The following is a 71,486-nucleotide window of genomic DNA, read 5'->3' on the forward strand; positions in this document are numbered from 1 at the left end:
TTCTGCTCTCTGTTGAAATACCAAATTAAACTTAGCCTGTTGGGTTCGGAGAGCCGGCTACTTCATCAACAGGCAGACTAGTTTGCATAATGAAGAGGGAGCTGTTGTTGATAGAACCGCCCGCGCCTCCTTGTTGACCACTTGATCAGAATGGATGACGTGAAGTGTTTTTTAAACCTCAAATTACCACCGATCAGTCTCTAAAATAAGCACTAACCGCATGAGGTGTCAAATGAAATGATTTGCATCAGTCCACACTTTGCTTGGGTAAATAACAACACATTTTCCCAGAATGTGTATTTTTTAAACCCCATAAACCTCATCTACAGGGTGCACTTGATTCATTGGATATTATCACCAAACAAGACTCAAAACAAGACAATATGTAACAAACTTACTAGACTTGCACTTGTGTGAATAAACACAGAAAAACAATGTAATAACCGCCTGTTACATTGTATATGCCTATAGGCCAATGCACTGTAACAGTTGCACTGCGGCTTCAATAGTATCCAATCCAATGGGGGCGGGTAGTTTCATTCATTTCCTTTTCACCCCATAATGACCCCTCATTCTTCTCCACGGACTGGACGCTAGGGAAGCAACAAGCTTGATTGAATCACATAGCCTATGCTACAATAACGAGACGGCTATTTGTCCGTTTTCCCTCAGAAGCAAGCCGTGCATTTGGTGAGTGAGGTAATTAAGGCTACTTTCCTAAATTGAGATGCATCCTAAAAATATAAGCAATTTCGTGAACTGTCTGCTACACGCAGCTCAATGCAAGTGCATCCAGTGTGCGATGTTTTGATAGGGAAACCTGCTCAGTGTCCATGGCCTCCAAATGTAGCAAGACGTTATGGGAAATTAATAATGAAATCATATTTTTTATGTTTTGAAAATATTGTCTAGTGCATAGGCACCGGTTTCCTTATTCGGTTTTGTAGACAGTCAGAACGTTAAAAGTGAGTCTGAAAACCAACGTCCAGCCTATTCCACTGATCAGCGAGCGAAATTGACGCTACGTAGATAGACAAACGTGATGGTCTATGGTAATTTAGATTTTCATATTGACGGTGGGGATGCCTTCTCTGAAATGAAGTTTATCAAGCACTCATCTCTTCATGGATTTTTTTATGCTGGGGAAAATTGATTTCGCGGACCCTGCCTGCCTTCTGGTCGTACAAGTGCCCGTAAACATACATCCATCACATATGTTAACACAGGGTGGGTAGCCTAAATGTGATTGCATGTACCATGTTATCGTTGATATAATATTACAGGCTACATGTCGCTGGCCGGCTGGCCTGGCTGGTTGCATAGGTAGCCTACTTGTGAAACATTCTGTCCAAAGAATATTCTAGAATGTTCTGTTTCTGTTTCTTGTCTGTCCCATCAAAGTTACACAGTAACGGATTTATTAGTCCGAGGACAAAACTTTCAGCTCGTTTGTTTTCAACCAGTGAACGACATACCGGTAGCCTGTAAGTCACATTTCACAGCTTGTGCGCTTTGATAATGCATGTTCAGACAGTTCAACCCATTCCCTGTGTACTGGAACTCCCTATAGCCCAAAGCCACTGGTTTGAAGGAGCAGTACACACAGTACACCCATTGTGCTGAATAACGTTTGAGCCAGCAACTTCACAAAGAACTCCCCTAGAATAGAATAGAATAGAATAGGACAAGAGCTGAGTAGAGCATGAGTATATAATACAAACAGTAGAATATCAAAATCTAATAGATTATAATCACTGTATTTTCCCCAAGAGTAGAATAGAATGAATACAGAAAAGAGTAGAATATATAAAACAAACAGTGTAAAATAGAATAGAAGGGAGCTTTAGGTGTTCCAACAGTAGCCTATAAACACATACCAGCACAATTAAAGATACAGATACCAAGAAAACAAAACCGTTTTGATGCAGTTTAGGGTTTAGTTCTAGTCCAGCTGATAGACAAAGCCATTTTTGCAGATGTGTTACTGCAATGTGTATAGTTGGGCTGTAATGGCATGAGCTAAACTCCTCCTAGGCATCAATGTGGCTAATCTATAATTAGCAGCTTGCCATATTTTCTCATGGGAGGATGGACACACACACACACACACACACACACACACACACACACACACACACACACACACACACACACACACACTGTTATTAGCTTGAGATAGAACTGAGAGAAGTCTCCAAAGGCTTGCAGTGGCATTTGTTGCTGTCTGTTGATTGGCAGATCAATGTGGCAGGCTTAAGTGCTCACCTTTTATTTAAAGTGCTGCAAGTGTGTGCTTAATGAATGATTTATGTCTTTCTAGTCAAGTCCACTTCTGTGAATTATTTATTTACCTGTTGCTGTTATTGGATATGTGTGGTCAGCAGCATCTAGAAGTACTGACTCTTACACAGTGTGTGGTCAGCAGCATCTAGAAGTACTGCCTCTTACACAGTGTGTGGTCAGCAGCATCTAGAAGTACTGCCTCTTACACAGTGTGTGGTCAGCAGCATCTAGAAGTACTGCCTCTTACACAGTGTGTGGTCAGCAGCATCTAGAAGTACTGCCTCTTACACAGTGTGTGGTCAGCAGCATCTAGAAGTACTGCCTCTTACACAGTGTGTGGTCAGCAGCATCTAGAAGTACTGCCTCTTACACAGTGTGTGGTCAGCAGCATCTAGAAGTACTGACTCTTACACAGTGTGTGGTCAAGTTTTAAGTTTTAAGTTCCTCGGCATACACATCACAGACAAACTGAATTGGTCCACTCACACAGACAGCATCGTGAAGAAGGCGTAGCAGCACCTCTTCAACCTCAGGAGGCTGAAGAAATTTGGCTTGTCACCAAAAGCACTCACAAACTTCTACAGATGCACAATCGAGAGCATCCTGGCGGGCTGTATCACCGCCTGGTACGGCAACTTCTCCGCCCACAATCGTAAGGCTCTCCAGAGGGTAGTGAGGTCTGCACAACGCATCACCGGGGGCAAACTACCTGCCCTCCAGGACACCTACACCACCCGATGTTACAGGAAGGCCATAAATATCATCAAGGACAACAACCACCCGAGCCACTGCCTGTTCACCCCGCTATCATCCAGAAGGCGAGGTCAGTACAGGTGCATCAAAGCTGGGACCGAGAGACTGAAAAACAGCTTCTATCTCAAGGCCATCAGACTGTTAAACAGCCACCACTAACATTGAGTGGCTGCTGCCAACACACTGACACTGACTCAACTCCAGCCACTTTAATAATGGGAATTGATGGGAAATGATGTAAAATATATCACTAGCCACTTTAAACAATGCTACCTAATATAATGTTTACATACCCTACATTATTCATCTCATATGCATACGTATATACTGTACTCTATATCATCTACTGCATCCTTATGTAATACATGTATCACTAGACACTTTAACTATGCCACTTTGTTTACATACTCATCTCATATGTATATACTGTACTCGATACCATCTACTGTATCTTGCCTATGCTGCTCTGTACCATCACTCATTCATATATCTTTATGTACATATTCTTTATCCCCTTACACTGTGTATAAGACAGTAGTTTTGGAATTGTTAGTTAGATTACTTGTTGGTTATTACTGCATTGTCGGAACTAGAAGCACAAGCATTTCGCTACACTCACATTAACATCTGCTAACCATGTGTATGTGACAAATACAATTTGATTTGATTTGATTTGAAACGCTATTTAGTGTGAACACCGCTAACTAGCTAGCCTTTTCACATCCGTTACAGCAGCATCTTTCTCCCTCTATTTAATTGGATTGTGTGTGTGCATGTGCGTGTGCATGTCTCCACAAATACCTTTGTTTTGGCTTTTGTTATAACACCCAACACCTCTTCACAGGGTGTTCACAGAGTGTGAGGATAGTCCATGTCCCTTGTCTGGTGTGCTACAAGGCTACAGGGTGTTCACAGAGTGTGAGGATAGTCCATGTCCCTTGTCTGGTGTGCTACAAGGCTACAGGGTGTTCACAGAGTGTGAGGATAGTCCATGTCCCTTGTCTGGTGTGCTACGAGGCTACAGGGTGTTCACAGAGTGTGAGGATAGTCCATGTCCCTTGTCTGGTGTGCTACAAGGCTACAGGGTGTTCACAGAGTGTGAGGATAGTCCATGTCCCTTGTCTGGTGTGCTACAAGGCTACAGGATGTTCACAGAGTGTGAGGATAGTCCATGTCCCTTGTCTGGTGTGCTACAAGGCTACAGGATGTTCACAGAGTGTGAGGATAGTCCATGTCCCTTGTCTGGTGTGCTACAAGGCTACAGGGTGTTCACAGAGTGTGAGGATAGTCCATGTCCCTTGTCTGGTGTGCTACAAGGCTACAGTTGCTAGTTATCGTGCAGAAGGAAGTAACCAACAACACTTTGACTGACTGTGATTTGGGTGATTGTTTCTGCTCATGTCATACCTTGTGTGATGTGTTATTGTCCTCAAAATGTCCCCACATTGTATGTCTTAATTTGCATTAGATTAACCGGTTTACATTTTCTATGTTGTTAGACCGTTTTTCAGCCACTTGAAATGCTATGTGAACTGTCAAGTACTCAGAACTCCTGGCCTGATTTTTTGTACCCTGTTCTTCGAATATTCTTCAAACTTTGGAGAATCTTGTGAGAACAGAAAGTCTGTGAGAACTGCTGCTTGGGGTTTTCTACCCTGTTTTCAACCCTGCTGACTGTAATGATAACAGTCAAGTACTTCAGATTCAGAACTGCCAGTTGAAGTTTTGTGCCCCGTCTGTCCAGAGCTGTGGAGGGGAGATGACGGCCGTGTATAAAGACGACCAGGGTGACTGGATGACCGTCTGCCTCAAGTACCTCCTCTTCGTCTTTAATGTCCTCTTCTGGGTGAGTAGCACTAGCAAGCTACCCTGCATCTGTTTGTGCTGCAGTAGCCAACAACCATGGGAGTTGGTCATAGGAGTTTGCTATACATGACAAACAGATCTGGGATCAGGCTATAGCAAATTAGCAAGCCCTCCTGTTTGTCTTCAACTTTCTCTTCTGGGTGAGTAGCAATCTAGCCTGGTAAGATGGCCTGGTAAACTGGCCTGGTCAGATCTTTTTGTGTTGGGAAAGACTGTGAGTTGGCTTTACAGCACAAAACAGATCTGGGATCAGGCTGTATTAAACCTCTAGTACACAGAAACAATAGTTTTCTTCCAGTGACAGGTTCATAGTTGATTTATTTAAGAGGGGACTCAGGGAGAGAGTGAATTGGGTTAACGTTCACAAAGGCATGCACAGGGAAGAATGATATTTGACAGGTTTTTACATCAAAGTTAGACTTCTTGTGTGACTTCTTGTGTTGCTCTTTCTTAGCCGAGAGAGAGAGAGAGAGAGAGAGAATCAGAGAGAGAGTTACGGTGAGGAACGAGAGGGTGAGAGTTACGGTGAGGAACGAGAGGGAAAGAGTTACGGTGAGGAACGAGAGGGAGAGAGTTACAGAGTGAGGAAAAAGAGACACAGAGGGAGAGAAAAAACATGACAGAGAAATGGAGTGGGAGATTACATTTAGGAGCGCAAAGAAATGGACTTGGTCCAGTGTGCTCTAATATTTATGGCCTGTCGGTGTTGAACCGATGGGCTGTGGATCAAACCTGGCCCCTGGCAGCTGGTGTACGTTTAATGTTTAATAACACAGTTAACTATTAAAGCTATGTTCTGCTGGGCCTGAAAACAGTTGTTCTCTGTCTACAGAGGAAGGGATCAGATTCAAACAGGCTCTCTTCTATATCTCTCGCTTTACATTTCACACTAACCTAATGACTTCCCTTCAAACCCCACATTGCATAACAGTAATGCCTCCCACTTTCCCCAACGGCCACAGCCCCAGCCTCCCTGTTTCTCTATATTGTAACTCTGCACCCAAAGATACCTCATACTAATACTCCAGAGTTGCCCATTCCTTTAAACTATCACGTTTTCCCATGGCATGGTGTTTTAGCACTACAGATGTCAGATCTGAATTTGAGCCAGTTTGCTACAGAAGGAAAATAATCCAATAATCCTGCAGCAACAGGACATGTGAGTTATTATGCAAATTATAATTAATGGACATTTTTATAGGGGTTGATACATTTTCCAGTGGAAATGACAAACGTCAGAAGCCTTTTTAAACCTAAAATACGCTTCATGTTTGACATTTCCTGCATTGCAGGGAAGTTCTGCAACAGGGGGATCACATTAAGATCCTACATCTGTAGCAGCAGTGCTTGTTGTTTGGGAGTAGGGGCTTGGCGTGTAAAGGAGGAGGAAAGGGATGGAAGGCTGAATAGGAGCAACTCTCCCTGGGATTTCCTGCACGTCCGGGTGTGTCATAGATGACAGAGATGGGGAAAACAGATTAATGGCATCGCCACGTCACTCCTCTGATGTGGCCACCATTGTTTATGGAAACAAATCACTCCACTCTGGCTCAGCTTGGCTCTCTCTCCTTTTTTGTAACTCTGCTCTCTTCCTTTCTCTCTCTCTTTTTCTCTTCATTTATGTCTCTCTTTTTTCTCTTCCTTTCTCTCTCTCTTTTTCTCTTCCTTTCTCTCTCTCTCTATTTCTCTTCATTTATGTCTCTCTATTCTCTTCATTTCTCTCTTTCTCTCTCTCTTTTTCTCTTCCTTTCTCTCTCTCTTTTTCTCTTCATTTATGTCTCTCTTTCTCTCTTCCTTTCTCTCTCTCTTTTTCTCTTCCTTTCTCTCTTCTCTCTCTTTTCTCTTTTTCTCTCTCTCTTTTCTCTTTTCTCTCTCTTTTCTCTTCCTTTCTCTTTCTCTTTTTCTCTTCCTTTCTCTCTTTCTCTCTCTTTTCTCTTCCTTTCTCTCTCTCTCTCTTTTCTCTTCCTTTCTCTCTTTCTCTCTCTTTTCTCTTCCTTTCTCTTTTTCTCTCTCTTTTCTCTTCCTTTCTCTCTCTTTTTCTCTTCCTTTCTCTCTTTCTCTCTCTTTTCTCTTCCTTTCTCTCTTTCTCTCTCTTTTCTCTTCCTTTCTCTCTCTTTTTCTCTTCCTTTCTCTTTTTCTCTCTCTTTTCTCTTCCTTTCTCTTTTTCTCTCTCTTTTTCTCTTCCTTTCTCTCTCTCTTTTTCTCTTCATTTATGTCTCTCTTTCTCTCTTCCTTTCTCTCTCTCTTTTTCTCTTCCTTTCTCTCTTTCTCTCTCTCTTTTCTCTTCCTTTTTCTCTCTCTCTTTCTCTCTTCCTCTTCTTTCTCTCTCTTTTCTCTTCTTTCTCTCTTTTTCTCTTCCTTTCTCTCTTTCTCTCTCTCTTTTCTATTCCTTTCTCTCTCTTTTTTTCTTCCTTTCTCTCTCTCTTTTCTCTTCCTTCCTCTCTCTTTTTTTCTTCCTTTCTCTCTCTCTTTCTCTCTTCCTTTCTCTCTTTCTCTCTCTTTTCTATTCCTTTCTCTCTCTTTTTTTCTTCCTTTCTCTCTCTCTTTTCTCTTCCTTTCTCTCTCTCTTTTCTCTTCCTTTCTCTCTCTCTTTTCTCTTCCTTTCTCTCTCTCTTTTCTCTTCCTTCCTCTCTCTCTTTTTTTCTTCCTTTCTCTCTCTCTTTCTCTCTTCCTTTCTCTCTTTCTCTCTCTCTTTTCTCTTCATTTATGTCTCTCTTTCTCTCTTCCTTTCTCTCTCTCTTTTTCTCTTCCTTTCTCTCTTTCTCTCTCTCTTTTTTCTCTTCCTTTCTCTCTCTCTTTTTCTCTTCCTTTCTCTCTCTCTTTCTCTCTTCCTTTCTCTCTTTCTCTCTCTCTTTTCTCTTCATTTATGTCTCTCTTTCTCTCTTCCTTTCTCTCTCTCTTTTTCTCTTCCTTTCTCTCTTTCTCTCTCTCTTTTTTCTCTTCCTTTCTCTCTCTCTTTCTCTCTTCCTTTCTCTCTTTCTCTCTCTCTTTTCTCTTCATTTATGTCTCTCTTTCTCTCTTCCTTTCTCTCTCTCTTTTTCTCTTCCTTTCTCTCTTTCTCTCTCTCTTTTTTCTCTTCCTTTCTCTCTCTCTTTTTCTCTTCCTTTCTCTCTTTCTCTCTCTCTTTTTTCTCTTCCTTTCTCTCTCTCTTTTTCTCTTCCCTTTCTCTCTCTCTTTTTTTCTTCCTTTCTCTCTCTTTTTCTCTTCCTTTCTCTCTCTTTTTCTCTTTCTTTCTCTCTCTCTTTTTCTCTTCCTTTCTCTCTCTTTTTCTCTTCCTTTCTCTCTTTCTCTCTCTCTTTTCTCTTCCCTTTCTCTCTCTCTTTTTTTCTTCCTTTCTCTCTCTCTTTTCTCTTCCTTTCTCTCTCTCTTTTCTCTTCCCTTTATCTCTCTCTTTTTTTCTTCATTTCTCTCTCTCTTTTCTCTTCCTTTCTCTCTCTTTTCTCTTCCTTTCTCTCTCTCTTTTCTCTTCCCTTTCTCTCTCTCTTTTTTTCTTCCTTTCTCTCTCTCTTTTCTCTTCCTTTCTCTCTCCCTTTTTCTCTTCCTTTCTCTCTTTCTCTCTTTCTTTCTCTCTCTCCTTTCTCTTCCTTTCTCTCTCTCTTTTCTCTTCCTTTCTCTCTCTTTTCTCTTCCCTTTCTCTCTCTCTTTCTCTCTTCCTTTCTCTCTCTCTTTTTCTCTTCCTTTCTCTCTCTCTTTTTCTCTTCATTTATGTCTCTCTTTTTCTCTTCCTTTCTCTCTCTCTTTTCTCTTCCTTTCTCTCTCTTTTCTCTTCCTTTCTCTCTCTCTTTTTCTCTTCCTTTCTCTCTTTCTCTCTCTTTTTCTCTTTCTCTCTCTCTTTTTCTCTTCATTTCTCTCTCTTTTTCTATTCCTTTCTCTCTTTCTCTCTCTCTTTTTTTCTTCCTTTCTCTCTCTTTTCTCTTCCTTTCTCTCTCTCTTTTCTCTTCCCTTTCTCTCTCTCTTTTTTTCTTCCTTTCTCTCTCTTTTCTCTTCCTTTCTCTCTCTTTTCTCTTCCTTTCTCTCTCTCTTTTCTCTTCCCTTTCTCTCTCTCTTTTTTTCTTCCTTTCTCTCTCTCTTTTCTCTTCCTTTCTCTTTCTTTTCTCTTCCTTTCTCTCTCTCTTTTTCTCTTCCTTTCTCTCTTTCTCTCTCTTTTTCTCTTTCTTTCTCTCTCTCCTTTCTCTTCCTTTCTCTCTCTTTTTTCTCTTCCTTTCTCTCTCTTTTTCTCTTCCTTTCTCTCTCTCTTTTTCTTCTTCATTTATGTCTCTCTTTTTCTCTTCCTTTCTCTCTCTCTTTTCTCTTCCTTCCTTTCTCTCTCTCTTTTTCTCTTCCTTTCTCTCTTTCTCTCTCTCTTTTCTCTTCCTTTCTCTCTCTCTTTTCTCTTCCTTTCTCTCTCTCTTTTCTCTTCCTTTCTCTCTCTCTTTTCTCTTCCTTTCTCTCTCTCTTTTCTCTTCCTTTCTCTCTCTTTTCTCTTCCTTTCTCTCTCTTTTCTCTTCCTTTCTCTCTTTCTCTCTCTTTTCTCTTCCTTTTTCTCTCTTTTTCTCTTCCTTTCTCTCTTTCTCTCTCTCTTTTCTCTTCCCTTTCTCTCTCTCTTTTTCTCTTCCTTTTTCTCTCTTTTTCTCTTCCTTTCTCTCTTTCTCTCTCTCTTTTCTCTTCCCTTTCTCTCTCTCTTTTTCTCTTCCTTTCTCTCTTTTTCTCTTCCTTTCTCTCTTTCTCTCTCTCTTTTTCTCTTCCTTTCTCTCTTTCTCTCTCTCTTTTCTCTTCCTTTCTCTCTCTTTTCTCTTCCTTTCTCTCTCTCTTTCTCTTCCTTTCTCTCTCTCATTTTCTCTTCCTTTCTCTCTCTTTTTCTCTTCCTTTCTCTCTCTCTTTTTCTCTTCATTTATGTCTCTCTTTTCACTTCCTCTCTCTCTCTTTCTATTCCTTTCTCTCTTTCGCTTCCTTTCTCTCTCTTTCTATTCCTTTCTCTCTCTCTTTCAATTCCTTTCTCTCTCTCTTTCTATTCCTTTCTCTCTCTCTTTCTATTCCTTTCTCTCTCTCTTTCGCTTCCTTTCTCTCTCTTTCAATTCCTTTCTCTCTCTTTCTATTCCTTTCTCTTTTTTTCTATTCCTTTCTCTCTCTTTTTCGCTTCCTTTCTTTTTCTCTCACTGTTTTTGTGCATATCCCCTTCCTCTCTGACTCACTTTATTGACACTGCGTTCTCTCTCTCTCTCTCTCTCTCTCTCTCTCTCTCTCTCTGTCATCCTCCTCTTTGTTTTTCTATCTCTCTTTCTCCCTCTCTTTGTTTTTCTGTCTCTTTCTCCCTCTCTTGGTCTTTGTCTCCCCTTTCCCTCTCTGACTCACTTGTTGACAGCCAACACTCTCCCCCCTCACACCCCTCCTGTCACTGTTCCTACTCTCTCTCTCTCTCTTCCTCAATTCAATTGAATTCAATTAGATTGGCATGAAACATGTAAAGCCAAAACAAACATATGGGAACACATGACATCAACCTGTCTCTCTCCTCAGGTTGGTGGAGCGGCGGTGATGGGCGTGGGCATCTGGACCCTGATAGACAAGAGTGATTACCTGAGCCTGCTGGCCTCCAGCACCTTCGCCGTGTCCGCCTACATCCTCATCCTGGCCGGGGCCCTGGTCATGGTCACGGGCTTCCTGGGCTGCTGCGCTGTCATCAGGGAGCAGAGGAGCTGCCTGTCCACGGTGAGGGAGCCCTCCTTGGGCAGGGTGACTACTCTAGGTCCCAGGCTTTCTGGATGTCTGGAAGGCCCCTGGGTCTTCTAAATGTTTATGTTGATTAAAGGGATAGTTTTCACATATTACAACATTAGTTAGATGCATTATATTGAAAGTAGTGTATGGCTCATAGATAACTTTGAGGGTAAGATACTAACTAATGCTGTAGTTTGTGTGCAATATCTCTTTAATGGCAGTGTTGGTGTTTGCATAAGAAAGGGGCTGGTTATATACTGTAGGTGAAATGAGAGCACACAATGAAACAAGGAGAATGGAGCTATCTGCACTCTGTTCTCCTTAAGGGAATGTTGATTTAGAACATCCGTTTAGCTTGTTCCAATTCAAACTCACCTTGGTTGCACTCATCACTTTTGGGTACATTGTATACTTTCCTTTACCCCAGATACCGGTTTCCTTTGAAACGTCCCTGTACCTGACGCTCCTTCCCTGCACCCATGCTCTCACAACTCCACTTGTGTCTTTCTCTTGTGCATGTGCTCGCGAGCATGTGTGTGTGTGTGTGTGTGTGTGTGTGTGTGTGTACGCTGGGAGCTGGGAGCTGGGAGCTGACAAATGAGCTGACAATACTGTCCTCATTGTTTTAAAGAGACAGGCCAGGCAGGAGAGGAACAGGCCGGAGGTGAGCCACTAACTCTGCTACTACAGCAGGATTGGTTATAGTCAGGCATTAGTAGTCATACATGAAACTGATGGAGGGGGGAGAGGGGGCTTTGGGTGGTGGAGGGCAGTGGTATAAAGTACTTAAGTAAAAAATACTTTAAAGTACTACTTAAGTAGTTTTTTTGGGTATCTGTACTGTACTATTTATATTTGACAACTTTTACTTTTACTCCACTACATTCCAAAATAAAGTAATGTACTTTTTACTCCTTACATTTTCCCTGACATCCAAAAGTACTTTTAAATGCTTAGCAGGACAGGAAAACGGTCCAATTCACACACGTATCAAGAGATCATCCCTGGTCATCCTACTGCTTCTAATCTGGGGGACTCACTAAACACACATGCTTCATTTGTAAATTGTGTCTGAGTGCTGGAGTGTGCCCCTGGCTATTCTTAAATAAATAAAAAACTAGAAAATGGTGCCGTCTGTTTTGCTGCCTGGTTTGCTTAATATAAGGAATTTGAAATGATTTATACTTTTACTTTTGATACTTAAGCATGTTTAAAACTAAATACTTTTAGACTTTTACTCAAATAGTATTTTACTTGGTGACTTTCACTTTTACTTGAGTCATTTTCTATTAAGCTATCATTACTTTTACTCAAGTATGAGAATTGAGTACTTTTACCAACAATGGTGGAGGGTGTGTTTTGGTTGTGGGGTTAGTGTGAGTGTGTGTTTAAAGGAGTGGCTTGAGTGAAGAGTTGGTGTTCATCAGATCACTATGGCTGTGGGGTTGTATGAAAGAGAGATGTGTGTGTGTTTGTGTGTCTGTGTGTGTTTGTGTAGAATACAATATAATTCAATGTTATTGCCAATCAACAATGGCTGTTAGGAATTAGCTTTAGCTTCCTCCATCTGCCATAACCAATATTCTGGCATTACCACACACACCCTGTGTTTGTTGATGATGTGTGTGTGCTTGTGCGTGTGGCTATGCGGGTGCACGTGTGTGTGTAGTGTTATGACGTGGCCCTCTTTGGGTATAGCGAGTGCCTTCCCCCTCTCTCCCTCTTACACCCAGGTTCTGTTATCTCAGGTCGTAAATTCCTAGAGGAGACTCTCCTCATGGCCAGGCAGTATAGAGAGAGAGTTTCACAGTAGAACAAATGAACTTCTTCTACATCACAGAACTTGAGAACTGAACAATATCCATGTTTTGGAGAATGTGTAACCGGTCGGTGGAGAATCCAGGTACGACCGGTCCATTTTGTTTTATGATTGTGACCTCAGGAAAGACAATACAGCCACATTACCATAACTCTGTTTATACAGGAGCCTCCGTTCTGAGGCTTGCATCTAATTATTGTATAAAATAAATGAGTAAAGATGAAACTATTTGTGAAGTGGTGTAATGTGATTTTAAACCTTTAATGTGAGAGAATTGTATTTCTGTTTAAAGTTTCACTAAGTCATTGGCCCGCCCCCGTGAGCACAGACATCGATCTGGTGTCATGGGACAGCCGACCCCGTGAGCACAGACATCGATCTGGTGTCATGGGACAGCCGACCCCGTGAGCACAGACATCGATCTGGTGTCATGGGACAGCCGACCCCGTGAGCACAGACATTGATCTGGTGTCATGGGACAGCCGACCCCGTGAGCACAGACATTGATCTGGCTTCATGGGACAGCCGACCCCGTGAGCACAGACATCGATCTGGCTTCATGGGACAGCCGACCCCGTGAGCACAGACATCGATCTGGTGTCATGGGACAGCCGACCCCGTGAGCACAGACATCGATCTGGTGTCATGGGACAGCCGACCCTGTGAGCACAGACATCGATCTGGCGTCATGGGACAGCCGACCCCGTGAGCACAGACATCGATCTGGTGTCATGGGACAGCCGACCCCGTGAGCACAGACATCGATCTGGTGTCATGGGACAGCTTTTCCACAGTTCTGAATAAAACCCCCACCTGGAGAAATCCTCTTTAGACCATGCCTACCTCGGTCAGCTGAGGGAGCTAAGGTTTGAGTAGAGACCAGAAAAACCTCAGGACAGGCTTAGGTTGTAATGGTTGCTGAATTCTTAACTATACCACGTGTTTAAACTCTGAGACTATCAGTACCGACAGAATAAGAGCAACTCTTCAATACTAACTACTAGTCTGCAGCTAGGAATTATGTACCATTGAATGCGAAGACCGACATCCGCCGAAACATCTATTCTATAAGAACATTTATGAATGGAACTCTGAAGTATCCATTCTAACCACGAAGACTCCAGGGACGCAAAGAGAAGTTCAGATGAACTTTCCAACAGAAAGACGGACGATTCCAAAAGAGATCATGACGACACACTGAGCGTAAATATATATACTGATTGCAATTATTCCCGAATGACTGAGCGTTCGTGTGCAAAGGATTAGCATTTCAATTATTATAATTATCAACTGTGTAGTGTGTTTTGTCTTTCCCGGCCTTCTCAGTCCCTTTGTCTACCAAACCGTCATATCGGTTTAGCCCACTAGGGCACATCCTCCATCATTTCCTTGTAACCATATCTACTTTTGTTTGTTTGTTATGCATTTCTGTGATTATTTAGTTAGTAAAGTAAGACAATTGATGTATGGATGACTCATAGTGCAGATAACCAACAACTTACGACGTTTGGAATGAGACTAACGTGAGGTAAAGAACAATTCATTAATTAGAAGACTAATTGATCAGATATTAAAATATCTGAAAAGTTATATTAGAAAAATTATAACTTTGTAATCTGAAGATTTTCCTTGGTGCCCTGATTAGTTTAATCACGTAATAATAATTACAGAATTGATTTGATAAAATAACAGTCTTCATTCATAATGGCTGTTGTGTGTGTGTGTGTATGGTTGTGTGGTTGTGTGTGTACGTGAGGTTGTGGTTGTGTGTGTGTGTGTGTGTGTGTGTGTGTGTGTGTGTGTGGGTGAAAGATTCTCACCATTTACATACTCTGCTGTTAAATCCAAACAGTGTTACGTCACAATGATACAGAAGAAGATTTTACACAGCAGATAATGGTTGGTTGGAACCGCCTATCCCCCAGCCACCCCCATTTCTCATTGATAAAATACACATATTGATATCTTCCAGACTAATTGGCCAATAAGGTGCTAATAAGGCCACTGAGACTTGTGTGATGTCCTCTCTTCTCCAGTAGCATACTAATGATGGTTTTGTTTTAACAAAGGGTTTTTCTATTAATGTTGCATTCTGTGGCAACGATTTCTATGAAACATCCACAGTAGATTCATTTATAGCACCGTAGTTATATCACCCCGTAACATAGACTTTATAAGCATTGCTGGAATAAAATCCATAACAGCTCATAGCTCCTTTTAGGAATGTGTTGGATGGACATTGGTGGTACAATGCATTATAACACTTGATTCATTCATAATGGCTGATGATCCATATGAGTGAATATAAATGTATGTATGCCTCCAGTGCATCATATATAACTCATTATTGAAAGGTAGTTTAAATGAGTTATTAGTATTGTTATTCTTTGTCCAGAAGTGACTGAAAGAAAGTCTTACCTGTAGTCTGTCTCCCAGGAAGCCTGTATTTCAGCTCTATATCAACATAATCATACAGGAGCTCATCCCTGGATCAAAGCTTTTTCATTCTGTCAATAGTGCTGTTGTTTTCTGGTGTTATTGTTGCTCCACTGAACCAAGTACTGAATGTACTGGTTTGGAGGTGTTGCAGGATTCTTTACTATTAGTTTAGAGGTGTTGCAGTTCTTTTTTTGTACAATTAGTTTGGAGGTGTTGCAGGGTTCTTGACTATTAGTTTGGAGGTGTTGCAGTTCTTTTTTTGTACAATTAGTTTAGAGGTGTTGCAGTTCTTTTTTTAGACTTTAGAGGTGTTGCAGGGTTCTTGACTATTAGTTTGGAGGTGTTGCAGGGTTCTTGACTATTAGTTTAGAGGTGTTGCAGGGTTCTTGACTATTAGTTTGGAGGTGTTGCAGGGTTCTTGACTATTAGTTTGGAGGTGTTGCAGGGTTCTTGACTATTCGTTTAGAGGTGTTGCAGGGTTCTTGACTATTAGTTTGTAGGTGTTGCAGGGTTTTTTACTATTAGTTTAGAGGTGTTGCAGGGTTCTTGACTATTAGTTTGGAGGTGTTGCAGGGTTCTTGACTATTCGTTTAGAGGTGTTGCAGGGTTCTTGACTATTAGTTTGTAGGTGTTGCAGGGTTTTTTACTATTAGTTTGTAGGTGTTGCAGGGTTTTTTACTATTAGTTTAGAGGTGTTGCAGGGTTCTTGACTATTAGTTTGTAGGTGTTGCAGGGTTTTTTACTATTAGTTTAGAGGTGTTGCAGGGTTTTTTACTATTAGTTTAGAGGTGTTGCAGGGTTTTTTACTATTAGTTTAGAGGTGTTGCAGGGTTTTTTACTATTAGTTTAGAGGTGTTGCAGGGTTTTTACTATTAGTTTAGAGGTGTTGCAGGGTTTTTACTATTAGTTTAGAGGTGTTGCAGGGTTTTTTTACTATTAGTTTGGAGGTGTTGCAGGGTTTTTTACTATTAGTTTAGAGTTTGGAGGTGTTGCAGGGTTCTTTATTAGTTTGGAGGTGTTGCAGGGTTCTTGACTATTAGTTTAGAGGTGTTGCAGGGTTCTTGACTATTAGTTTGGAGGTGTTGCAGGGTTCTTGACTATTAGTTTAGAGGTGTTGCAGGGTTCTTGACTATTAGTTTGGAGGTGTTGCAGGGTTCTTGACTATTAGTTTGGAGGTGTTGCAGGGTTCTTTTACTATTAGTTTGGAGGTGTTGCAGGGTTCTTTACTATTAGTTTGGAGGTGTTGCAGGGTTCTTGAATATTAGTTTAGAGGTGTTTCAGTTTTTTTTTACTATTAGTTTAGAGGTGTTGCAGGGTTTTTTACTATTAGTTTAGAGGTGTTTCAGTTTTTTTTTACTATTAGTTTAGAGGTGTTGCAGGGTTTTTTACTATTAGTTTAGAGGTGTTGCAGTTTTTTTTTTACTGAGTACTAGTTTGGAGGTGTTGCAGGGTTTTTTACTATTAGTTTAGAGGTGTTGCAGGGTTTTTTACTATTAGTTTAGAGGTGTTGCAGGGTTTTTTACTATTAGTTTAGAGGTGTTGCAGGGTTTTTACTATTAGTTTAGAGGTGTTGCAGGGTTTTTACTATTAGTTTAGAGGTGTTGCAGGGTTTTTTACTATTAGTTTAGAGGTGTTGCAGGGTTTTTACTATTAGTTTAGAGGTGTTGCAGGGTTTTTACTATTAGTTTAGAGGTGTTGCAGGGTTTTTTTTACTATTAGTTTAGAGGTGTTGCAGGGTTTTTACTATTAGTTTAGAGGTGTTGCAGGGTTTTTTACTATTAGTTTAGAGGTGTTGCAGGGTTTTTTACTATTAGTTTGGAGGTGTTGCAGGGTTTTTTACTATTAGTTTAGAGGTGTTGCAGGGTTTTTTACTATTAGTTTGGAGGTGTTGCAGGGTGTTTTACTATTAGTTTAGAGGTGTTGCAGGATTCTTTACTATTAGTTTAGAGGTGTTGCAGTTCTTTTTGTACAATTAGTTTGGAGGTGTTGCAGGGTTCTTGACTATTAGTTTAGAGGTGTTTCAGTTTTTTTTACTATTAGTTTAGAGGTGTTGCAGTTTTTTTTTACTATTAGTTTAGAGGTGTTGCAGTTTTTTTTTACTATTAGTTTAGAGGTGTTGCAGTTCTTTTTTTGTACAATTAGTTTGGAGGTGTTGCAGGGTTCTTGACTATTAGTTTAGAGGTGTTTCAGTTTTTTTTACTATTAGTTTAGAGGTGTTGCAGTTTTTTTTTACTATTAGTTTAGAGGTGTTGCAGTTTTTTTTTTACTGAGTACTAGTTTGGAGGTGTTGCAGGGTTTTTTACTATTAGTTTAGAGGTGTTGCAGGGTTTTTTACTATTAGTTTGGAGGTGTTGCAGGGTTTTTTACTATTAGTTTAGAGGTGTTGCAGGGTTTTTTACTATTAGTTTGGAGGTGTTGCAGGGTTTTTTACTATTAGTTTAGAGGTGTTGCAGGGTTTTTTACTATTAGTTTAGAGGTGTTGCAGGGTTTTTTTACTATTAGTTTAGAGGTGTTGCAGGGTTTTTTACTATTAGTTTAGAGGTGTTGCAGGGTTTTTTACTATTAGTTTAGAGGTGTTGCAGGGTTTTTACTATTAGTTTAGAGGTGTTGCAGGGTTTTTTACTATTAGTTTAGAGGTGTTGCAGGGTTTTTACTATTAGTTTAGAGGTGTTGCAGGGTTTTTTACTATTAGTTTAGAGGTGTTGCAGGGTTTTTTACTATTAGTTTGGAGGTGTTGCAGGGTGTTTTACTATTAGTTTAGAGGTGTTGCAGTTCTTTTTTTGTACAATTAGTTTGGAGGTGTTGCAGGGTTCTTGACTATTAGTTTGGAGGTGTTGCAGGGTTCTTGACTATTCGTTTAGAGGTGTTGCAGGGTTCTTGACTATTAGTTTGGAGGTGTTGCAGGGTTCTTGACTATTAGTTTGGAGGTGTTGCAGGGTTTTATTTTGGAGGTGTTGCAGGGTTTTTTATTAGTTTAGAGGTGTTGCAGGGTTTTTTTATTAGTTTAGAGGTGTTGCAGTTTTTTTTTTACTGAGTACTAGTTTGGAGGTGTTGCAGGGTTTTTTACTATTAGTTTAGAGGTGTTGCAGGGTTTTTTACTATTAGTTTAGAGGTGTTGCAGGGTTTTTTACTATTAGTTTAGAGGTGTTGCAGTTTTTTTTTTTACTGAGTACTAGTTTGGAGGTGTTGCAGGGTTTTTTACTATTAGTTTGGAGGTGTTGCAGGGTTTTTTACTATTAGTTTAGAGGTGTTGCAGGGTTTTTACTATTAGTTTGGAGGTGTTGCAGTTTGGAGGTGTTTATTTACTAGTACTGGTTTGGAGGTGTTGCAGGGTTTTTTACTATTAGTTTAGAGGTGTTGCAGGTTTTTTACTATTAGTTTAGAGGTGTTGCAGGGTTTTTTACTATTAGTTTGGAGGTGTTGCAGGGTTTTTTACTATTAGTTTGGAGGTGTTGCAGGGTTTTTTACTATTAGTTTAGAGGTGTTGCAGTTTTTTTTTACTATTAGTTTGGAGGTGTTGCAGGGTTTTTACTATTAGTTTGGAGGTGTTGCAGGGTTTTTTACTATTAGTTTAGAGGTGTTGCAGGGTTTTTTACTATTAGTTTAGAGGTGTTGCTATTAGTTTGGAGGTGTTGCAGGGTTTTTACTATTAGTTTAGAGGTGTTGCTTGGTTTTTTTTACTATTAGTTTGGAGGTGTTGCAGGGTTTTTACTATTAGTTTAGAGGTGTTGCAGGGTTTTTTACTATTAGTTTAGAGGTGTTGCAGTTTTTTTTTTGTTTGGAGGTGTTGCACTATTAGTTTGGAGGTGTTGCAGGGTTTTTACTATTAGTTTAGAGGTGTTGCAGGGTTTTTTACTATTAGTTTAGAGGTGTTGCAGGGTTTTTTACTATTAGTTTAGAGGTGTTGCAGGGTTTTTTACTATTAGTTTAGAGGTGTTGCAGGGTTTTTACTATTAGTTTAGAGGTGTTGCAGGGTTTTTTACTATTAGTTTAGGGTGTTGCAGGGTTTTTTACTATTAGTTTAGAGGTGTTGCAGGGTTTTTTACTATTAGTTTAGAGGTGTTGCAGGGTTTTTTACTATTAGTTTAGAGGTGTTGCAGGGTTTTTACTATTAGTTTAGGGTGTTTTACTATTAGTTTAGAGGTGTTGCAGGGTTTTTTACTATTAGTTTGGAGGTGTTGCAGGGTTTTTTACTATTAGTTTGGAGGTGTTGCAGGGTTTTTTACTATTAGTTTAGAGGTGTTGCAGGGTTTTTTACTATTAGTTTAGAGGTGTTGCAGGGTTTTTTACTATTAGTTTAGAGGTGTTGCAGGGTTTTTTACTATTAGTTTAGAGGTGTTGCAGGGTTTTTTACTATTAGTTTAGAGGTGTTGCAGGGTTTTTTACTATTAGTTTAGAGGTGTTGCAGGGTTTTTTACTATTAGTTTGGAGGTGTTGCAGGGTGTTTTACTATTAGTTTAGAGGTGTTGCAGTTCTTTTTTTGTACAATTAGTTTGGAGGTGTTGCAGGGTTCTTGACTATTAGTTTGGAGGTGTTGCAGGGTTCTTGACTATTCGTTTAGAGGTGTTGCAGGGTTCTTGACTATTAGTTTGGAGGTGTTGCAGGGTTCTTGACTATTAGTTTGGAGGTGTTGCAGGGTTTTTTACTATTAGTTTAGAGGTGTTGCAGGGTTTTTTACTATTAGTTTAGAGGTGTTGCAGGGTTTTTTACTATTAGTTTGGAGGTGTTGCAGGGTTTTTTACTATTAGTTTAGTGGTGTTGCTTGGTTTTTTACTATTAGTTTAGAGGTGTTGCAGGGTTTTTTACTATTATTTTAGAGGTGTTGCAGTTTTTTTTTACTGAGTACTAGTTTGGAGGTGTTGCAGGGTTTTTACTATTAGTTTGAGGTGTTGCAGGGTTTTTTACTATTAGTTTAGAGGTGTTGCTTAGTTTTTTACTATTAGTTTGGAGGTGTTGCTTTTTACTAGTTTGGAGGTTTTTGACTATTAGTTTGGAGGTGTTGCAGGGTTTTTGACTATTTACTATTAGTTTGGAGGTGTTGCAGGGTTTTTTTACTATTAGTTTAGAGGTGTTGCAGGGTTTTTTACTATTAGTTTAGAGGTTTTTTGACTATTAGTTTAGAGGTGTTGCAGGGTTTTTACTATTAGTTTGGAGGTGTTGCAGGGTTTTTTACTATTAGTTTAGAGGTGTTGCAGGGTTTTTTTACTATTAGTTTTAGAGGTGTTGCAGTTTTTTTTTTACTATTAGTTTGGAGGTGTTGCAGGGTTTTTACTATTAGTTTGTAGGTGTTGCAGGGTTTTTTACTATTAGTTTAGAGGTGTTGCAGGGTTTTTACTATTAGTTTGAGGTGTTGCAGGGTTTTTACTATTAGTTTGGAGGTGTTGCTTATTACTATTAGTTTGGAGGTGTTGCAGGGTTTTTACTATTAGTTTAGAGGTGTTGCAGGGTTTTTGACTATTAGTTTGGAGGTGTTGCAGGGTTTTTTACTATTAGTTTAGAGGTGTTGCAGGGTTTTTCTATTAGTTTGGAGGTGTTGCAGGGTTTTTACTATTAGTTTAGAGGTGTTGCAGGGTTTTTTACTATTAGTTTAGAGGTGTTGCAGGGTTTTTTACTATTAGTTTAGAGGTGTTGCAGGGTTTTTACTATTAGTTTAGAGGTGTTGCAGGGTTTTTACTATTAGTTTAGAGGTGTTGCAGGGTTTTTACTATTAGTTTAGAGGTGTTGCAGGGTTTTTTACTATTAGTTTAGAGGTGTTGCAGGGTTTTTTACTATTAGTTTAGAGGTGTTGCAGGGTTTTTTACTATTAGTTTGGAGGTGTTGCAGGGTTTTTTACTATTAGTTTAGAGGTGTTGCAGTTCTTTTTTTGTACAATTAGTTTGGAGGTGTTGCAGGGTTCTTGACTATTAGTTTGGAGGTGTTGCAGGGTTCTTGACTATTCGTTTAGAGGTGTTGCAGGGTTCTTGACTATTAGTTTGGAGGTGTTGCAGGGTTTTTTACTATTAGTTTAGAGGTGTTGCAGGGTTTTTTACTATTAGTTTGGAGGTGTTGCAGGGTTTTTTACTATTAGTTTAGAGGTGTTGCAGGGTTTTTTACTATTAGTTTAGAGGTGTTGCAGGGTTTTTTTTTACTATTAGTTTAGAGGTGTTGCAGGGTTTTTTACTATTAGTTTAGAGGTGTTGCAGGGTTTTTTACTATTAGTTTAGAGGTGTTGCAGGGTTTTTTACTATTAGTTTAGAGGTGTTGCAGGGTTTTTTACTATTAGTTTAGAGGTGTTGCAGGGTTTTTTACTATTAGTTTAGAGGTGTTGCAGGGTTTTTACTATTAGTTTAGAGGTGTTGCAGGGTTTTTACTATTAGTTTAGAGGTGTTGCAGGGTTTTTTACTATTAGTTTAGAGGTGTTGCAGGGTTTTTTTTTTTTACTATTAGTTTAGAGGTGTTGCAGGGTTTTTACTATTAGTTTAGAGGTGTTGAGGTGTTGCAGGGTTTTTTGCAGGGTTTTTACTATTAGTTTAGAGGTGTTGCAGGGTTTTTTACTATTAGTTTGGAGGTGTTGCAGGGTTTTTTACTATTAGTTTAGAGGTGTTGCAGTTTTTTTTTACTATTAGTTTGGAGGTGTTGCAGTTTTTTTTTACTATTAGTTTGGAGGTGTTGCAGGGTTTTTTACTATTAGTTTGGAGGTGTTGCAGGGTTTTTACTATTAGTTTAGAGGTGTTGCAGGGTTTTTTACTATTAGTTTAGAGGTGTTGCAGGGTTTTTTACTATTAGTTTAGAGGTGTTGCAGGGTTTTTTACTATTAGTTTAGAGGTGTTGCAGGGTTTTTTACTATTAGTTTGGAGGTGTTGCAGGGTTTTTTACTATTAGTTTAGAGGTGTTGCAGGGTTCTTGACTATTAGTTTGGAGGTGTTGCAGGGTTCTTGACTATTAGTTTGGAGGTGTTGCAGGGTTCTTGACTATTAGTTTAGAGGTGTTGCAGGGTTCTTGACTATTAGTTTGGAGGTGTTGCAGGGTTCTTGACTATTAGTTTGGAGGTGTTGCAGGGTTTTTTATTATTAGTTTAGAGGTGTTGCAGGGTTTTTTACTATTAGTTTAGAGGTGTTGCAGGGTTTTTTACTATTAGTTTGGAGGTGTTGCAGGGTTTTTTACTATTAGTTTAGTGGTGTTGCTTGGTTTTTTACTATTAGTTTAGAGGTGTTGCAGGGTTTTTTACTATTATTTTAGAGGTGTTGCAGTTTTTTTTTACTGAGTACTAGTTTGGAGGTGTTGCAGGGTTTTTTACTATTAGTTTGTAGGTGTTGCAGGGTTTTTTACTATTAGTTTAGAGGTGTTGCTTAGTTTTTTACTATTAGTTTGGAGGTGTTGCTTATTAGTTTGGAGGTGTAGCAGGGTTATTTACTGAGTACTGGTTTGGAGGTGTTGCAGGGTTTTTTACTATTAGTTTAGAGGTGTTGCTTGGTTTTTTACTATTAGTTTAGAGGTGTTGCAGGGGGTTTTTACCATTAGTTTGGAGGTGTTGCTTGGTTTTTTACTATTAGTTTAGAGGTGTTGCAGGGTTTTTTACTATTATTTTAGAGGTGTTGCAGTTTTTTTTTACTGAGTACTAGTTTGGAGGTGTTGCAGGGTTTTTTACTATTAGTTTGTAGGTGTTGCAGGGTTTTTTACTATTAGTTTAGAGGTGTTGCAGGGTTTTTTACTATTAGTTTAGAGGTGTTGCTTAGTTTTTTACTATTAGTTTGGAGGTGTTGCTTATTAGTTTGGAGGTGTTGCAGGGTTATTTACTATTAGTTTAGAGGTGTTGCTTGGTTTTTTACTATTAGTTTGGAGGTGTTGCTTGGTTTTTTACTATTAGTTTAGAGGTGTTGCAGGGTTTTTTACTATTAGTTTAGAGGTGTTGCAGGGTTTTTTACTATTAGTTTGGAGGTGTTGCAGGGTTTTTTACTATTAGTTTAGAGGTGTTGCAGGGTTTTTACTATTAGTTTAGAGGTGTTGCAGGGTTTTTTACTATTAGTTTAGAGGTGTTGCAGGGTTTTTACTATTAGTTTAGAGGTGTTGCAGGGTTTTTTACTATTAGTTTAGAGGTGTTGCAGGGTTTTTTACTATTAGTTTAGAGGTGTTGCAGGGTTTTTTACTATTAGTTTAGAGGTGTTGCAGGGTTTTTTACTATTAGTTTAGAGGTGTTGCAGGGTTTTTACTATTAGTTTAGAGGTGTTGCAGGGTGTTTTACTATTAGTTTAGAGGTGTTGCAGGGTTTTTTACTATTAGTTTAGTTTGCAGGGTTTTTTACTATTAGTTTTTTGCAGGGTTTTTTACTATTAGTTTGGAGGTGTTGCAGGGTTTTTTACTATTAGTTTAGAGGTGTTGCAGGGTTTTTTACTATTAGTTTAGAGGTGTTGCAGGGTTTTTTTACTATTAGTTTAGAGGTGTTGCAGGGTTTTTTACTATTAGTTTAGAGGTGTTGCAGGGTTTTTAGGGTTTTTTTTACTATTAGTTTAGAGGTGTTGCAGGGTTTTTTACTATTAGTTTAGAGGTGTTGCAGGGTTTTTTACTATTAGTTTGGAGGTGTTGCAGGGTTTTTTACTATTAGTTTAGAGGTGTTGCAGTTCTTTTTTTGTACAATTAGTTTGGAGGTGTTGCAGGGTTCTTGACTATTAGTTTGGAGGTGTTGCAGGGTTCTTGACTATTAGTTTGGAGGTGTTGCAGGGTTCTTTAGACTATTAGTTTGGAGGTGTTGCAGGGTTTTTTACTATTAGTTTGAGGTGTTGCAGGTGTTTAGCAGGGTTTTTTACTATTAGTTTAGAGGTGTTGCAGGGTTTTTACTATTAGTTTAGAGGTGTTGCAGGGTTTTTACTATTAGTTTAGAGGTGTTGCAGGGTTTTTACAATTTTGTTGCAGGGTTCTTGACTATTAGTTTGGAGGTGTTGCAGGGTTCTTTACTATTAGTTTGGAGGTGTTGCAGGGTTTTTGACTATTAGTTTAGAGGTGTTGCAGGGTTTTTGACTTTAGTTTGGAGGTGTTGCAGGGTTTTTTACTATTAGTTTAGAGGTGTTGCAGTTCTTTTTTGTACAGTTTGGAGGTGTTGCAGGGTTCTTGACTATTAGTTTGGAGGTGTTGCAGGGTTCTTGACTATTCGTTTAGAGGTGTTGCAGGGTTCTTGACTATTAGTTTGGAGGTGTTGCAGGGTTCTTGACTATTAGTTTGGAGGTGTTGCAGGGTTCTTGACTATTAGTTTAGAGGTGTTGCAGTTTTTTTTTACTATTAGTTTGGAGGTGTTGCAGGGTTTTTTACTATTAGTTTGGAGGTGTTGCAGGGTTTTTTACTATTAGTTTGGAGGTGTTGCAGGGTTTTTTACTATTAGTTTGGAGGTGTTGCAGGGTTTTTACTATTAGTTTAGAGGTGTTGCAGTTTTTTTTTACTATTAGTTTAGAGGTGTTGCAGGGTTTTTTACTATTAGTTTAGAGGTGTTGCAGGGTTTTTTACTATTAGTTTGGAGGTGTTGCAGGGTTTTTTACTATTAGTTTAGAGGTGTTGCAGGGTTTTTTACTATTAGTTTAGAGGTGTTGCAGGGTTTTTTACTATTAGTTTAGAGGTGTTGCAGGGTTTTTACTATTAGTTTGAGGTGTTGCAGGTGTTGCAGGTGTTGCAGGTTTTTACTATTAGTTTAGAGGTGTTGCAGGGTTTTTACTACTATTAGTTTAGAGGTGTTGCAGGGTTTTTACTATTAGTTTAGGGTTTTTTTACTATTAGTTTAGAGGTGTTGCAGGGTTTTTACTATTAGTTTAGAGGTGTTGCAGGGTTTTTTACTATTAGTTTGAGGTGTTGCAGGGTTTTTACTATTAGTTTGGAGGTGTTGCAGGGTTTTTTACTATTAGTTTAGAGGTGTTGCAGGGTTTTTTACTATTAGTTTAGAGGTGTTGCAGGGTTTTTTACTATTAGTTTGGAGGTGTTGCAGGGTGTTTTACTATTAGTTTAGAGGTGTTGCAGTTCTTTTTTTGTACAATTAGTTTGGAGGTGTTGCAGGGTTCTTGACTATTAGTTTGGAGGTGTTGCAGGGTTCTTGACTATTCGTTTAGAGGTGTTGCAGGGTTCTTGACTATTAGTTTGGAGGTGTTGCAGGGTTCTTGACTATTAGTTTGGAGGTGTTGCAGTTTTTTTTTACTATTAGTTTAGAGGTGTTGCAGGGTTTTTTACTATTAGTTTAGAGGTGTTGCAGGGTTTTTTACTATTAGTTTGGAGGTGTTGCAGGGTTTTTTACTATTAGTTTAGTGGTGTTGCTTGGTTTTTTACTATTAGTTTAGAGGTGTTGCAGGGTTTTTTACTATTAGTTTAGAGGTGTTGCAGTTTTTTTTTACTGAGTACTAGTTTGGAGGTGTTGCAGGGTTTTTTACTATTAGTTTGTAGGTGTTGCAGGGTTTTTTACTGATGTGTTTGCAGGGTTTTTACTATTAGTTTGGAGGTGTTGCAGGGTTATTAGTTTGGAGGTGTAGCAGGGTTATTTACTATTAGTTTGGAGGTGTTGCAGGGTTTTTTACTATTAGTTTAGAGGTGTTGCTTGGTTTTTTACTATTAGTTTAGAGGTGTTGCAGGGGGTTTTTACCATTAGTTTGGAGGTGTTGCTTGGTTTTTTACTATTAGTTTAGAGGTGTTGCAGGGTTTTTTACTATTAGTTTAGTGGTGCTGCTTGGTTTTTTACTATTAGTTTAGAGGTGTTGCAGGGTTTTTTACTATTAGTTTAGAGGTGTTGCAGTTTTTTTTTACTGAGTACTAGTTTGGAGGTGTTGCAGGGTTTTTTACTATTAGTTTGTAGGTGTTGCAGGGTTTTTTACTATTAGTTTAGAGGTGTTGCAGGGTTTTTTACTATTAGTTTAGAGGTGTTGCTGGGTTTTTTACTATTAGTTTGGAGGTGTTGCAGTTTAGTTTTGAGGTGTTGCAGGGTTTTTACTATTAGTTTAGAGGTGTTGCTTGGTTTTTTATTAGTTTGGAGGTGTTGCAGGGTTTTTTACTATTAGTTTAGAGGTGTTGCTTGGTTTTTTACTATTAGTTTAGAGGTGTTGCAGGGTTTTTTACTATTAGTTTAGAGGTGTTGCAGGGTTTTTTACTATTAGTTTAGAGGTGTTGCAGGGTTTTTTACTATTAGTTTAGAGGTGTTGCAGGGTTTTTTACTATTAGTTTAGAGGTGGTTTGGAGGTGTTTCAGGGTTATTTACTGATTACTGGTTTGGAGGTGTTGCAGGTTTGCATTTTTGAGGACTGGTTTGGAGGTGTTGCAGGGTTATTTACTGAGTACTGGTTTGGAGGTGTTGCAGGGTTTTTTACTATTAGTTTAGAGGTGTTGCAGGGTTTTTTACTATTAGTTTAGAGGTGTTGCAGGGTTTTTTACTATTAGTTTAGAGGTGTTGCAGGGTTTTTTACTATTAGTTTAGAGGTGTTGCAGGGTTTTTTACTATTAGTTTAGAGGTGTTGCAGGGTTTTTTTTACTATTAGTTTGAGGTGTTGCAGGGTTTTTTACTATTAGTTTGGAGGTGTTGCAGGGTTTTTTTTCACTATTAGTTTAGTGGTGTTGCAGGGTTTTTACTATTAGTTTAGAGGTGTTGCAGGGTTTTTTACTACTATTTTTAGAGGTGTTGCAGTTTTTTTTTTACTGAGTTAGTTTGGAGGTGTTGCAGGGTTTTTACTATTAGTTTGTAGGTGTTGCAGGGTTTTTACTATTTTGGAGTTTGCAGAGGTGTTGCAGGGTTGCAGGGTTTTTTACTATTAGTTTAGAGGTGTTGCTTTGCAGTTTTTTACTATTAGTTTGGAGGTGTTGCAGGTTTTTTACTGAGTACTGGTTTGGAGGTGTTGCAGGGTTTTTTACTATTAGTTTAGAGGTGTTGCTTGGTTTTTTACTATTAGTTTAGAGGTGTTGCAGGGGGTTTTTACTATTAGTTTGGAGGTGTTGCAGGGTTTTTACTATTAGTTTAGAGGTGTTGCAGGGTTTTTTACTATTAGTTTAGAGGTGTTGCAGGGTTTTTTACTATTAGTTTAGTGGTGTTGCTTGGTTTTTTACTATTAGTTTAGAGGTGTTGCAGGGTTTTTTACTATTAGTTTAGAGGTGTTGCAGTTTTTTTTTACTGAGTACTAGTTTGGAGGTGTTGCAGGGTTTTTTACTATTAGTTTGTAGGTGTTGCAGGGTTTTTTACTATTAGTTTAGAGGTGTTGCAGGGTTTTTTACTATTAGTTTAGAGGTGTTGCTTAGTTTTTTACTATTAGTTTGGAGGTGTTGCTTATTAGTTTGGAGGTGTAGCAGGGTTATTTACTATTAGTTTAGAGGTGTTGCTTGGTTTTTTACTATTAGTTTAGAGGTGTTGCTTGGTTTTTTACTATTAGTTTAGAGGTGTTGCAGGGGGTTTTTACCATTAGTTTGTAGGTGTTGCAGGGTTTTTTACTATTAGTTTAGAGGTGTTGCAGGGTTTTTTACTATTAGTTTAGAGGTGTTGCAGGGTTTTTTACTATTAGTTTAGAGGACTGGTTTGGAGGTGTTTCAGGGTTATTTACTGAGGACTGGTTTGGAGGTGTTGCAAGGTTATTTACTGAGGACTGGTTTGGAGGTGTTTCAGGGTTATTTACTGAGTACTGGTTTGGAGGTGTTGCAGGGTTTTTTACTATTAGTTTAGAGGTGTTGCTTGGTTTTTTACTATTAGTTTAGAGGTGTTGCAGGGGGTTTTTACCATTAGTTTGGAGGTGTTGCTTAGTTTTTTACTATTAGTTTAGAGGTGTTGCAGGGTTTTTTACTATTAGTTTAGAGGTGTTGCAGGGTTTTTACTATTAGTTTAGAGGTGTTGCAGGGTTTTTTACTATTAGTTTAGAGGTGTTGCAGGGTTTTTTACTATTAGTTTGGAGGTGTTGCAGGGTTTTTTACTATTAGTTTGGAGGTGTTGCAGGGTTTTTTACTATTAGTTTAGAGGTGTTGCAGGGTTTTTTACTATTAGTTTAGAGGACTGGTTTGGAGGTGTTTCAGGGTTATTTACTGAGGACTGGTTTGGAGGTGTTGCAAGGTTATTTACTGAGGACTGGTTTGGAGGTGTTTCAGGGTTATTTACTGAGGACTGGTTTTGAGGTGTTTCAGGGTTATTTACTGTGGACTGGTTTGGAGGTGTTTCTGGGTTATTTACTGAGGACTGGTTTGGAGGTGTTGCAGGGTTATTTACTGAGGACTGGTTTGGAGGTGTTGCAGGGTTATTTACTGAGGACTGGTTTGGAGGTGTTTCAGGGTTATTTACTGAGTACTGGTTTGGAGGTGTTGCAGGGTTTTTTACTGAGGACTGGTTTGGAGGTGTTGCAAGGTTATTTACTGAGGACTGGTTTGGAGGTGTTGCAAGGTTATTTACTGAGGACTGGTTTGGAGGTGTTGCAGGGTTATTTACTGAGGACTGGTTTGGAGGTGTTTCAGGGTTATTTACTGAGTACTGGTTTGGAGGTGTTGCAGTTTTTTTACTGAGGACTGGTTTGGAGGTGTTGCAAGGTTATTTACTGAGGACTGGTTAGGAGGTGTTGCAAGGTTATTTACTGAGGACTGGTTTGGAGGTGTTGCAGGGTTTTTTACTGAGGACTGGTTTGGAGGTGTTGCAGGGTTATTTACTGAGGACTGGTTTGGAGGACTGGTTGGTTTGGAGGTGTTGCAGGGTTATTTACTGAGGACTGGTTTGGAGGTGTTGCAGGGTTATTTACTGAGGACTGGTTTGGAGGTGTTGCAGGGTTATTTACTGAGGACTGGTTTGGAGGTGTTGCAGGGTTATTTACTGAGGACTGGTTTGGAGGTGTTGCAAGGTTATTTACTGAGGACTGGTTTGGAGGTGTTGCAGGGTTATTTACTGAGGACTGGTTTGGAGGTGTTGCAGGTTTTTTTACTGAGGACTGGTTTGGAGGTGTTGCAGGGTTTTTTACTGAGGACTGGTTTGGAGGTGTTGCAGGGTTATTTACTGAGGACTGGTTTGGAGGTGTTGCAGGGTTATTTACTGAGGACTGGTTTGGAGGTGTTGCAGGGTTATTTACTGAGGACTGGTTTGGAGGTGTTGCAGGGTTATTTACTGAGGACTGGTTTGGAGGTGTTGCAAGGTTATTTACTGAGGACTGGTTAGGAGGTGTTGCAAGGTTATTTACTGAGGACTGGTTTGGAGGTGTTGCAGGGTTTTTTACTGAGGACTGGTTTGGAGGTGTTGCAGGGTTATTTACTGAGGACTGGTTTGGAGGTGTTGCAGGGTTATTTACTGAGGACTGGTTTGGAGGTGTTGCAGTTTTTTTTTTACTGAGGACTGGTTTGGGGGTGTTGCAGTTTTTTTTTACTGAGGACTGGTTTGGAGGTGTTGCATGTTTTTTTTTTTTTACTGAAGACTGGTTTGGAGGTGTTGCAGTTTTTTTACTGAGGACTGGTTTGGCAGTGTTGCAGGGTTTTAACTATTGGTTTGGAGGTGTTGCAGTTTTTTTTTACTGAGGACTGGTTTGGAGGTGTTGCAGGGTTATTTACTGAGGACTGGTTTGGAGGTGTTGCAGGGTTATTTACTGAGGACTGGTTTGGAGGTGTTTCAGGGTTATTTACTGAGGACTGGTTTGGAGGTGTTGCAAGGTTATTTACTGAGGACTGGTTTGGAGGTGTTTCAGGGTTATTTACTGAGGACTGGTTTGGAGGTGTTTCAGGGTTATTTACTGAGGACTGGTTTGGAGGTGTTTCAGGGTTATTTACTGAGGACTGGTTTGGAGGTGTTGCAGGGTTATTTTTGGAGGTGTTGCTGAGGACTGGTTTGGAGGTGTTGCAGGGTTATTTACTGAGGACTGGTTTGGAGGTGTTGCAGGGTTATTTACTGAGGACTGGTTTGGAGGTGTTGCAGGGTTATTTACTGAGGACTGGTTTGGAGGTGTTGCAGGGTTATTTACTGAGGACTGGTTTGAGGTTGCAGGGTTATTTACTGGTTTGGAGGTGTTGCAGGGTTATTTACTGAGGACTGGTTTGGAGGTGTTGCAGGGTTATTTACTGAGGACTGGTTTGGAGGTGTTGCAAGGTTATTTACTGAGGACTGGTTAGGAGGTGTTGCAAGGTTATTTACTGAGGACTGGTTTGGAGGTGTTGCAGGGTTTTTTTACTGAGGACTGGTTTGGAGGTGTTGCAGGGTTATTTACTGAGGACTGGTTTGGAGGTGTTGCAGGGTTATTACTGAGGACTGGTTTGGAGGTGTTTGCAGGAGGACTGGTTTGGAGGTGTTGCAGGGTTATTTACTGAGGACTGGTTTGGAGGTGTTGCAGGGTTATTTACTGAGGACTGGTTTGGAGGTGTTGCAGGGTTATTTACTGAGGACTGGTTTGGAGGTGTTGCAGTTTTTTTTACTGAGGACTGGTTTGGAGGTGTTGCAGGGTTATTTACTGAGGACTGGTTTGGAGGTGTTGCAGTTTTTTTTACTGAGGACTGGTTTGGAAGTGTTGCAAGGTTATTTACTGAGGACTGGTTTGGAAGTGTTGCAAGGTTATTTACTGAGGACTGGTTTGGAGGTGTTGCAAGGTTATTTACTGAGGACTGGTTAGGAGGTGTTGCAAGGTTATTTACTGAGGACTGGTTTGGAGGTGTTGCAGGGTTTTTTACTGAGGACTGGTTTGGAGGTGTTGCAGGGTTATTTACTGAGGACTGGTTTGGAGGTGTTGCAGGGTTATGTTACTGAGGACTTACTGAGGACTGGTTTGGAGGTGTTTATTTACTGAGGACTGAGGACTGGTTTGGAGGTGTTGCAGGGTTATTTACTGAGGACTGGTTTGGAGGTGTTGCAGGGTTATTTACTGAGGACTGGTTTGGAGGTGTTGCAGGGTTATTTACTGAGGACTGGTTTGGAGGTGTTGCAAGGTTATTTACTGAGGACTGGTTTGGAGGTGTTGCAGGGTTATTTACTGAGGACTGGTTTGGAGGTGTTGCAGGGTTATTTACTGAGGACTGGTTTGGAGGTGTTGCAGTTTTTTTTACTGAGGACTGGTTTGGAGGTGTTGCAGGGTTATTTACTGAGGACTGGTTTGGAGGTGTTGCAAGGTTATGTACTGAGGACTGGTTTGGAGGTGTTGCAAGGTTATTTAATGAGGACTGGTTTGGAGGTGTTTTTACAGGGTTATTTATTGAGGACTGGTTTGGAGGTGTTTCAGGGTTATTTACTGAGGACTGGTTTGGAGGTGTTGCAGGGTTATTTACTGAGGACTGGTTTGGAGGTGTTGCACTGGTTTGGAGGTTTTCAGGGTTATTTACTGAGGACTGGTTTGGAGGTTTTCAGGGTTACTGAGGACTGGTTTGGAGGTGTTGCAGGGTTATTTACTGAGGACTGGTTTGGAGGTGTTGCAGGGTTATTTACTGAGGACTGGTTTGGAGGTGTTGCAGGGTTATTTACTGAGGACTGGTTTGGAGGTGTTGCAGGGTTATTTACTGAGGACTGGTTTGGAGGTGTTGCAGGGTTATTTACTGAGGACTGGTTTGGAGGTGTTGCAGTTTTTTTTTTACTGAGGACTGGTTTGGGGGTGTTGCAGTTTTTTTTTACTGAGGACTGGTTTGGAGGTGTTGCATGTTTTTTTTTTTTTACTGAGGACTGGTTTGGAGGTGTTGCAGTTTTTTTTTTTTTACTGAGGACTGGTTTGGCAGTGTTGCAGGGTTTTAACTATTCGTTTATAGGTGTTGCAGTTTTTTTGTTTACTGAGGACTGGTTTGGAGGTGTTGCAGTTTTTTTTTACAGAGGACTGGTTTGGAGGTGTTGCAGGGTTATTTACTGAGGACTGGTTTGGAAGTGTTGCAGGGTTATTTACTGAGGACTGGTTTGGAGGTGTTGCAAGGTTATGTACTGAGGACTGGTTTGGAGGTGTTGCAAGGTTATTTAATGAGGACTGGTTTGGAGGTGTTTCAGGGTTATTTATTGAGGACTGGTTTGGAGGTGTTTCAGGGTTATTTACTGAGGACTGGTTTGGAGGTGTTTCAGGGTTATTTACTGAGGACTGGTTTGGAGGTGTTGCAAGGTTATTTACTGAGGACTGGTTTGGAGGTTTTCAGGGTTATTTACTGAGGACTGGTTTGGAGGTGTTTCAGGGTTATTTACTGAGGACTGGTTTGGAGGTGTTTCAGGGTTATTTACTGAGGACTGGTTTGGAGGTGGTTATTTACTGAGGACTGGTTTGGAGGTTATTTACTGAGGACTGGTTTGGAGGTGTTGCAGGGTTATTTTTACTGAGGACTGGTTTGGAGGTGTTGCAGGGTTATTTACTGAGGGTTTGGACTGGTTTGGAGGTGTTGCAGGGTTATTTACTGAGGACTGGTTTGGAGGTGTTGCAGGGTTATTTACTGAGGACTGGTTTGGAGGTGTTGCAGGGTTATTTACTGAGGACTGGTTTGGAGGTGTTGCAGGGTTATTTACTGAGGACTGGTTTGGAGGTGTTGCAGGGTTATTTACTGAGGACTGGTTTGGAGGTGTTGCAAGGTTTTTACTGAGGACTGGTTTGGAGGTGTTGCAAGGTTATTTACTGAGGACTGGTTTGGAGGTGTTGCAGGGTTTTTTTTTTGGACTGAGGACTGGTTTGGAGGTGTTGCAGGGTTATTTACTGAGGACTGGTTTGGAGGTGTTGCAGTTGGTTTTGTTGCACTGAGGACTGGTTTGGAGGTGTTGCAGGGTTATTTACTGAGGACTGGTTTGGAGGTGTTGCAGGGTTATTTACTGAGGACTGGTTTGGAGGTGTTGCACTGAGGACTTTTGGAGGTTTACTGAGGACTGGTTTGGAGGTGTTGCAGTTTTTTTTTTGGACTGAGGACTGGTTTGGAGGTGTTGCAAGGTTATTTACTGAGGACTGGTTTGGAGGTGTTGCAGTTTTTTACTGAGGACTGGTTTGGAAGTGTTGCAAGGTTATTTACTGAGGACTGGTTTGGAGGTGTTTACTGGGTTATTTACTGAGGACTGGTTTGGAGGTGTTGCAGGGTTATTTACTGAGGACTGGTTTGGAGGTGTTGCAGGGTTATTTACTGAGGACTGGTTTGGAGGTGTTGAGGACAGGGTTTTTTTACTGAGGACTGGTTTGGAGGTGTTGCAGGGTTATTTACTGAGGACTGGTTTGGAGGTGTTGCAGGGTTATTTACTGAGGACTGGTTTGGAGGTGTTGCAGGGTTATTTACTGAGGACTGGTTTGGAGGTGTTGCAGGGTTATTTACTGAGGACTGGTTTGGAGGTGTTGCAGGGTTATTTACTGAGGACTGGTTTGGAGGTGTTGCAGGGTTATTTACTGAGGACTGGTTTGGAGGTGTTGCAGGTTATTTACTGAGGACTGGTTTGGAGGTGTTGCAGGTTTTTTTTACTGAGGACTGGTTTGGAGGTGTTGCAGGGTTATTTACTGAGGACTGGTTTGGAGGTGTTGCAGTTTTTTTACTGAGGACTGGTTTGGAGGTGTTGCAGGGTTATTTACTGAGGACTGGTTTGGAGGTGTTGCAGGGTTATTTACTGAGGACTGGTTTGGAGGTGTTGCAGGGTTATTTACTGAGGACTGGTTTGGAGGTGTTGCAGGGTTATTTACTGAGGACTGGTTTGGAGGTGTTGCAGGGTTATTTACTGAGGACTGGTTTGGAGGTGTTGCAGGGTTATTTACTGAGGACTGGTTTGGAGGTGTTGCAGGGTTATTTACTGAGGACTGGTTTGGAGGTGTTGCAGGGTTATTTACTGAGGACTGGTTTGGAGGTGTGTTATTTACTGAGGACAGGTTATTTTTACTGAGGACTGGTTTGGAGGTGTTGCAAGGTTATTTACTGAGGACTGGTTTGGAGGTGTTGCAAGGTTTTTACTGGTTTTGGAGGTTTACTGAGGACTGGTTTGGAGGTGTTGCAGGGTTATTTACTGAGGACTGGTTTGGAGGTGTTGCAGGGTTATTTACTGAGGACTGGTTTGGAGGTGTTGCAGGGTTATTTACTGAGGACTGGTTTGGAGGTGTTGCAGGGTTATTTACTGAGGACTGGTTTGGATTTGCAGGGTTATTTACTGAGGACTGGTTTGGAGGTGTTGCAGGGTTATTTACTGAGGACTGGTTTGGAGGTGTTGCTGGTTTTTACTGGGACTGGTTTGTGTTGCAGGGTTATTTACTGAGGACTGGTTTGGAGGTGTTGCAGTTTTTTTACTGAGGACTGGTTTGGAGGTGTTGCAGGGTTATTTACTGAGGACTGGTTTGGAGGTGTTGCAGGGTTATTTACTGAGGACTGGTTTGGAGGTGTTGCAGGGTTATTTACTGAGGACTGGTTTGGAGGTGTTGCAGGGTTATTTACTGAGGACTGGTTTGGAGGTGGTGCAGTTTTTTTTACTGAGGACTGGTTTGGAAGTGTTGCAAGGTTATTTACTGAGGACTGGGTTGGAAGTGTTGCAAGGTTATTTACTGAGGACTGGTTTGGAGGTGTTGCAGGGTTATTTACTGAGGACTGGTTTGGAGGTGTTGCAGGGTTATTTACTGAGTACTGGTTTGGAAGTGTTGCAAGGTTATTTACTGAGGACTGGTTTGGAGGTGTTGCAGGGTTATTTACTGAGTACTGGGTTGGAAGTGTTGCAGGGTTATTTACTGAGGACTGGTTTGGAGGTGTTGCAGGGTTATTTACTGAGGACTGGTTTGAAGGTGTTGCAGGGTTATTTACTGAGGACTGGTTTGGAGTTGTTGCAGGGTTTGTGGTGTTCTGTTCATTGTTGTTCCCTCATGAGATAGTGGTGTTTTATGTCTCTCTTAGTTCTCAGTACATTTAGCTGTCTGCGGTGGAAATCAAAACCTCTCTCTCGCTTTTATTTTTCTCTCTCTCTTGCTCTCTCTCTCAAATATTAAATGTATCCCCCCCTCTACACTCTGTTCGCTCCCTATTCCCCCCTCTCTTTCTCTGCTAGGAGATATATGACAGACATCTCACACTCCAAAATTCATTTCTCCTCATTCTGCAAAGTCTGTCATATTGCTCTCTATTCCTCTGGTCTTTTTTCATTCTCTCTGTCAGCTTTGGGGATGTGGGTGCGTGACAATACAAAGACACTTGATGGATGTTTTATATCTGCATTGTCACAATAACTGAGTGATTTTTGGTAGGAGTCTGAGAGTGAGTGTTGGTAAAGATGTTAAGTGAGACTGTTCTAAACAGAGACATGCAGTTAATGCTGCATTTTGTCTTATATTCAAGAGAGAGTTTTGCCTGTAAGTGTTGAACTGAACTGTGTTAAGACTGATCTCTCTGTCTCTGTCTCTCTGTCTCTGTCTCTCCAGTATTTCTGCTGTCTGTTATTGATCTTTCTCATAGAGCTGGTGGCAGGAATCCTGGCCTACGTGTATTACCAGAGGGTGAGTGACTCCTTCTCCACCTTCATCTTTTATCCTCTTGTGTACCCCCCCCCCCCTGTATTTGTTTTCTTTTTAAATACTGATCTATTCATTGATTCTGGAGTGCAGTTCTGGGACTATCTCCATTGCATTTGAGTGGCCATGTGTGTGCATGCTTACCTGGTGTGTGTATGATACCTGTGTAAAGACCATGTATCTGGAGCCCTGATCTCCAGACAGAGCTCAACCCTGAGCCCTGATCTCCAGACAGAGCTCAACCCTGAGCCCTGATCTCCAGACAGACCTCAACCCTGAGCCCTGATCTCCAGACAGACCTCAACCCTGAGCCCTGATCTCCAGACAGATCTCAATTCTGAGCCCTGATCTCCAGACAGAACTCAACTCTGAGCCCTGATCTCCAGACAGATCTCAACCCTGAGCCCTGATCTCCAGACAGATCTCAACCCTGAGCCCTGATCTCCAGACAGATCTCAACACTGAGCCCTGATCTCAACCCTGAGCCCTGATCTCAACCCTGAGCCATTATCTCCAGACAGAGCTCAACCCTGAGCCCTGATCTCAACCCTGAGCCCTGATCTCCAGACAGAGCTCAATCCTGAGCCCTGATCACACAAGCAAGGCAACCCCACTTCACTCTCCTCTGCCACTCTAACTGAGGTGTTCTCTCTCTCTCTCTCTCTCTCTCTCTCTCTCTCTCTCTCTCTCTCTCTCTCTCTCTCTCCCCCTTCCCTCCCTCCCCTAGCTCAGTGAGGAGCTGAAGCAGCACCTGAATGAGACCATGACAGAGAACTACGCCCAGCCAGGGAAAGAGGCCATCACCCTGGCCGTGGACAGACTACAGCAGGATGTAGGGACTCAATCTCCCATTAGCCTTTGCTTAGTTTTTCTTGAAGGGACAGGAGCGCCAGTGGTAAAGCTGGTTGATACTAGTTATGGTACATAGTTGTTACACTCAACTGATAAAACTGCTGTAGGACACACACACACACACACACACACACACACACACACACACACACACACACACACACACACACACACACACACAATCATCCCTGTTCACCTTGAAGCATGTGAGGTTCAATGTTAATCATATGCGAGGTCACATCCACTATATGGGTACAGTATGATGCAAAGATGTCAATGCAGTCTGTAATACGTAGTTATGACTACTTGGTTTACAAATGTTTTTTGTGATGTGTTTTTTCTGCCTCTTCATTATGTTGTTGATTGATTTGAATTAGATGTGATGGTTTTCAGACATCAACTAAGTGTAGCTAATGATAAACGCAATTCCACTTTTCTTCTTCTGTTGGTCAGTTCAAGTGCTGTGGCAGCAACAACTCATTTGATTGGCTGCATAGTGTGTACATGACCTCGGCTGTGTCGGAGGGCAGGGTGGTCCCGGACAGCTGCTGTAAGACCATCACCTCCCTCTGTGGCCGCAGAGACCACCCCTCCAACATCTACAAGACTGAGGTGGGTGGGACCATTGGAAAATCATCATTCAACAGCAAATATGTGCCAAATGGGTTCCAGCAGACTTTAGGACGTCATAACTGGACTCTACCACAGTAAAAATGTGTTATGTTGTCATTCTATTTCATAGCGATGACAGCAGAGCCCAGCACTGTCAGTGGAATGGAACGGTCCATCATGATTTCACATCTAACCATTTGGTCATATTTAATGGATCAATACAATTCAAGTTGGATCTGAAAATATTCCTTCAAATAAATCTTTCAAAAGAAATGAATGGATCTCGACATGGAACAATTGATCAATATTTCAGGACCAGATGGTTGTATTGGGCATCAAATGATTTCTAATGTCTGAAATGGGGACAGACAGATGACATGTCCCTCAGAGCTCAACTGTCTCCTTTCTTATTCTGTCAATGAAACTGAAACAGTCAAATACTCTGGTTTGGAAAGTCACTTTAGCCAACAACTTTTCTCTACTTGACAGGCTTTCTTATCAGTAAGGGCTGAGAGCGTAAGAAGATCATATTTCATACAATATTTGAGATGCTCCTTTTGCTTTTATCTGTGACAAGCAGGAGAAGTCTGTGCTTGTTTCTCTCTTTCACACACACACACACACACACACACACACACACACACACACACACACACACACACACACACACACACACACACACACACACACACACACACACACACACACACACACACACACACACGCGCGTCTCGCTCCTTGGTTCCCGCTATCATCATTCCACTTGTCAATGTCACTCCAGTTCAGAGGAGTGCAACTTTGATAAAATCTCTTTATAATTAAACAACGTTTATATGGGTGGAACTGAAATATTTACTGTGCATTTAGGGAGTCAGCTGTGGTTGACAGCTCCCCACACACTCGGAAAACACTTGGGTTGAAAATGTGCTCGTCAATGTGTTTTCACGTGTCTAGGAAGCTGAGATGTTTGTGAAAATGTCCTCAGAACTGTGACTCACAACATGGCTTGAAACAACCTACTCGGCCAAAGCTCTTTGGTAAAACAGTATGACACTGGATGTACGGAGGTGACTGCACATGGACATGTACGTGCACTTCTCCATCCAGCCATGGCTCCTCAATGCCCCCTCTACCCACATCTGAGTGACGTGTGTGTGTGTGTGGTCAGAGAAGGAGCCTCCTGAGAGAGGCCTAATAAATCCCACTGTTCTCTCTACTTCTCTCAGGCTGCCTGTTAGCAGTTGATGTTACTCTTCAATAACACAGACCCCAAAGCAAATCAGGGGGAGAAAAATAGGTTTATTCAAAGAGGAAAAATCCTAGATGTTATGCTGAGAGGTAGATGTTCATTCTCCCCTGTCCTCAGTGATTCTCTCCACAGAACAAAGGGGCAGGATGTAGTTTATAACCCAACCCTAGCCTGGGGTTGACCAATTAGAATTCCTTGCAAATAAACTGGGCCACTGGCCAAATAACAAGTATCCTATTTCAGGCTCAATGTATAGACAAATTCCTCCCATGTCTCTGACCCATTGATCATTCATTCCCTATTACAGAAAAAAACACTATTTCCATTCATCGTTAATTCCCTCTTGACCTTTAGTCCTCTGTGTTGTGTATTACCTTAAAATATCTTTATACTGCCCAAGTCCTTTATCTTACTGTAGTTTGTTCTCTGCAGTGTAACTCTGTATCACACACACACACAATTGCCGCAGCAATTTGGAGACAGACATAGAAAAAGCTGGAGAGGGTAGGGTTGATAAATATACTATGGTATATATCTATGAAATAGAGCATAGCCCAATTTCAATTCTCCTTGTTCACACCCCCTCAAGGATTTAAAAGCATTGGATTGATCCAAATATGATAGACACTGACTACACCAATCAGGTGTGTCTGTGTGTGTGTGTTCATAATGTGCGTGTGTCTGTGTGTCTGTGTGTGTGTGTGTGTGTGTGTGTGTGTGTGTGAAGTGATTTGACCCCTGACCTGTAACCTTTGCCCCACAGGGTGGCTGCATCACCAAGCTGGAGCAGTTCCTGGCTGACCACCTGCTGATCATCGGAGCTGTGGGGATAGGAGTGGCCTGTCTACAGGTCGGTCCCCTAACACTGGCCAGTGTCTTTATTAACAGGAAATGACGAGGCCTTATTATATTTCAGTACTGCGGTAGCACCTCACAACAGACACAAGTTATCACTATCAGACTATCACAAAGTATCATTTCTTTTTTGGGGAATTTGGGGTATCACCGATGTCGTGGATATCAATATAATGTAGTGATAATAGTGGATATAATCTGCTACTGTGGATGTTGGTAGCCTTGCTGTTGAAATGTCTTCAATGCTAGCTAGTATATCTAGATGGATAGGAGGGGAGATTGTGAACAAGAAGAGAGAGAAGGCGAGGTTAACCTTGCTTCTTCCTCTTAGTAGAGTAACGGGTTAAGAGGTGAGACGATTGCTTAAGAATTTAAATTTTATTTTTTATATCAGTCTCAAAATATATCCACATGATAAAAGGCTTTCCAAGTTTTATTTTTTAAATAAACATCAATGTGGCCATAATCTTCTTATTACCTCAAAGATGCATCCAGTAACTCCTATTACCGGTCGGACAACCTTTCAATGCACTCTACCTCCCTATATCTTCTCAGCTGTAATCTGATCCCATTCACATTCTGGGATTTGATTTGCTGCGGTCTCAGATGGACCAAGCTCGTAGCCCAATCCACTCACAGCCCCTGTCATCCTGTATACGGCTTCAAAATGGCAGATTTTGCCATTGATAAGCGCCTGAATTGGAACGAAGTGGCTGTACAGTAACATGCTATACCTGACTTCACAGCTCTGGGTCTCCGCTTCACAGCTCTGTATGGGTTTTGACTGACAGCCGTTAACTTGAGCACAGCCCGCGACCTGAAGATGCCCCCATCCCTCCCGCTAATTGGGCTACGTTTGCACATTTGTTGTTGTCTGAGTGAGAGAAATGCTGTAAATCGAGAGGAGTCGACGTGTTCTGAAAGATGAGACGTTGAGGATTATAATAAATAATGCTTTGATGTCATACAAGCAAACCACACACCCGTGAGTCCAAATGTGCACTTTATATTTCCATATTTGAAACTCATGTTGTTTACAGTATCGTAACGTCTCTGATTGATATAACCCTAACCCTTCTCAGCAGTATCGTAACGTTTCTGATTGATATAACCCTAACCCTTCTCAGCAGTATCGTAACGTTTCTGATTGATATAACCCTTCTCAGCAGTATCGTAACGTTTCTGATTGATATAACCCTAACCCTTCTCAGCAGTATCGTAACGTTTCTGATTGATATAACCCTTCTCAGCAGTATCGTAACGTTTCTGATTGATATAACCCTAACCCTTCTCAGCAGTATCGTAACGTTTCTGATTGATATAACCCTAACCCTTCTCAGCAGTATCGTAACGTTTCTGATTGATATAACCCTTCTCAGCAGTATCGTAACGATATAACCCTAACCCTTCTCAGCAGTATCGATATTGATATAACCCTTCTCAGCAGTATCGTAACGTTTCTGATTGATATAACCCTAACCCTTCTCAGCAGTATTGTAACGTTTCTGATCGATATAACCCTAACCCTTCTCAGCAGTATCGTAACGTTTCTGATTGATATAACCCTAACCCTTCTCAGCAGTATCGTAACGTTTCTGATTGATATAACCCTAACCCTTCTCAGCAGTATCGTAACGTTTCTGATCGATATAACCCTAACCCTTCTCAGCAGTATCGTAACGTTTCTGATTGATATAACCCTAACCCTTCTCAGCAGTATCGTAACGTTTCTGATTGATATAACCTTAACCCTTCTCAGCAGTATCGTAACCCTTCTGATCGATATAACCCTAACCCTTCTCAGCAGTATCGTAACGTTTCTGATCGATATAACCCTAACCCTTCTCAGCAGTATCGTAACGTTTCTGATTGATATAACCCTAACCCTTCTCAGCAGTATCGTAACGTTTCTGATTGATATAACCCTAACCCTTCTCAGCAGTATCGTAACGTTTCTGATCGATATAACCCTAACCCTTCTCAGCAGTATCGTAACGTTTCTGATCGATATAACCCTAACCCTTCTCAGCAGTATCGTAACGTTTCTGATTGATATAACCCTAACCCTTCTCAGCAGTATCGTAACGTTTCTGATCGATATAACCCTAACCCTTCTCAGCAGTATCGTAACGTTTCTGATCGATATAACCCTAACCCTTCTCAGCAGTATCGTAACGTTTCTGATTGATATAACCCTAACCCTTCTCAGCAGTATCGTAACGTTTCTGATTGATATAACCCTAACCCTTCTCAGCAGTATCGTAACGTTTCTGATTGATATAACCCTAACCCTTCTCAGCAGTATCGTAACGTTTCTGATTGATATAACCCTTCTCAGCAGTATCGTAACGTTTCTGATTGATATAACCCTTCTCAGCAGTATCGTAACGTTTCTGATTGATATAACCCTTCTCAGCAGTATCGTAACATTTCTGATTGATATAACCCTTCTCAGCAGTATCGTAACGTTTCTGATTGATATAACCCTTCTCAGCAGTATCGTAACGTTTCTGATTGATATAACCCTTCTCAGCAGTATCGTAACATTTCTGATCGATATAACCCTAACCCTTCTCAGCAGTATCGTAACGTTTCTGATCGATATAACCCTAACCCTTCTCAGCAGTATCGTAACGTTTCTGATCAATATAACCCTAACCCTTCTCAGCAGTATCGTAACGTTTCTGATTGATATAACCCTAACCCTTCTCAGCAGTATCGTAACGTTTCTGATCGATATAACCCTAACCCTTCTCAGCAGTATCGTAACGTTTCTGATCGATATAACCCTAACCCTTCTCAGCAGTATCGTAACGTTTCTGATCGATATAACCCTAATGCTGTTCATAGATTGGTGTTTTCGTCAAGCTTGGGATGTGATGCTCGGGTTCAGAGGTTTCTTATTGCAGTCCGGTGATGTTTAGTAGCCAAATCTCAGATTTAGTTTTTGCTCTCTAGCCAACTCTCGTCATGCTATATCAGTCAGTTATATACAGCACACAATACGGCATCAACACATCTGGGACCAGGCTAGATGTTTTGCGGTCAGGAGCTGTGGTACCACTTCACTCTGTTAATAATTCCAGACTGTGCCATTTCTTTGCTTATTTACAATATTATTGTCGTATTCTCCATAAATGATCTTTGTTTGGCGAGAAAACAAGGCTTTGTTAATTCATTTAGATTTGATTTAACATTTTGATACAGCCTAACTGATAAAACTGCACAGTTTTGATTTGTACATTTTAGATAAAGTATAGTCTTGCACTTCACGATATATCGTCATTGTCAAATATCATGATATTAGATTTAATCATATATCGGCCCAACCCTAGCATAGACCAAACCTGAACATATGGTACTGGCTCCCTCTTGGCTACTCCTTCCAACCAACCAGGGTTCCCACTCTTCTCAGTGTTCCCATAGCTTTTCTATTGGAATTCCACAGAGGAGTCATGTGATCTTGTCACCGTGGCGACTGTCGACATGGGAATTTGGGGTTCCTAAGAAAAACAAATGTTTTATTAGCCCAAAACCCCCCCCCCTCTATTAGACAAAATATTCCCAAATAAAACGCTGACATTTTCCCACACACATATATGAAGCATAAGAGAAGATAACTACTGTAGCTATGTCCTTAATATGTGTTAGTGATCCATTGACAAATCACCCATCTTGTCCCAAACTAATTTAGACCAGCTTTTGATCTAAATGGGCTCTTCTCTATTGGGCTTGAAGGTCTCTGTCTGATTGTATGTTAGTTGTATGTCAGTAATGTCAGTCTGTCAGTAATGTCAGTCTGTCAGTGATGTCAGTCTGTCAGTGATGTCCCTGTACTGTCTCTGTGTCAACTGTTCCTCTCTGTCTTTAATAACTGAAATAGTAGTAGTCTCTGTGTCAACTGTTCCTCTCTGTCTTTAATAACTGAAATAGTAATAGTCTCTGTGTCAACTGTTCCTCTCTGTCTTTAATAACTGAAATAGTAATAGTCTCTGTGTCAACTGTTCCTCTCTGTCTTTAATAACTGAAATAGTAATAGTCTCTGTGTCAACTGTTCCTCTCTGTCTTTAATAACTGAAATAGTAATAGTCTCTGTGTCAACTGTTCCTCTCTGTCTTTAATAACTGAAATAGTAATAGTCTCTGTGTCAACTGTTCCTCTCTGTCTTTAATAACTGAAATAGTAATAGTCTGTGTGTCAACTGTTCCTCTCTGTCTTTAATAACTGAAATAGTAATAGTCTCTGTGTCAACTGTTCCTCTCTGTCTTTAATAACTGAAATAGTAATAGTCTGTGTCAACTGTTCCTCTCTGTCTTTAATAACTGAAATAGTAATAGTCTCTGTGTCAACTGTTCCTCTCTGTCTTTAATAACTGAAATAGTAATAGTCTGTGTCAACTGTTCCTCTCTGTCTTTAATAACTGAAATAGTCATAGTCTGTGTCAACTGTTCCTCTCTGTCTTTAATAACTGAAATAGTCATAGTCTCTGTGTCAACTGTTCCTCTCTGTCTTTAATAACTGAAATAGTCATAGTCTCTGTGTCAACTGTTCCTCTCTGTCTTTAATAACTGAAATAGTAATAGTCTCTGTGTCAACTGTTCCTCTCTGTCTTTAATAACTGAAATAGTCATAGTCTGTGTCAACTGTTCCTCTCTGTCTTTAATAACTGAAATAGTCATAGTCTGTGTCAACTGTTCCTCTCTGTCTTTAATAACTGAAATAGTCATAGTCTCTGTGTCAACTGTTCCTCTCTGTCTTTAATAACTGAAATAGTCATAGTCTCTGTACCTTTGTTCTTAGTTTGGTTGTAATTACGCTAATCAATTTAGTCTCTATCCTCTTTCAGTGTTCCCCTATACTTTGTCTAATATAGGTCACTAACCCCTCTGTGTGTGTATGTGTTTTATCTCTATGTATGTCTGTGTGTATGCATGTGTGTGTTTACGTTTGTGTCTATGTATGTCTGTATGTGCGTGTATTTCTTTGTGTGTGTGTGTGTGTGCGTATGTCTGTGTGTGTGTGTGTGACCTCTATAGCTGGCCGGGGCCATGTTGACGGCCTGCTTTATCTATCTGCTGTATAAAGAAGAGGAGGAGGACTTCTCTGCCGTGTGATTGGCTAAGCCTCTGTCTGGTCACACTCAGTGGGGACGGGACAAGGTTGGAGGGCATTGTGGGAAATGTGTTCTGTGTGTGTGTCTATGTGTTCATTTTTTTGATTGTGTCTTTTGTGTAGATATGTGTTGTCTGCATGTTTGTGTGTTTGCGAACTCGTGCGTGTGTGTGTGTGCGAGTGTGTGCATGCGGGTGTCTGTGTGTGTGCGCGCGTGCGTGTGTGTGTCTCTGTTTGTATGTGAGTGTGTGTGTGAAGAAGACAAAAAGACAGTTGATCACAGATCATGCATGCTATATTGCCTGGCCTATGCTTTATTCTCGGTACCACCGAGCAACGCCCACCCTAATAGGGACACCATGCTGACCGACACATGCATGTTGACCTTTGACCTTTGCATGGCTGAAAGGGCTTGACAACATTATCCACAATCCAAGGACAAACAAACAGTTCACTGAAGTGCTCCCACAGACTAGACTATGAGATTAATGCCCACAAATAAACGTGATTGACAGCTGTGCTGGACCAGATTTGAAAGAAACCCTTACAATACATTTCTCATCATCTGAAATTGGGTAATAATAAGAAAAGAGGACACTGCTAAATGTATTCTTCATGATTTCTTTCTTCATAGTTTCTTATGATTGCAGCACATTTGATAACTTATTTCTTGTCAGTGTCTTCACCTGCCACATTGAAACTACTTTCTATATATTCCTTGTCATTCCACATGCTAAACTAACGAGCAGAAAGGAAGTTTAGCAAATTCTGTCCTCCATCCTCTGTCTCCTTCTCCTTGCTTCTGTCTCTTCCTCCTTCCTTGCTTCCTCCCTCCCCCCGGCTGCTCCTCCCTCCTCCTCCCTCCTCCGTTTCCTCCTTGATCCCCTGTCTCCTCGTCTCTCCTCCTCCTCCCTCCTCCGTCTCTTCCTTCTCCAGCTCCCTCCATCTCTCTGTGAGTTGTGAGTTTCATTCTCTACCTCCTCACTCTGTCATCTGAATTCTTAGTGGTGCTGGCAGGGTTAGAGGCATCATAAAACCGCCCTGAGTGCCGAGCCGCCAAGGCCTTCTTTGACGAATCTCCTCCCCATGTTGTGACCCCGGTCGATAATACCCTCAGAGAGGAGAAGACTTGCAGGGGGGCCGTTGATTGAATCTCAGCCCTCCTCTGTTTGTCGTTTGTCATCCGTCACACAGACACACACACACACACACACACACACACACACACACACACACAACCTCTCAGCCTTTTCCCTGTGTATTACTGTAACTCTGCTGTTGTCTCACAGATCAATGAGACCTTTCATATCCCATATCCCTTAATAGTGATGACGTGGGATGATCTAGTTAGAAATAAGGACAGTTTAATGCTTTTGGCAGAGTGAAAGCACAAGTGTGTGTGTGTGTGTGTGTGTGTGTGTTGCTATGTTGTGTGCGTCAAGGCCTGTTGTATCCTCCCATTTCTTCTCTACCTTAATCTCATCTTATTGATGTCGGCTCCTTCATCCAAACAAGCGCCAACTAAAGCTCTCCGACCGTCCTGCCGCTAGCTGAAAATGACTTATTGTTCTCAGATCAACCAAAGTACCTACACAGGTCTGTTGTATCCCAGCATCACTTCACTTCTTTCTTTTTCCTACACACAAAGTATTCATAGGATCTTAAAGCAGTCCAACTCACAAGTGGAGTTTTGAATGTACTTTATAGAATACTTAAGGAGAAGAAATATCAAGTGGGAGAATTTGGAGTGCACTAGGCAAAATGTTTTGCATCACAAACCTCCAAAATGCCACACTCCTTGTGTCCATAGACTCCTTTCTGAGTATTTACATATGTTACATTCATCATTTGTTATATCTTATTATTTTAAATGCCTCACAGAAAATGACAAAAACATCATATAACATTCTTCACTTTGTAAAACATCAATTTAATAGTACCCAATATTTTCCCTCAGTTTACTCATGTGATTTTTAGTAGATTAATTATTAATGGATTATAACACTACATAATGGTTTTGAGAACATTGGCAGGGCTTCAGAGAGAAATGTCCTTTGAAAAATGGAAGTTGCTAAATGAATGTTTGTTCACAGATTATCTCTCTCCAACAACAGTCATAGTGGGAGCTTTATAACATTCACCACAGGCCCAATTACACCACTGCTGCTGGCTGCTCGGCACTCCTGTTCCCATAGTAACCACACACTTCCTCACCCCTAACCCACTCTCCTCATGCTATCCCACTATGCTACCATGACGACTCACCTTTTCCCTTGATTGACCTTCACAACAATTGTGTGTGTTTCAGATCTGTGGGATGGTGTTCACATGCTGCTTACACAGAAGGATTAAGTTGGATCCTTACTGAACCCTACCGTCAAGCCCCCCCCAACACCATCCTGCCTCATGGGCCAGGGAGCAACGATGCCTGCTGAACACTCACCCTTGACCTCTAACCCCTCCTAACCTCTGAACCTTATGATCCAACCCTGCCTGGACCTTCCTGGATCCTTCTGCACCCCTCCTTTAGCTTGGATGCATGCACAGCCCCCCCTCTCTCAAAGACAAGGCCAATGAAGAAGAGATGATTTGGTATTATGGTATTGTTCTTTTTTGTAGTAAACCTACTGCTGTTTATGTAAGGTAGTTCCTACTGTATGTTGTCAATACAGTCAAATCCTTACTGTAGATTTCACAACATTCCACACAACTGGAAGGCAACCCGAAGTGGTTGTGACTGAGAATCAAGTGTACTGTACACACTCTCATGGTGTTGCTGCTTACGAAGGGTTATACAGTTAGTGCTATATCCAGTGTGTCACGGATGTGGCCCACAACGTGCCTCTGTCATTGTTTTATCACGCATTCTTTGATAGCAATGTTACACCAATTTAATGGTTCACCACAAAGGGAATCCCATGGTCATCGATGTTTGATCTACGTCACAAAGAAAACAATCATGAGTTGATTAATATCCACAGAATAATCAAGCAGATATGGGGAAAACTTGATATGAATGAAAATAGCACTAAACGCTGCTAAGAGTAACGTTGCAGCATTTCTGTATGTGTTGCCTCCGTAGTTTGACTAACACATCTGGTTCTGTGTTGTATGCTATGCTAAAGGTGTTGATGTCGACGAAATCGCCTTTCTTGCAGTACCATATAAACCTTCCACTCATCTTTCAATACCAGGACCAAATGACTTGTTTTACGACCACTTTTATTATGCTGGAGAAACATGTTGTCATTTACCACTGATACAGGGTCAGATCTTTCTCTGTCACGCTACTGGTTAAGATTAGGATTCAGGGGTGACTCCTCTCCTCTGGTGTGGGTTAGTATCCCCATCCAGTGGTAGATATTGGTATATACTCATGTGCAGTGCTCCTGTAGTGAGATTGCAACATTTGGAGAACTTACAATAAATTCCCTGGTTTTCCAGAAATCCTGTTTAGGGGATTCCGAATTGTCTGCTTATTCCCTCCAGATTCCAGGACTCCTCCAACCGAGATTTCAGGAAAACCAGGGAATTTCTTGAACGTTGCCGAAATTTTGCAACTCTATTTCTGTCTGATTGGTTGTGGAGCAGCCAGGCAGTCTTGTATCGACTACTACTTCTAAAGACTAACTACATTCCTCTGAAGGCAGAAGATATATTTACATTTGATTGTTTACTACGACTTAGAAAATGTCTGACACGTTTCCACAAGAGGACACTTTCAAATAGAGCATTCATTGGCTTGACTATTGTCAAGGACACATTCAAATAGTATTGGTTGCCCATTACCAAGATAGGACATGGGTCTTTGTTTTTTAGGAGTGCAGGTAATTCAGCCGACCAATTCCAGTTGATACAATGACAACAATCCTTTGTCAGAGTTCTATGGATGTTTAGCTGTTTTCCAAGAGATGAAGACACGTATACAGATGATATGTTCTCTATTCCTCCTAGTGACCAACAGAAAGCTGTTCTTGTTCATGTATTTTTCTAATCGAAATGGGTCAAAATATGATAGAACATTATAGTTTGTATAATATAAAATATATAATAAAACATATATGATCTGGGCTCTTTCTATACTGTAGACTGTAGTAATCAAAGTATGCATTTGTCTGTTTAACAACAATGTCATAATAGCTTTTGAATTGATGTTGAGGGTAGTCTTTAACCGGATAAACTTTAGTTGTGTTTCCTACATCATTCAGTGGTTTGGTATTATTATTCCCTGCCGTTCTCTTTGCATCAAGGTCTTGAATGTTTTGTTACAGTATATGACTATTGCTACTTTAAGACATCATAAAATGTTGATATTTATACTCTGAGATATGAAGAAGGTTATACGTGCACAGACCATGTTTGAAAGAAGTGCATATGGATGGACACATTCATCTTCAGCGACATGTAGTCTATCTTTTAAAGAGTGTTGCAAGGTAAACTAATCTGTCAATGTGCCCTTAAGCAAAGAAACTTCACTCCAATTGCTCCTGTAAGTCTCTCTGGATAAGAGCGTCTGCTAAATGACTCAAATGTAAGTGTTTGTCAAAGCTGATGTGACAATGGTATTGGGATGCAGTGTATGACTTGTTCTATACAATATGATGACATAAATGGTTTCTAAACCTTACTCAATAAATATAATACTATATTACTGAATATATTACTATTTATATGATTATTTATTAATGTTGTGGAAGATTGTGGTTGGGTTGAATCGTCTAGTTGTGGTGGATATAGTGTATGTTATGGTGATATGTTGTCACTAGGTGGAGACAAAGTTGTGCCCCTGACAAGCATTTGAAGGTAATCATCCCAGGATGTTTTGTTTTCCTCAGTTCCTGTATGGATTTATCAGTTAGTTAGAAAATGTTCATGTTTATTACCACTTCTGTTAACAGGTTATTTTTCACAGGACAAAAAGTACATCCTTCAAATCCAAACTTAAAAGCCATGATAATTGTTATATATCTTTGTTATATTCACCTATTTCCTAACCTTGTACAACCATAGCTCAGAGGTAATCAGTCTGGTAATACAAGGCTACTATTCTCCTAACCTCGTACAACCATAGCTCAGAGGTAATCAGTCTGGTAATACAAAGCTACTATTCTCCTAACCTCGTACAACCATAGCTCAGAGGTAATCAGTCTGGTAATACAAGGCTACTATTCTCCTAACCTCGTACAACCATAGCTCAGAGGTAATCAGTCTGGTAATACAAGGCTACTCTTCTCCTAACCTCGTACAACCATAGCTCAGAGGTAATCAGTCTGGTAATACAAGGCTACTATTCTCCTAACCTCGTACAACCATAGCTCAGAGGTAATCAGTCTGGTAATACAAGGCTACTATTCTCCTAACCTCGTACAACCATAGCTCAGAGGTAATCAGTCTGGTAATACAAGGCTACTATTCTCCTAACCTCGTACAACCATAGCTCAGAGGTAATCAGTCTGGTAATACAAGGCTACTATTCTCCTAACCTCGTACAACCATAGCTCAGAGGTAATCAGTCTGGTAATACAAGGCTACTATTCTCCTAACCTCGTACAACCATAGCTCAGAGGTAATCAGTCTGGTAATACAAGGCTACTATTCTCCATCAATCTGACAGTATTGATGCTTCACTATGCTTGCTGACTGTATTTGCACTTATGCCAACTAAATACCCTCAACTCGATACACCGTTATGTATACATACAAGAGTGCTGTGGCCATAGCAGGATTCATCTGTAGGTTAATGGTATTACCATATGACTGTGGATGTGTCCCAATATTCTTTAATAGCTCCCTTGCCTCATTTGGTTTCTTTCACAACCACTGATCTGACATGACATGTTAAGTGAGTGCATTGTGACGCAGTGTGATCCAATGCTTTAATATCTCAGTAAGGGAAGGACGCAAGGAGAGGAAGACATTTTAGAGTGTTGGGAGACAGTCCAAGACCTCAGTCGGTTAGGGAAGGAGATGAGGAGGGGGAGCCAGTTTAGAGTGTTGGGACATAGTCCAAGACATGGGGCAGGGGGAGTCTGTCAGTCTATCAGTACTTCCATCTCCATCAGCAAGCAGAGGATGGCTCCTATTTCCACAGCATGTCACACACACCCTGGAGAGAGGGTGTACATGCATGCATACACACCTACTGTAAACACATAAACACACACACACTGATAGAGCTTACAAACACACAGACACACCCACATGAAAAAAACATTCAGTTTTACTATACAGTATTTACTATAGAATAATACAGAATACTACAGTTTACTATAGAATAACACATTATTTACTATATAATTTTGTAGTATACTATAGTAAATACTACAGTATACTACAGACCTCAAAAACACTACAGTAAATATTACAGGAATGTCCACAAAACACTACAGTGAATCCTACAGTAAAGTCTGCAAAAACTACTGTAAATACTATAGTATTTAGCCGTAGTATACTATAGTATATTTTAATGTGGACACACACATACTGTACACACATATACACAGACACACACACACACACAGCGTGCTTTACACACACATTGCTGGGGCCGACACATGGGGGTGAATTGGAAGCAGCTGGAGATACACTCCTCCCATAGTGGACTCTGCACATCATCCACATCATTCACACACACCCTCTCCCATATCTCACCCTCTGACAGCCAGGGGGTGGACGTTTCTTTCTCTCCCATATCTCACCCTCTGACAGCCAGGGTATGGACGATGCAGAGGGAGATATCCAGCAGTCAGCTACTAACACATGCTGTGGTCTCCACACACTCTCTCCATCTCTACATACCATATTGTACACACACATACACTCACTCGCAGGCGTATGCACACACACAGACACACATACACTTCTGGTCTGGATATCTTTTTACATTGATAATATGCTGCTTGAATAGGAGTCATTTTTACAAATGACCCATATTGATTCCTATGCCATGTGGAACTCAGTGTATGATGATATCATTGTGACATATATCTGATGTCAGAAAAGGGTTTTGTCCTCAACACATATAATATATCATGGCACTTTACAACACAACCATTGTCCAAGCAGTAGGCCTACACCTGCACTCAATATGTGTGAAAACGCTGGGAGGCTTAGCTATGAATAAATACGGTTGATGTACAGTACAATGAAGTGCCGTAGGCCCTGCGTAAACTGATGCGTGTGTAAATGCAACTCCTCCTCACCTGCCTGTGGAGTCATGAGACTGAAAGTGGTCTGGGTCTGTACTGGGTTTAGACTGGGCCTGGACCAGATCTGACCTTTCTGTGTGGATTGGGTCCAGATAAGACTTGGAATGGATTTGGACTAGGTCTAGACTTGGTCTTGACTTGATCTGGATTGTCTGTCGAAACATGGCCTGGACTAGATCTGGACCAGAGATCTAGAATGAGATTCTATGGTCTAGACTTGGTCTGGAAAGATTTGGACTGTCTTAGTTTGGACTTGGTCTACTTTGTCTAGACTAGATCTGGACTGGGTCTAGGCAAGGACTTGGTCTGGACTGAATCTGGACTAGACGTATTCTAGCTGTTACCTGTGGTCCGGACTAGACCTATTCTAGACTGCCTGTTACCTGAGGTCGGGACTAGACCTATTCTAGACTGCATGTTACCTGGGGTCTGGACTAGTCTGGACTAGACCTATTCTAGACTGCCTGTTACCTGGGGTCTGGACTAGTATGGACTAGACCTATTCTAGACTGCCTGTTACCCGGGGTCTGGACTAGTCTGGACTAGACCTATTCTAGACTGCCTGTTACCTGGGGTCTGGACTAGTATGGCCTAGACCTATTCTAGACTGCCTGTTACCTGGGGTCTGGACTAGTCTGGACTAGACCTATTCTAGACTGCCTGTTACCTGAGGTCGGGACTAGACCTATTCTAGACTGCATGCTACCTGGGGTCTGGACTAGTCTGGACTAGACCTATTCTAGACTGCCTGTTACCTGAGGTCTGGACTATACCTATTCTAGACTGCCTGTTACCTGGGGTCTGGACTAGTATGGACTAGACCTATTCTAGACTGCCTGTTACCCGGGGTCTGGACTAGTCTGGACTAGACCTATTCTAGACTGCCTGTTACCCGGGGTCTGGACTAGTATGGACTAGACCTATTCTAGACTGCCTGTTACCTGGGGTCTGGACTAGTCTGGACTAGACCTTTTCTAGACTGCCTGTTACCTGAGGTATGGACTAGACTTATTCTAGACTGCCTGTTATTTGGGGTCTGGACTAGTATGGACTGGACCTATTCTAGACTGCCTGTTACCCGTGGTCTGGACTAGTCTGGACTAGACCTATTCTAGACTGCCTGTTACCTGGGGTCTGGACTAGACCTATTCTAGACTGCCTGTTCCCCGGGGTCTGGACTAGACCTATTCTAGACTGCCTGTTACCTGGGGTCTGGACTAGACCTATTCTAGACTGCCTGTTCCCCGGGGTCTGGACTAGTATGGACTAGACCTATTCTAGACAGCCTGTTACCTGGGGTCTGGACTAGACCTATTCTAGACTGCCTGTTCCCCGGGGTCTGGACTAGTATGGACTAGACCTATTCTAGACAGCCTGTTACCTGGGGTCTGGACTAGACCTATTCTAGACTGCCTGTTACCTGGGGTCTGGACTAGACCTATTCTAGACTGCCTGTTCCCCGGGGTCTGGACTAGTCTGGACCTTCTCCCAGTGATCCTCAGTCAGACCTCAGAGCTGCTGAATGGGGCTCCTCCTGTCCCTGCTCCTGTGGGGTATACTACAAAGCATCAATGAGTTAGCCAACTAACTTTGATCAACAACCAGAAATAACCACACATGTTCTGGTTTATTAAGAATGCTAAACTTGATATGTGTTTTTGGTTGCTGGATAAACTAAATCATGCTCATTTCAAGCTTATCTTTCAAAAGAAATAAAAAGTTATTTAAAAATATTTAGCCAAGTTGGCTGTCTAGCTCCTTGACCCTGCTATGTAGTGTACCCCTCTGGGCTACTTGTGGGAATGAATGCATTATATTAGCTGCGGCAGTAAATGTGTCGGACAGATTCCTCCAGGGATCAAAGGGGGATAACCAAAGCACCGGCAGGCAGAGTGCATGAGGCCAGAGAGCCAGCATAAATCCAACATAATATCGCTGTCAGCATACGGCCATGTGTTGTCAGCGTCACAGAACCAAAAAACACAGAGAGATGCCAGATGTGCTGGTTGGAGTGGGTGGAAGCTGCCTGTAACCACTGATCTGAGGTCAGATATATTTGATTGGTATTATGGTTGAGTTTAGGCTCGGAGGTGGGGTAATCTGATCCGATCTGTGGTTAGCATGTGACCTCTTATCTTAGATAGAGTTCACATTGTGTTAGCTTCCCATTTCATTAAATATATCACTTAGCCTGAGAATGAAGGCTATGTGAGGTTTACACATCTTGGCCATGAAATTGAATTAAGATGTAGAAACACATGACAAATGCATGAACTAATTTCCTGAACAGAGATGTATTCCATTATGTTAGTATAAAGGGGGGGATGTTGTTTCCCCAGTCTAGGTTGTCTAGGAACAAGAGTTATTTTATTTTGAAATACCAGAGTTCCGCAACATTTATTTTGCCTCAGCAGCGGAGTGATAGAGTGGACTGGGTCAATGAGGTCACATTAGGAGTTAACACATCTATTAATGTGTACTGCCTTAGTATTTTACCATAACAACGGTATTGTGTAATTTCTCAAATCAATGCAAATCTGTTTGATCTGTATGTCTAATCTTAGCACAGCTATAAGAGAATATGAAGATAAAATATTATAATGGTTCGGTCCATTTCTTGGTTTAACCGTTACATTTTTCAGGTCATGTCTAGATGGGATACAGCTTTTGTCAAATTGACATCAAAAGTCGATTTTTGACGAGTCGACAGATGGAAGCACATTATGATTTTCTCAATATTCAGGTATGCTATCCCTGTACAATCACACAGCCTTGCCCTATGGCTGTGATGCTGCCCTCAGCATAAGACAATGACGAGGACACCCCCTCACAAGGGTACAATGAACATTATTACTATTAGTACTGGACTTTGTTATTAGTATATTGCCTATTGTCCAGGATATGAACACAGTGATGACACCACACCAATTAATGAACAATAGTGTCACACGGACTTGGACAGAGACATGTTGGACTGGGGGAATGGGATGGGGAGTTGGGGAAGATGTTGAGCTGGGGGAATGGGATGGGGAGTTGGGGAGAATGGGATGGGGAGTTGGAAGTAATGGGATGGGGAGTTGGGGAACATGTTGAGATGGGGGAATGGGATGGGGAGTTGGGGAGAATGGGATGGGGAGTTGGAAGTAATGGGATGGGGAGTTGGGGAACATGTTGAGCTGGGGGAATGGGATGGGGAGTTGGGGGAATGGAATGGGGAGTTGGGGAACATGTTGGGCTGGGGGAATGGGATGGGGAGTTGGGGAGAATGGAATGGAGAGTTGGGGGACATGTTGGGCTAGGGGGAATGGGATGGGGAGTTGTAGGGAATGGGATGGGGAGTTGGGGAGAATGGGATGGGGAGTTGGGGAACATGTGGGCTAGGGGAATGGAATGGGGAGTTGTAGGGAATGGGATGGGGAGTTGGGGGAATGGGCTGGGGAGTTGGGGGAATGGGCTGGGGAGTTGGGGGAATGGGGAGTTGGGGGAGTGGAATGTGGAGTTGGGGGAGTGGAATGGGGAGTTGGGGGAATGGGATGGGGAGTTGGGGGAGTGGAATGGGGAGTTGGGGGAATGGAATGGGGAGTTGGGGAGAATGGGATGGGGAGTTGGGGAACATGTGGGCTAGGGGAATGGAATGGGGAGTTGGGGGAATGGGATGGGGAGTTGGGGGAATGGGCTGGGGAGTTGGGGGAATGGGCTGGGGAGTTGGGGGAATGGGGAGTTGGGGGAGTGGAATGTGGAGTTGGGGGAGTGGAATGGGGAGTTGGGGGAATGGGATGGGGAGTTGGGGGAGTGGAATGGGGAGTTGGGGGAATGGAATGGGGAGTTGGGGGAATGGGATGGGGAGTTGGGGGAATGGGGGTTGGGGGAATGGGATGGGGGTTGGGGGAATGGGATGGGATGGGGAGTTGGGGGAATGGGGAGTTGGGGGAATGGGATGGGGAGTTGGGGGAATGAGGAGTTGGGGGAATGGGATGGGGAGTTGGGGGAATGAGGAGTTGGGGGAATGGGATGGGGAGTTGGGGGAATGAGGAGTTGGGGAAATGGGATGGGGAGTTGGGGGAATGGGATGGGGAGTTGGGGGAATGAGGAGTTGGGGGAATGGGATGGGGAGTTGGGGGAATGAGGAGTTGGGGGAATGAGGAGTTGGGGGAATGGGATGCAGAGTTTTGGGTGTAGGCCCACCTCTTTTTCTTTCTTTTTTCTTTACTTACCAATTGTATTATTACAAAATCCTGTGTGATAAATATAATAATTTATCTGTATGTATTTCTTACTTTAGAGTGGCAACCTATGGCTACATGTGGTATAAACTAAGTGTTTAAATTGACATGAATATTGTACCTTGATATTTTTTGCATTTAACTAACCCTACCATTTTCCTAACCTCAACCTAATTCTTCTAACCTGCTACATAACTTATCCTAAGCTGCCACGAATAGTCCATTTTTATAAAGGCTGCATCCCTTCTAGCCAAACCCATTTGTTTTGCACTCTTTTCAGTGTACCTCACCTTTGAGAAGGTAGGCACTTTTCTGCTCTATTTATTCTGACACTAAAATGTATAAATATGGCTCCATGGCTTTTACAGCGTAGTAATATTTCCCTTGTCGACTTTGCTCACACTTATGTTTCTTTGAATAGAATATTTGTGCCCCAGCTACATAGCCCTGTGAAGTAGGGGTGCTGCAGCACCCCCTGATAAGCATGTCCAGCTTAACTCAACAGAATGTTCACAGCCATTTCCATGCTTCAACTGCTAGTATTAGCCAGGGCCCATAAATACACTGTTTTTTACCAAAGGAAATAACAGAGTATGATCATAGCTTAAAGTTGCATGCTGAGTTTGGACTATTTCTTTTTTCCTTGGTAGAACCAGTGTATTTGTATTTTCACTGGTCAGACACCGAGGGTTATTGTATTCATTAGAACTGCAAATATGCTGCTTTTTTGATATGGGAATGCAAATGTTACATCATTTATTAATATTGTAATATCTTGTAAGCTTATAGCATATACTTTGCTCCATCGCATTATAAAACTCTATGCAGTAATGACCTTTGACCTTTCTATGAAGGAGGCCAAAAGTAAATACTTAGATCCACTCTATCAATCAGTCATTGTGGTGTCGTCTTTATACTCTGAATACAACCCAATGAGAAACCCCCTGCCATTTACAAGACCCCGCATGCAATAATTACCTTTGAACTTTCCTCAAACAGGAAGCGTGGGACTAGGAAGCATGTGGAGAAAGCTGTGGTTTTCAAGGTATGTGTGTTGTGTTCAATCAGAGCGAGATGGAAAACAATGTAAAGTGTTTCAAGACGGATTTCAAATCCAGGTGTATGATGATGATGATGGATGCCAAACATTAGGAGGGTGGTCTGGAGGTTACCATGGCCACACCATGATGGATTGACATTTCCTTTCCAGTCTCTAATGGCGTTTGAAAAAGGAAGCCGCTGTAAACAATGAGAAACACCCAGCAGGAGTCTCTGACATGGGAGTTAAAAATGGACACCTAGATCGATGCCGGCCCAGCCTCCTGCTGCTCTCTGGCCGTGACATGGAAGCACAGTGCATTCTACCACTCAACAGAAGGATGAAGTTCAAACCCTAAGAATAGTTGTCACCTGGTGGTAAGTGATCTGCCATTGTTTAACTATATTTCACACTGTTGAAGACAAGTGAACAGGCCCCAGCAGTGACAGAACTGAAGAATAGTTGTCAGTGTTGTAGTCTAGCTTGGTGTGTTTGGGTCAGTGCCCAGGCCATGTTGGTGTATTGTAATTACTTTGTAACTGGTCTGGAGGTGTTAAGGAATTTGTGTTTGTGATTTGTAATGCTTTGTCAGACTAGCTTCTGACCGTGAATCTTTTCAACACCTGCTTCGGAACCTTGGCGACTACTACGTTTTTGTTTTTTAACCTCCTGCTTTGTGCTTGATGTGTCAATTTGTAGTTCACACATGCAGAATTACTGTCTTACCTCAGTTAGCCTCGAAGTCCCTAGTTTGAAAGCGACTGTTTTTCTGGAAGCCCCCTTCATTTCCCCCCAACAATTTGAGATCAACCAATGAGCTTGTTTGTGTGTTTGCGTTTTTGTGGATGCATGGAGTTCCAAGCTGCATCTTGCATCCAACCTTCTTCTTGTTACTGACAGTATACGGTTGTTTTATGTAGGCCTGATACTTTTAGTTTGTTGTGTGTGGGCACACATTTGCACGAGTGTGTGTGCTCCCGGACATTTAGATATTTATGGTCCTCAAGAGAGGGAAATACTTTTTGTGTGAATGTTTACACAGAATCATATCTGAGCATCTCTTCTGCCTCAATGCTGTCCCCAATGGGCCGGTCAGGCTTCTCGAGTAATGAGAATGTCTGCCATTAGATTTAACCCTGCTTTCTAAGCCAATAGAAAGAGAGGAGGAACGCCATTTAAAACAGATTAGGCTGTCACCTTGTGTTTGTGTGAGGGACGCCCGGGGAACTGGAGAGAGAGAGCAGGAGGAAGAGAGGAGAGAGAGGGCACCGGGGAACTAGAGAGAGAGAGCAGGAGGAAGAGAGGAGAGAGAGGGCACCGGGGAACTAGAGAGAGAGAGCAGGAGGAAGAGAGGAGAGAGAGGGTGAAAATACGAGTTCACTTTATCGTGTGAGATTGACGCTAAGGAAAGATGAGAGAGACTTTGGCTTGACCTTAGAGTGGTGAGCAGTGAGGACACAGAGTGAATCATCAGAATGGAAGGTAAACAGCCTTATTTCACTTCCAAGGGGAAGTAAACATTCACATTTACGGGTGCAGCGCTACCCTTGGGGGCTTTCAGAGGAATACGAGACAAAATAGGAGAGACTGAAAAAAAATCCATTGGCCTGTTTGAGGGAAAGTGGTTTGTGGTCAATGGATAGAAATGTGCAGGATTGGCATGCTGTTCATCAACTGTACTTTATAAATGCTCTCTTCCTTCCTCTTCTCTTGACCAAACCACTGATCTGGTGTGATTATCCAGGCCAAAGTAAGGCTTCAACTGCATAGTCTAGCAATGTCCTGGGTACAGTTTCTCAGTTCATCTTACCATAACCACATGACAGGATCTGAATGGAACATCGGCCCCTACCTTCTACCTTCTACCCTTACTGTAGATCTAGAATATCACTGTCAATCTGGAATATTACCCTAGATCTGAAATATTAATATAGATCTGAAATATAAATATAAATCAGAAATATTACCGTAGATTTGAAATATTTATATAGATCTGAAAAAGAAATATAAATCAGAAATATTACCATAGCAGCAGGGGGAACAACGTTTCAGACAAAACAACTTACATACACTAACACAACATTAAACAAAACTATAAATACACATACAATACAACAAAAACATTTTACATTAAAAATACGAAAGTCTTGACTAAAAACAGCTGGCTTAAATATTACCGTAGATCTGAAATATTAATATTAATCTGAAATATTACTGTAGATCTGAAAGATTAATATAAATCTGAAATATTACTGTAGATCTGAAATATTACTGTAAATCTGACATTATTTGATAGGTAGGCCTATAAAAAATATCCGCTGATAGAGTAGGGGCTAGGCTGGGCCAACAGGGAAATCAGCGATAGTCTCCTGGCTGACACCATATTTACCTGTATCTAACCTACCTATCAACTATACATCTACAGCATGCCCAATCCATGTTAACCTTCCTAAATCTTGATATTACTGTATATAAACATTTCTGAAAATGTATGAAAACGATGTCATGGCTTTAGAAGCTTCTGATAGGCTGATTGGAGGTGTACCTGTGGATGTATTTCAAGGCCTACCTTCAAACTCACTGCCTCTTTGCTTGATGTCATGGAAAAATAAAAAATATTTAGCCAAGAAAAAAAAAATTGTAGACCTCCACAAGTCTGGTTCATTCTTGGGAGCAATTTCCAAACACCTGAAGGTATCACGTTCATCTGTACAAACAATAGTACAACATCGTACTTTTTGGAGAAATGTCCTCTTGTCTGATGAAACCAAAATAGAACTGTTTGTCCATAATGACCATTGTTATGTTTGGAGGAAAAAGGGGGAAGCTTGCAAGCCGAAAAACACCATCCCAACCGTGAAGCACAGGGGGTGGCAGTATCATGTTTTGGGGGTGCTTTGCTGCAGGAGGGACTGGTGCACTTCACAAAATAGATGGCATCATGAGGTAGGAAAATTATGTGGATATATTGAAGCAACATCTCAAGACATCAGTCAGGAAGTTAAAGCTTGATCGCAAATGGGTTTTCCAAATGAACAATGACCCCAAGCATACTTCCAAAGTTGTGGCAAAATGGCTTAAGGACAACAAAGTAAAGTTATTGGAGTGGCCATCACAAAGCCCTGACCTCAATCCTATAGAAAATATGTGGGCAGAACTGAAAAAGCGTGTTCGAGCAAGGAGGCCTACAAACCTGACTCAGTTACACCAGCTCTGTCAGGAGGAATGGGCCAAGATTCACCCAACTTATTGTGAGTGTGTGTAAACTTCTGACCCACTGGGAATGTGATGAAAGAAATAAAAGCTGAAATAAATAATTCTCTCTACTATCATTCTGACATTTCACATTCTTAAAATAAAGTGTTGATCCTAACTGACCTATGACAGGGAATTTTTACTAGGGTGTAAACTTTACTAGAGTTTAAATGTATTTGGCTAAGGTATATGTAAACTTCAGACTTCAACTGTATATGGAATTGTTTTAAAAAGGTCATACCAAGGATAATTTTGCTATTTGATTTTGAATTGTAAGACCTCTTGAAGAATCAATAATTATTATTATTATTTTTTTAAATGTAAATGTTTATTTGGCCTTCACGCTGTTAGCCCGTACCAATGCATTGAATAACAGATTCACTGCAGATAGTCCCCCCCATAAAAATCTAAAGGAAGTTTGTTCTGAAGTGTCTGTCCTATATCTGAAAGATATGATATGAGAAAGATCACATTATTATATATATATTTTTTTTACATGTATTTAACCCCTTATTTGTGACACTAAAAAGTATCCATTATATACTGTACTTCCATTCATTTTTTTCAACTGCTCCCTTGGGACCTTCAGAAAGTAACAGTTTGTAGGCCAAACCATTCGGGTGCTACAGACAATTTTGTGAGAAGACCGATTTTCAGCATGTCTCATGGTCTGACCAACACTGCTATAGCTCTGTCACCTTTCACTGCAGATGGGAGGTCTCATGGTCTGACCAACACTGCTATAGCTCTGTCACCTTTCACTGCAGATGGGTTGTCTCATGGTCTGACCAACACTGCTATAGCTCTGTCACCTTTCACTGCAGATGGGATGGCTCATGGTCTGACCAACACTGCTGTAGCTCTGTCACCTTTCACTGCAGATGGGCTGTCTCATGGTCTGACCAACACTGCTATAGCTCTGTCACCTTTCACTGCAGATGGAATGTCTCATGGTCTGACCAACACTGCTATAGCTCTGTCACCTTTCACTGCAGATGGGATGTCTCATGGGCTGACCAACACTGCTGTAGCTCTGTCACCTTTCACTGCAGATGGGATGTCTCATGGTCTGACCAACACTGCTGTAGCTCTGTCACCTTTCACTGCAGATGGGATGTCTCATGGTCTGACCAACACTGCTGTAGCTCTGTCACCTTTCACTGCAGATGGGATGTCTCATGGTCTGACCAACACTGCTATAGCTCTGTCACCTTTCACTGCAGATGGGATGTCTCATGGGCTGACCAACACTGCTATAGCTCTGTCACCTTTCACTGCAGATGCAGAAGTGCAACATGTGGTGGATTGAGACGTGTCCAATGACAAAAAACAGATACAGTTTCTCTTAAACTGATGGATTCTTATGGGGATTTCTTTATTATGTTAATTTTTCCCAGCGGGCGTGGACATGGACTCTAGGGGGTTAGGTTTGCAGCTGTTAGAATATGCCAGTCCTTTATCCATCTGGATATCCTTTAAAACTTCCTCCAGGTTAATATGTGTCTCAATAAATCATGATTTCTCCTGTGAACAATGATTCAGTGTCTTCATATGTTCTTTGTTGGTCCGGTTGGTGTTTCTTTGAATCTGTATAAGATATTAGCCAATTAAATGTTTATACAAATTTTTTCCATATCATGTACGATTTCCATTATGACATGCTAGAGAGCTACTTACCCATAACACATCACTGGACTAGGCCAATAGCCTATGTCATATTTTCCTATGGTTTGAGGTGTCGGCATAACCTAACTACTGATTCCAGGACAGCTGTATTTGTTGCTGAAAAGGGTTTAGATTAAGGCTGCAATAAGAATAACTGATCCAGAGTCAGTCATAAACTGGAGTCAGCAGAAGAATAGTTGGGTGCAGACAGTCCAGTAGACAGTGGTAAGCCACTCTCCTGTGTGGCTGGGGAAGTGTTGTCGTTTTCTTTCCGCAGGAGTATGTGAAACTCTGGCTGACTCTGAAGCATGCATACTTTCAGCTTTGGAACACACACACACACACACACACACACACACACACACACACACACACACACACACACACACACACACACACACACACACACACACACACACACACACACACACACACACACACACACAGAGAGAGAGACTTGTAGGTAGAAAAACACATGCACACACACTCTGTCTCTCTCTGTGTGTCTCTGTCTGTGTGTCTCTCTGTGTCTCTCGCTCTCTCTCTGTCTCTCTCTCTCTCTCTCTGTGTGTCTGTTTCTCTCTCTCTGTGTCTCTCGCTCTCTCTGTGTCTCTGTCTCTCTCTCTCTGTCTGTCTCTCTCTGTCTGTGTGTCTCTCTGTGTGTGTCTCTCTCTGTCTCTCTCTCTCTCTCTGTCTCTCTCTCTGTGTGTCTGTTTCTCTCTCTCTGTCTACTGTCCCACTGCCAGGAGGGGATCCATGCCTTACATAGCACAGCGTTTAGACTGTCTCTGACACACATGCCTCACATTACTCCTGGCGTCTTCAGCCCTTCTACAAGGGAGACGTACGGGTGTGTGTCTGGCTGTCTGTCTGTGTACATTTGTGTGTGAGAGACGGTGCTTCTCCAGTAGTATATTACAATTGTATAAATAGTACTACTTCCCAGTGTTTTAGATTACAGATATCTTAACCATGAGAAAGGCTTGCCAAATACCAAACAAGTTGGGCATACGCTGCATATACAGCTGTATGAACATATTGCCACTTGCAGGTTTCGTATTGACCAGCAGAGGGACCCAGTGGTCTAAATGAGAGTTTTGGCATTCATGTACTGTTAACATCCACTGCCATCAAGTCCGGGTGAGCCAAATCCCAGCATTTGATGCCTTCTGATGATGATAGCAGCTAGCTAACGTGTCTGACGACAGAAATGAACACATTTGATGCTGTGTTGACAACCTTTTTGATTAGGGCTAAGTGACTCATTACAATGGAAGAGAATATAAATCCTGAGAGATTATAATAATTAGTGATCAGATTTAAATAATGTAGTGGGTAAATAATGTAGTGTGTTGAAGTGAGGGGAAGAACAGGAAAACAGATTATAATAATTAGAGATCAGATTTAAATAATGTAGTGGGTTGAAGTGAGGGGAAGAACAGGAAAACAGATTATAATAATTAGAGATCAGATTTAAATAATGTAGTGTGTTGAAGTGAGGGGAAGAACAGGAAAACAGATTATAATAATTAGAGATCAGATTTAAATAATGTAGTGGGTTGAAGTGAGGGGAAGAACAGGAAAACAGATTATAATAATTAGAGATCAGATTTAAATAATGTAGTGGGTTGAAGTGAGGGGAAGAACAGGCAAACAGATGCATGAGTACAAGTTCACATGTGCTCTAAAACAATCACCATGGAGACGGCCATTTAAGCCTGCGCTTCCAAACAAAAGCTGGCAATATCCTGGAACTAAAATGTCTGTGAGGAGATGGCACATGCCTCCATTTGGTGGACAAGAGTCGTCCACGGCTACTCCTGACCAAATGGTGCAGTGAAATCTTTTAAAAAACACACGTGAAAAGGCGGGAGTACAGTACATCATTGTAAGAGCATTAAAAACTCATTTTAAATTCTAAACAGCTTATTGTTGGATTCTAAATCTTGGCGATTAATACTTGTAATGGATTTATTAAGAATTTTTTATGACAATAAATATATTGAAAGCATTTATTCAGCAATGGCCATTATGGTGCTACTTTCACTCCACCAAGGCTCCTATTTGTTACCCTGATACATAAACCCACTATAACATCGGCACAGTATCAATTCCATCTGCAGTATTCTATGAAGGCTTATTATGGTATATAAGCTCTGATCATTTTACCAGGGCAGATTCTAATTAAGAACACACGCCTAGAGTTGGGGGAGTGCAACAGTATAATGTCAGTCTGTAGATGAGGAATTGTTTCTCCGTTGGTCGCAGCCAGGGGCCATTTTTAAAGTCCTGACAGTGAGAAGGAGAGCGGGAAGATAGCAAAGAGAAGACAAGACGGTTTTGCACATGGACTCAGCCCGAGACCTGTCTTCAGAGTGAAGGCTCGTGGGAAATTACCTGCCCCTTATTATTTTTCGGTGAGGTACTTCTGAAGAAAGAGAAAGGCGGGAAGAAAGTGAGATGGAGGGAGGGATGGAGGGGTGAGTTTCTTTCCTTATTTCCTTCTGTCCTTTCTTTCCACCGGGCAGCAGTTGTTAGAGGGTGAGAAGTCCCAGGTGAGAGGAGACCAGGAGAGGCTGACATCATGACAGGCCACTTCATCAAAGCTTTGGGATCGGAGGGCCAATTGGATACCTGCCCAAGGAGAACCACTGTTCTCTCCGATATATGTGTGTATATATATACCGTATATATACCGGCCACGGCTCTGGTACGGCATGCATTGTTGGAACTGGCCCGCTTTTTCCAGACTACGTCTATGAGGTCATCTTTTTCAGATACCCTAGACATCTCCATTTCTCGTCACAGAAAAATGAATACAAGGTTGACCCCCTCTTTTTCAGTGGACTTGATAGTTCATCCGTTGCCATGGACACGCTATTGAATATTTTTTTCTTTACCTTTTTGAAAACGAGAAGTTTTTCTAAAGCTTATTTAAATGAGGATAACTAGTCACAGCACTGCTATTCTGCTGAAGTGCAATCAGGCACACATGTATGAATAGATTATTCAGAGGGATTGAATGAGAGGCTCGCATTCAGAGAAAGTCAGTCAAAATAGATAGGGGAGATTTCGGTCTCTACAGCTGTCGTGGATGGCAGTGGTACTGTGTCGTTTTGATCTTTAGATACTCCCAAGCGCTGGGTTCATCATAATTGGCATAAATCATATTGAAAGACCATAAACAACATAGTTATTTACCAGCCAGTGACATCAATCTAGACCCCCAGTCCCTGTAACTAATAAACCGAGGCCCCACTGTTTGTTGTTCATATCCAGGTCAAGGGTTGTTCTCCCTCCATGGGTATCTACCACCCCATGTCAGATGTCAGTCATACAGACAGACAGACCAGTCCAGCACCCTGTGCGGTGTTAGACATATTCAAAACCCACAGCTGTTCTCAAGCCACTCGGATTGCGAGAGGGATGGAGAAAGAAAGACTGGCAGTTCTGATTCTGGAACAGCCACCACCCCCCCCAGCTCCACAGCTTCCCAAATGCCCCAGGAGGATTACTGACTCTGGGTCAGTTCCAGCGTTCGCTCGCTCCGGTCTGGCCGGTCTCTCCCTCATGGCTCCCACACATCCAGAATAACCATTAGAGGTGGAATCCAAGCCTAGATTACTCAAATCCTCCACTGCAGGGGTTAACTGTTTGGCATGTCGCGCCGCCGGCCAACGCTGATGATGTCACCGGGACCCAGTTGTCAGTGAGTGGACCCGGTGGATGATGTCACCGGCATGCCGTGAGCGGGTGACGGGCAGCTTGGTGTGTTGTGGGCCGCAGATGGCGGGGGACTTTTGTGTTCGCCGAGTGCCTAGACTGGTGTCTTGTCGTTTTGGAGGACATATGACACAGCTCTGTGCTGGGTTGATAGGTGTGTTCTCCTTCTCTCTCTCGCTTGTTGTTTATCAATGCATTCTCTCTGTCTCTCTCCCTTCTCTCTCTGTTTTTGTGTCAGTTTGTCTCTGTTTCATATGTATATCACCATCTATGCCTCTCCATAGCTCTCTTTCCCATTACAAACCTGTTCATTTCTCTTTATTACTCTCTCTCTCTCTTTTTCACTCACTCCCTCTCTCTCTCTCTCTCTGTCTCTCTCTATACAGTATATATATAAATACATATCTATCTTTTCTCTCTCTTTCTCTCTCCCCCTCTCTGTATTCTGTGAGTGCTGGGTGAGTGTGTCCTCTGTGTCCTGTCACTGTGCTTCCTCTCTCATTGAGGGTGATGGCAGGGGCCATAGGCCCTCTATATAATACCCCTCATATTTTCCCACTGGAGACCCCGCTGCTGCCGTCTCCTCCGCTTGAGAAATAGGCTGAGACAACACCCCCTCCCCCTTTTCCTCCAGCCCTGCCAACTCTAGTTCAGTGGGGAGCAGTACAACAAAATTGCGTTTGTGGTGGAGTCACTCGCCCAAGCTTCATAAAGATTAATGCCCAGACAGAGTGAGATGACATTTATGAGGCTGAAAGAGGAAGGGAAAGAAGAGAGGGAGAGAGGGGGGGTGGCACAATGGTCCATCAAATCTGCCCCCCAACCTTCCAAACAAACAGAACTATTGAAGAAGACGATGGAGGAGTGTGGGGGGGAAGACAAACTTGCCCCTGCATCAGAAAGAGCTTCACTTGCCCCCAGCGGGTCCCTCTGTACTGGATTGGTAAATCCGATCGATGTGGGCGACTCCAGAGCTAATCAAGCGTTAACAAAACTTAATCGAGTCATTCGTCTCTGAACTGCCCATCCAGAGTAACCATGAATACTCTTATTGACATAGCCTTCACACAGAGTGACATAGCCTTCACACAGAGTGACATAGCTTTCACACAGAGTGACATAGTCTTCACACAGAGTGACATAGTCTTCACACAGAGTGACATAGTCTTCACACCGAGTGACATAGTCTTCACACAGAGTGACATAGCCTTCACGCAGAGTGACATAGTCTTCACACAGAGTGACATAGTCTTCACACAGAGTGACATAGCCTTCACACAGAGTGACATAGTCTTCACACAGAGTGACATAGCCTTCACACAGAGTGACATAGCCTTCACGCAGAGTGACATAGTCTTCACACAGAGTGACATAGCCTTCACACAGAGTGACATAGCCTTCACACAGAGTGGATCAGTTGGTTGCATCTACCAACACAGTCGTGTGTGCACTTTCCCCGCATCAAAGTTTCCCAATTGTAACTGCCCTTTTCTCCAGATGATCAATGTCAGTCTATAGTAACTGCCCTTTTCTCCGGATGATCAATGTCAGTCTATAGTAACTGTCCTTTTCTCCTGATGATCAATGTCAGTCTATAGTAACTGTCCTTTTCTCCTGATGATCAATGTCAGTCTATAGTAACTGCCCTTTTCTCCAGATGATCAATGTCAGTCTATAGTAACTGCCCTTTTCTCCTGATGATCAATGTCAGTCTATAGTAACTGCCCTTTTCTCCAGATGATCAATGTCAGTCTATAGTAACTGTCCTTTTCTCCGGATGATCAATGACAGTCTATAGTAACTGCCCTTTTCTCCAGATGATCAATGTCAGTCTATAGTAACTGCCCTTTTCTCCAGATGATCAATGACAGTCTATAGTAACTGTCCTTTTCTCCTGATGATCAATGTCAGTCTATAGGGGGCTGAAGGCCACTTGCTCCGGGGTGCATTTTAACACGGTCTACTACTGTACTTGCTACAGGGTCGGGAGGGGTTATCAATAAGGTCCAAATTGGAATGGATTAAAGTGGAATTAAAGCATGTGAACAGCTCTCTCCTGGCCTGCAGCCCATCTGTCTTCCACAGGGCCTTGATCAATGAGGCTGAGATGCTGCAGCCGAGACACCAGTAATCCTCGTTACTGACACCACTAGGCCTAGCTGGGTGGCGGATGTTTGGCTCTGCCTCTGCTATCTCTCTTCCACTCAAGAGAGCAAGGCACTCTGTACTAGACTACTACAGTACTTCAATCACAGAGAGCAAGGCACTCCGTACTAGACTACTACAGTACTTCAGTAACAGGGAGCAAGGCACTCTGCACTAGACTACTACAGTACTTCAGTCACAGAGAGCAATGCACTCTGCACTAGACTACTACAGTACTTCAGTAACAGGGAGCAAGACACTCCGTACCAGACTACTACAGTACTTCAGTAACAGGGAGCAAGGCACTCTGCACTAGACTACTACAGTACTTCAGTCACAGAGAGCAAGGCACTCCACACTAGACTACTACAGTACTTCAGTCACAGAGAGCAAGGCACTCCGCACTAGACTACTACAGTACTTCAGTCACAGAGAGCAATGCACTCTGCACTAGACTACTACAGTACTTCAGTAACAGGGAGCAAGGCACTCCGCACTAGACTACTACAGTACTTCAGTCACAGAGAGCAATGCACTCTGCACAGTACTTCAGTAACAGGGAGCAAGGAACTCCACACTAGACTACTACAGTACTTCAGTCACAGAGAGCAATGCACTCTGCACTAGACTACTACAGTACTTCAGTAACAGGGAGCAAGGCACTCCGTACTAGACTACTACAGTATTTCAGTCACAACAGCATTTTCTACGCTACTTCAGCGTACATTGTGTGTATGACAGCATTTCAAGTAAAAAATGTGCACTGAAACAGTGGTTGTTAGGAGATGTGTTTTCAGTGGTGTTACAATTTAAGTATAATGGCTGTTCAGTTTATGACGTGTGCCAACCACAGCAGTGGTTCAGGTTTAATGTCTGTGTACTAACCACATATTACATTTAGAACAGGTCAATGCTATAACATAACTCACCATCTACAAAACAATTATGATTTGAGTATGTTTGTGCTATAACACAGCAGGAGGCTTTCAGTTTCCTGATATGTCTTCTGTAACATAGCAGGAGGCTTTCTGTTTTCTGATATGTCTTCTGTAACGTAGCAGGAGGCTTTCAGTTTCCTGATATGTCTTCTGTAACATAGCAGGAGGCTTTCAGTTTCCTGATATGTCTTCTGTAACACAGCAGGAGGCTTTCAGTTTCCTGATATGTCTTCTGTAACGTAGCAGGAGGCTTTCAGTTTCCTAATATGTCTTCTGTAACATAGCAGGAGGCTTTCTGTTTCCTGATATGTCTTCTGTAACGTAGCAGGAGGCTTTCTGTTTCCTGATATGTCTTCTGTAACGTAGCAGGAGGCTTTCAGTTTCCTAATATGTCTTCTGTAACATAGCAGGAGGCTTTCTGTTTCCTGATATGTCTTCTGTAACGTAGCAGGAGGCTTTCTGTTTCCTGATATGTCTTCTGTAACGTAGCAGGAGGCTTTAAGTTTCTGGATATGTCTTCTGTAATGTAGCAGGAGGCTTTCTGTTCCCTAATATGTCTTCTGTAATGTAGCAGGAGGCTTTCAGTTTCCTGATATGTCTTCTGTAACGTAGCAGGAGGCTTTCAGTTTCCTGATATGTCTTCTGTAACGTAGCAGGAGGCTTTCAGTTTCCTGATATGTCTTCTGTAACGTAGCAGGAGGCTTTCAGTTTCCTAACATGTCTTCTGTAACATAGCAGGAGGCTTTCTGTTTCCTGATATGTCTTCTGTAACGTAGCAGGAGGCTTGTTTCCTGATATGTCTTCTGAACGTATGTCTTTCTGTAACTGTAGCAGGAGGCTTTCAGTTTCCTAATATGTCTTCTGTAACATAGCAGGAGGCTTTCTGTTTCCTGATATGTCTTCTGTAACGTAGCAGGAGGCTTTCTGTTTCCTGATATGTCTTCTGTAACGTAGCAGGAGGCTTTCAGTTTCCTGATATGTCTTCTGTAATGTAGCAGGAGGCTTTCAGTTTCCTGATATGTCTTCTGTAACGTAGCAGGAGGCTTTCAGTTTCCTGATATGTCTTCTGTAACGTAGCAGGAGGCTTTCAGTTTCCTGATATGTCTTCTGTAACGTAGCAGGAGGCTTTCAGTTTCCTAATATGTCTTCTGTAACATAGCAGGAGGCTTTCTGTTTCCTGATATGTATTCTGTAACGTAGCAGGAGGCTTTCTGTTTCCTGATATGTCTTCTGTAACGTAGCAGGAGGCTTTCAGGTTCCTGATATGTCTTCTGTAACGTAGCAGGAGGCTTTCAGTTTCCTGATGTCTTCTGTAATGTAGCAGGAGGCTTTCAGTTTCCTGATATGTCTTCTGTAATGTAGCAGGAGGCTTTCAGTTTCCTAATATGTCTTCTGTAACACAGCAGGAGGCTTTCAGTTTCCTGATATGTCTTCTGTAACGTAGCAGGAGGCTTTCAGTTTCCTAATATGTCTTCTGTAACGTAGCAGGAGGCTTTCAGTTTCCTGATATGTCTTCTGTAACATAGCAGGAGGCTTTCTGTTCCCTAATATGTCTTCTGTAACGTAGAAGGAGGCTTTCTGTTTCCTGATATGTCTTCTGTAACGTAGCAGGAGGCTTTCAGTTTCCTGATATGTCTTCTGTAACGTAGCAGGAGGCTTTCAGTTTCCTAATATTTCTTCTGTAACGTAGCAGAAGGCTTTCAGTTTCCTGATATGTCTTCTGTAACGTAGCAGGAGGCTTTCAGTTTCCTCATATATCTTCTGTAACGTAGCAGGAGGCTTTCAGTTTCCTAATATGTCTTCTGTAACGTAGCAGGAGGCTTTCATTTCTAATGTCTTCTGTAACGTAGAACGGAGGAGGCTTTCTGTTTCCTTCTTCTGTTTTCAGTTTCCTAATATGTCTTCTGTAATGTAGCAGGAGGCTTTCTGTTTCCTGATATGTCTTCTGTAACGTAGCAGGAGGCTTTCAGTTTCCTAATATGTCTTCTGTAACATAACAGGAGGCTTTCTGTTTCCTGATATGTCTTCTGTAACGTAGCAGGAGGCTTTCTGTTTCCTGATATGTCTTCTGTAACGCAGCAGGAGGCTTTCTGTTTCCTGATATGTCTTCTACATTTACATTACATTTAAGTCATTTAGCAGACGCTCTTATCCAGAGCGACTTACAAATTGGTGCATTCACCTTATGACATCCAGTGGAACAGCCACTTTACAATAGTGCATCTAAATATTTTAAGGGGGGGGGAGGGTGAGAAGGATTACTTTATCCTATCCTAGGTATTCCTTAAAGAGGTGGGGTTTCAGGTGTCTCCGGAAGGTGGTGATTGACTCCGCTGTCCTGGCGTCGTGAGGGAGTTTGTTCCACCATTGGGGGGCCAGAGCAGCGAACAGTTTTGACTGGGCTGAGCGGGAACTGTACTTCCTCAGTGGTAGGGAGGCGAGCAGGCCAGAGGTGGATGAACGCAGTGCCCTTGTTTGGGTGTAGGGCCTGATCAGAGCCTGGAGGTACTGAGGTGCCGTTCCCCTCACAGCTCCGTAGGCAAGCACCATGGTCTTGTAGCGGATGCGAGCTTCAACTGGAAGCCAGTGGAGAGAGCGGAGGAGCGGGGTGACGTGAGAGAACTTGGAAAGGTTGAACACCAGACGGGCTGCGGCGTTCTGGATGAGTTGTAGGGGTTTAATGGCACAGGCAGGGAGCCCAGCCAACAGCGAGTTGCAGTAATCCAGACGGGAGATGACAAGTGCCTGGATTAGGACCTGCGCCGCTTCCTGTGTGAGGCAGGGTCGTACTCTGCGGATGTTGTAGAGCATGAACCTACAGGAACGGGCCACCGCCTTGATGTTATTTGAGAACGACAGGGTGTTGTCCAGGATCACGCCAAGGTTCTTAGCGCTCTGGGAGGAAGACACAATGGAGTTGTCAACCGTGATGGCGAGATCATGGAACGGGCAGTCCTTCCCCGGGAGGAAGAGGCAGCTCCGTCTTGCCGAGGTTCAGCTTGAGGTGGTGATCCGTCATCCACACTGATATGTCTACCAGACATGCAGAGATGCGATTCGCCACCTGGTCATCAGAAGGGGGAAAGGAGAAGATTATTTGTGTGTCGTCTGCATAGCAATGATAGGAGAGACCATGTGAGGTTATGACAGAGCCAAGTGACTTGGTGTATAGCGAGAATAGGAGAGGGCCTAGAACAGAGCCCTGGGGGACACCAGTGGTGAGAGCACGTGGTGAGGAGACAGATTCTCGCCACGCCACCTGGTAGGAGCGACCTGTCAGGTAGGACGCAATCCAAGCGTGGGCCGCGCCGGAGATGCCCAACTCGGAGAGGGTGGAGAGGAGGATCTGATGGTTCACAGTATCGAAGGCAGCCGATAGGTCTAGAAGGATGAGAGCAGAGGAGAGAGAGT

The 71,486-nt window shown here is 41.9% G+C and overlaps 1 protein-coding gene across 3 annotated transcripts; it reads left to right on the forward strand.

Moving 5' to 3' along the window:
* The first annotated feature begins 574 nt into the window (after nt 1–574).
* tspan11 (tetraspanin 11) lies at nt 575–48,535 on the forward strand. 3 transcript variants are annotated; one of them, XM_065021493.1, is made up of 9 exons: nt 575–699; nt 4,781–4,882; nt 10,399–10,590; nt 35,110–35,184; nt 35,927–36,031; nt 36,505–36,663; nt 38,676–38,762; nt 43,804–43,926; nt 46,188–48,535. In XM_065021493.1, exons 2-8 carry the CDS (start codon nt 4,796–4,798, stop codon nt 43,879–43,881), a joined length of 783 nt encoding a protein of 260 aa, XP_064877565.1. In that variant the 5' UTR covers nt 575–699; nt 4,781–4,795; the 3' UTR covers nt 43,882–43,926; nt 46,188–48,535. The 3 variants fall into 3 exon arrangements, with proteins under 3 accessions (XP_064877565.1, XP_064877566.1, XP_064877567.1); XM_065021494.1 differs by having other exon boundaries at nt 575–690; XM_065021495.1 differs by lacking the exon at nt 43,804–43,926.
* Nucleotides 48,536–71,486: the final 22,951 nt, after the last annotated feature.

This window comes from Oncorhynchus nerka, linkage group LG8 (assembly GCF_034236695.1).
Source record: "Oncorhynchus nerka isolate Pitt River linkage group LG8, Oner_Uvic_2.0, whole genome shotgun sequence".
NCBI lineage: Eukaryota > Metazoa > Chordata > Actinopteri > Salmoniformes > Salmonidae > Oncorhynchus > Oncorhynchus nerka.

What these genes read in the sequence shown, in the direction of transcription:
- tspan11 (XM_065021493.1), top strand. Translation starts at nt 4,796, where the DNA reads ATGACGGCCGTGTATAAAGACGACCAGGGTGACTGGATGACCGTCTGC. An exon ending in TCTTTAATGTCCTCTTCTGG is followed by an intron (nt 4,883 to 10,398) that starts GTGAGTAGCACT and finishes CTCTCTCCTCAG; the next exon opens with GTTGGTGGAGCGGCGGTGAT. An exon ending in TGGACAGACTACAGCAGGAT is followed by an intron (nt 36,032 to 36,504) that starts GTAGGGACTCAA and finishes TCTGTTGGTCAG; the next exon opens with TTCAAGTGCTGTGGCAGCAA.